Below are 72,089 nucleotides of genomic sequence, written 5' to 3'. Positions count from 1 at the left end.
GACCATCTCGTTATATCGAGTTTCCACTGTATATATATATATATATATGTATATACCTGCATCACAAAACAAACAAAAAGTCGCCAGACATGGATTTTTATCTCACCTGAGCCGAAGGCTCAAGTGAGCTATTGCGATCGCTCTTCGTCCGGCGTCCGTCGTGCGTTGTCCGTCGTGCGTTGTCCGTCGTCCGTCGTGCGTAAACTTTTTACATTTTCATCTTCTTCTTGAGAACCCCATGACCGATTTTCACCAAACTTGGCAGGTAGCATCCCTAGGGGGATAGGATCTCAATTTCTTCAAATGGGCACCATGGCCCACCTGGGGGGCCCCAGGGGGGCCCAAACACCCTAAAATTAAGGAATCTTTAAAAATCTTCTTCTCCAGAACCAGAAGTGATAGGGCTTAATTGATACTATGAGTAAGTACATTGATGACTGTAGTTTCAAGTTTGTTCATGGGGGAATCAGGGGTGCCCCCCTTGGGACCCAGGGGAGGGGGGTGGGGAGGGGTCCTAATGGGGCCTAAATTGTACATTTTCATCTTCACTTTGAGATCGCCATGTCTGATTTTCACCAAACTTGGTACTTAGCATCCCTAGGGGGATAGGATCTCAATTTGTTCAAATGGGCACCATTGCCCACCTGGGAGGTCCCTAGGGGGCCAAACCCCCTAAAATTAAGGAACCTGTAAAAATCTTCTCTAGAACCAGAAGTGATAGGGCTTAGATGATACTATGAGTTAGTACATTGATGACTGTAGTTTCAAGTTTGTTCATGGGGTTGGCGGATTCATTCCCCCCCCCCCCCCCCCCCCACGCCCTTGGGACCCAGGAGAGGGCTGGGGAGAAGTCCTACACTTGTAATGGAGCCTGAATTGTGCATGTCCATCTTCTTCTTGAAAACCTCAAGATGAATTTTGACCAAACTTAGCAGGTAGCATCCCTAGGGGGATAGAATCTCAATTCCTTCAAATGGGCACCATGTCCCTCTTGGGGGCCCCCTAGGGGGCCCACCCCCCCCCCCCCCCCCCACATTAAGGAATATTTAAAATCTTCTGCTCTAGAACCAGAAATGATAAAGCAAAGTTAATACCATGAGTTTGTACATTGATGACTTTAGTTCCAAGTTTGTTAATTGCAGATTCAGATCCAGGACTGCCTGCCCCCCCCCCCCCCCCCCCCGAGTTGAGGGGGGGGGGGGGGATCCATATGCAGACCTAAAGTTTCCAATGTTCTCAGGTAAGAGTGTGCAAGAATGCATGGAAGGTGAAATTGCGATACTCAGGTGAGCGCGTGACCCGCGGGTCTCTTGTTAGTTAAAGATGATATAAAGTTTTGGTACCTCAAAAGTTTCCCCGAGTTTCCTTGTCTTAGTTTGTGTTTCAGGTTAAAGTACCTTTCATATAACTAACTCTGTGAGACTTACTCACCCCAAAGTGCTCTCATGTCTTAGTAATCATGCAATAATGGTTTCCTACGATACGTCGTATATTGATTCTCGCGGTACCGCGTCGAGTCAAACTAACGGCTCGTTCGAATTTTGCAGAGCCCATTCTGCTCTGGTACAAAACCATTATTGCATGATTACTAAGACATGAGAGCACTTTGCGGCGAGTAAGTCTCACAGTGTTAGTTATATGAAAGGTACTTTAACCTGAAACACAAACTAAGGCAAGGAAACTCAGGGAAACTTTTGAGGTACCAAAACTTTATATTATTTTAAGGGCAGATTCTGAAAGAGCAGAGTCTAAGCTTTAAAATGATGTAAGCTCAATTGAAATGGACTCTCCTAACCTATCTAAATATTGGAAAGAAAGACACACTCTGAAAAGTGTGAACCAAGAAAAGAGGCTCTGAAGTACAGGGTCCATCCGTCTATTCAAGCGCTTAATCTTTACCAAACCGTGCTAGCTGTGCGATGAATGGGACAAAAAAAAAAAGGATGTAAACCACTGAGACAACAACAATGAAGGGATTATCAGATTAAGTTGACATTAGGCATGCTCTATTAACACATTCTGACCATCGTTAATGCCAACTTTCAAAGCAGTAGCCTTATCCCTTCAAAAGTTATCAGACTTGAAAGTGAAGAGTGTTCAAGGGTTTATCAAGAAATGAAAACTATTAAGGGGCCTCTTAGACCTACCTGATCTCGCTGCTGTAAAAAAGAGTTGTAGAAAAACTGCTTAAAATGCACTTTTCCTTTCATTTGGTGATCCCAAACTTAAGAATAATGTAGAAGAAGGGTAGTTCTTTCAGAAAATATGAAAAACTCAATATTAACTTAGTTGACCCATTTCACCTTTAAAGGGAACATATAGTTTTGGTCGAGACCTGATTTCAAGTTTCTAACATTTCTTGATTAGAAAATGAGAAACCTCTTATGAAATATGAAAGAACATGTAATTCTATGAGGAATTCAACGTTTATTTGATGAAAATTGGTTTTGAAATGGCTGAGATATCCAAAAAAGAGCGATTCTGATAAAGTGTGGGACCCACACTTTATTACGATCGCTTTGTTTTACTTTGTTTTTGGATGTTTCAGTCATTCCAAACCCGATTTTCATGAAATAAACTTTGAATTCCTTTTAAAATGGTATGTTCTGTACATATGTATACATGTTTAGATTTCACGTATTGGCTCCATGAAATGTATATGTATATATATATATATATATATATATATATATATATATATATGTATACATGTTTAGATTTCACGTATTGGCTCCATGAAATGTATATATATATATATATATATATATATATATATATAATCAAAATATGAAAGTTCTGCGTCGGTGTGTAGTAAATAGATATCAAGTGTAAAAACAGTCGTATAAACACCACAGGAGCCAAAAAATTGGACTGACGTTTCGGTCAAAGACCTTTTGATGAAGGTCTTTGACCGAAACGTCAGTCCAATTTTTTGGCTCCTGCGTTGTTTATACGACTGTTTTTACACTTGATATATATATATATATATATATATATATATGTATATATATATATATATGAGAAAGGGAGGAGAAATATATAAATAATGTATATATGCATAAGTATATTTAAATATATATATAATGTATATATGCATAAGTATATATGAATGAATGAATGAAGAAGCAAACTGGCAATGCATTTTTGGTTAATAAAACATGGGTTTCAGGTGTGAGTTTCCTCAATAAATATTTGTCTCCCTCTACAAATTAAACTACTGATTTGTAAATTAAGTAAGCATGTCTTCACCCCTCTGAACTAGAATTATCGATAAAGGTGATTAATACCCCCGCCCCTAGTGTTGCTTTGTAGTATGTGATGTCATGAGGGCAATGACGTTAATACCAAGTTTGTGCATTTGTCAAATTGGAAACAGAATAATTTTAGTTTACTGTACAATTACAGAGTTGACACTGAGTATAAAACTTACAGTAAATGGAAACATGCTTTCCCCCAGCATCACTACACTTAAAGACCATCATACAAACCAAATTTGACCTTCATAGCTTGAATGGTTTATTTTGATACAAAAATGAGTGGTTACCATGGCAACACATTTTCCTTAAAGGGTGTGTACAGTTCTGGTCGAGGTGAGGATTTAGCTTTTAACGTTTTGAGAGATATTCAGAAACCACTCTATGAGATGTCAAGGAGCATGCAATTCTAAAGGGTATCAAAAGTTTATTTGATGAAAATCGGTTTTGAAATGGCTGAGATATCCAAAAACAAGGTGAAACAAAGAGATCCTAATAAAGTTGTGGCCTGTCGCCTTTTATCATTATCACTTTTTTGGATATCTCAGCCATTTCAAAACCAATTTTCATCAAATAAACGTTGAATCCTTCTTAAAATTACATTCTCTTTCATATTTCATAAGAGGTTTCTCATTATCTCACTCAGGAATGTTCAAAACATGAATCCCCACCTCAACCAGTACTGTACAGCCCCTTTAAACTAAGACATTGGTGTCTTGCAGAACTACACTTCTAGATCATGATACATACTAAATTTGACTTTAATTGCTTGAATGATGGAAAAGTTATTCGATCTGCAAGGTTTTGGTAAAATTGTGGTTACCATGGCAACGGTTTGTGTGACAAACACAAAAATTATGTGTTCCACATCTATACCTCAGGGCCATAATGCCTACCAAATTTGGTTTCAATTGCTTGAAAACTGGAAGAAGTTCACTCCACAGGATTAAAAAAAAACAAAACATGCGGTTACCATGGCAATGCATTGTCCGATACAAATACAAAGAACATTTTGCAAAACTACACTTAAAGAGCATCATACACACCAAATTTCACCTTCATAGATTAAATGGTTCAATTTGATACAAAAATGAGTGGTTACCATGGCAACACTTTTTCTTATATTAACACATTGGTGTCTTGCATAACTACACCTCCCGATCATCATACATTTTTAATTTGACCTTAATTGCTTGAATGATGTGGAAGTTATTCAATCCACAAGGTTTTGGTAAAATCATGGTTGCCATGGCAATGCTTTGTCAAGACAAACACAAAGAGTGTCTTGCATAACTACACCTATAGATCATCGTAGATACCAATTTTGAAATTGATTGCTTAAATACTATGGAAGTTATTCAATCCACAAGGTTTTGGTAAAATTATGGTTACCATGGCAACGCATTGTCCGACAAACACAAAAAACATGTCTTGCACATCTATACCTCAATATCATCATTTACCCTAAGTTTCATTTAAATTGCTTCAAAACTGTAGAAGGAGTTTGCAACGCAAGATTTTGCAACAGACCGACCGACCGACCGACCGCCCGACCAACATCACGGTGATTCCTATATACCCCCTTCACACTACGTGTGGCGGGGGTATAATAATATATTTCCTTCGAAGCACAAGTTTTTCAACTCAAATTTTCAGCGTCCTATGCCTTCTTCAGGAGTCTTGACAATTAATGCTTCATTGGCCAAAAATGCAATCCCAATTTGTTTCTTCATTCATTTATCGGATATATACATGTATATATGATATATGTAATATATGCAAATACATTATACATGTACAATGTACATATTCAGACATGCATGCATTTATATGCACTATGGGTATGCCATAATTTCATATTGTCCATCCATTGATTCAAAAGCTGGAAACCTCGGAACAGCACTTGCCTGAGACTTCAACGTGCATAATACTGCATTGAGGGTACTAGAAATGTACAGATGCTTGTTTACATATGAACATTTGCATGTCTCTTCACTGATGAGTAAATTACAATGTATTCAGAAAGCATGAAAACTTTTTGATTCAGTTATAATTAGTTATAAACAATAATTAATATATCGTCTGTGGAATCAAGTCGGGTACACAGAAAGAAAAAAACGTATGAATAGGCGTGAACAATTATAGCACTTCTCTGTATTCAAGCTACTTCAACACGTACAATTGTACACAAAAATGTCATTTGCTCGTAAACACAAAATTAAGTCCATTAAGTGAACACAAACATAATTGTCCTTCAGAGTTGACAAAACTGTCACCTTGCCAATACTGACTCATGTAGCAAAGTATAGTGTATTTTTAATCGTTTTGGCAAATGATGGGGTCTGTGATTTGTTTTTTTAATGTACATACAATGAACATTGTGCCAAAACCACACAAAATTAATTTTGCTTTTACTCGCATGGATGGGGAAAAGTGCCAGCCTCTGCCGTTTCCTTTTCCTCTTCCTTGTGCCATGCGTGCCGTGAATAATTTATTCTTTCCTTGATTCGTTCACGCGCCTTTTGGAACAGCAGGACAATTATTTGATAAAAAGGTCGCTTGCAATGCAGTGAGCGTTTTCACCAAGCGGTTTTCTGTACTCGGGGATCGGAACTCCTACGCGTTGGACAGGGGGAAAGCCCCACAGTACCCTGACACGAATAATAATAATAATAATAATAATAATAATAATAATAATAATAATAATAATAATAATAATAATAATAATAATAATAATAATAATAATAATCGGGCAAGTGAATAAGGGATACGTCGGGACTCACTTGACAACCTCTGCAGATAAAACATTCCCAGGCACAGATTAAAAGATGAAGACGCTACAACAGCAGCAACAATAACATTTCGAAGACAAAAATCATATCTTGGTTTAAACGTTAAAAGCGAGAAATACATACAAAAAGCACACCTGGTACTTATTTAAATGTTTGATAAAAACCATTTTCTTACTTTTGATGAAAAATTTAATACAAAATATTGTATAAACATATATTTACTTGTTGTTAATCTATTGTGTGGTTCGATTTTACTGAAAGTCACTGCGATCCTTTTTCTAAACTTTAGTGTTGATACAACGTAATAAAATTATATACAATTCTTTTTTTTGGGGGGGGGGTGGGGATGATCTCTTCCCGAGGTAAGCTGCACTTTCTTTATAAACAAGCACACATACACACACACAAAGACAAAGAAACGATACAGAATAATCTTGAATTGGTATTTTTCTCAATCCTTGCTTTTTAACATAGAACATTATTATCCACCAAGAAAAGATATATACACATTTATACAATACAAATAAAAAAACGGAACGTCTACAAAAAAAGTGTACTTTATTATCGCCAAAATTGCCCCTGTCAGCCTGTCCAGGAAATGTCATTTATTCAAGTTGCAGCGTGTGGAGAACTAAATTTCATATACTGTACTAGTATAGCAACGTGCTGCCAGTGCTATACACGATCTAGTACCCCTTTAACTATTTCCATCATACTATCTTCCCGATGCGACTGCTCGGCGTAGGAGTTGGCGAATAACGCTCCCATGAACAGCTCGGCGATGTCGAGGGATTCCTTCGGAACCTTCGGGTCAACTTTGGTCTCCGCGCCGGCGATCTATCACGGGAGAGACAATAATTATGATTATGGAAGTTGAAAAACGAGCAAAAAAAAAAAAATCCGGCTGCTTGCATGAATGTCAACCGCAGCACCTGTACTCGGACTTATATAATGAGACTGAGAGAATAATGTGAAGCAACAATTTGCATTATGAAAAAATGAGTTGCACTCGTATTATGTCATGGTTATAAACGACTGTAAATCAGGACAAGCAAGATTTACATCGCGGGGGTTTCTATCTTATGTTTCGCTTTATTTAGTCAGCACTGTTAGGGTAAAATTGACACTGTGGGATTACATTTTTTTTTTTTTTTTTTGTTTAATGGGAGAAAACAACGCGGTACTCTCACAACAGGGAGGTCTCTTCCCACCTCCCTGCTCACAATGTACATATTGCTGGTTCGTGTGCACACACAGACCCCGTATACAGTGCGAGGCTCGGCCGCGGCTCGGCCGCGGCCCAGCCCACCTTCATTTCAGTGTAAACGCGCAAAAGGCCAAATGCGAGGCCCAAATTGGCCTCGCATTTAGCCTCGCTCTGGAGGTGGTCTCGGCCGCGGCCGAGCCCGGCCTTTTCTCAGTGTAAACGCAAACTGGGCCAAATGCGCGGTCAATTTTAGTCTGGCTTCCAAACCCTCTGCCCTTACTATTTCGCTGTTCCGGATATTAACCCCCTCAACGTCGAAAACTAGTATAGTTTAAGGTGGTTTTGTCCTGCAAAGGATTTTTTCCTTCGGCAAAGGCCTTTGCACGAACGGCGACTTCGTCGCCACGGAATTCATTTGGCAAAGGGTCTGAAATCCAGACAATACCAAATTGCATTTGTTTACAAGCAGAGCGCCACTACGACAACATATTGAAAGGTTTGAATCAAAAGCGCGGCCGAGACCGGCGTGTTTTTTTTTTTAGACGGCGCAGATTGGGGACCCTAAAAATTTATTGGGGACCCTATCCCTAAACCTAACCCTAACCCTAATCCTAACCCTAACCATGAAACCCTAACCCTAACCATCTAACCCTAACCCTACTAACCCCAACCCCAACCCTAACCCTAACCCTAACCCTAACCCTAACCCTAACCAAAAACCCTAACCCAACGTTTTTCCCATAGGTTTAACACGCGCCATGCCCCAATCTGTGCCGTCTTTAAAAAAAAACGCGGCCCGGCCGCGGCTCGGCCGCCGCTTGGCCCAGCCTCGCACTGTAAACGGGGTCACAGACGCGCGCGCACGCACAAACAGACTTCACATGATAAATTGGGTTCTCAAAGATTCTGCCAATTTGAGATTCTGACGACACATAACATGAGAAAATGACAAAGGTCAATCGAGAGAGAGAGAGAGAGGGGGGGGGGGACCAAGAAAATGTTAAAGATACAATACTGATTGCTGGCACAAATCAAAGCATCAAATACCGAATTTTCGACAATATAAAATACTGAAACGCGGAATCCAATTCATAATTTTGTGCAGAAGTCACCGCGATGATTACATTTATGGTTATTATGCCGTTATGGTGAACAGCAACACGGCTCCGAGATTCCCTTTAATTACCAGCGAAAAACTGATTACAGTTAGCAACCTTCATTTCGGTGCTGGATACTTTCATCACAAAAGCAAACGAGAAAACCTCTATTACTTCCATCGAGTCATTTAAGATATTAAAAAGAAGATAGTCCTGAGGGGTTTAAAAGTTTATATGATGATAGTTGGTTTTGAAATCACTGAGATATCAAACAAAGTAAAACAAAGTCTTCCTAATAAAAGGGGGGACCCATCCTTTATTAGGAACTCTTTGTTTTTGGATACATTATTTTCACAAAATAAACTTTAATTCCTTTCCGAATTGTATGCTCTTTAATATTTTACATTTAGCAGTTTCTAATCTTCTCAATCAAAACTATATACCATCCCTTCAAGGGGGCAAGAGAGTATTCTCGAAGTTAGCTAACCTTGAAGTTAAGGATCACCGTCTGAACGTAACTAAAGTAAGAGCATTAGCAAAGATTTGCCTGTATATTATGTCGTAATGCGTGCAATCGGATTACAAAATAGGGCCTAATTATTTACGATGAAAACAGGTGACCCAGTGCTTATTACCAGAGGCCGAGGGGGAAAACATCCATAAATATGAATAAATTCGTCATTGGGTCAATTTATCCAGTTCCGCTCTAGTGTATATCAATATCCGGAATCAACAGTGCATAGGCCTTGTATATGCATGGTTATTGTTGCCTCATTGTATTATAGTATACGCCATTGTCAAGCTTTCTGGCTCCATTTGGTTAGCAACGACATTGTTTAAAGTAAACTATGGTATAGGAAATTTCTGCAAATACTAATTTTTTATACCGGCTTACAAAATAATAATCATTCTCCCAGTATATACAACTTATCGGGCTATGGATATGGTTGGCCCTTTGGTCATGTTGGTAGAAATGAATCCCTCCAAACAGAAATTTACCTTTTACTCGATCAGAATGTTTAAATTATATCGAATAAAATCTGTCACTGATGAAACTGCATGCTATTAAAAGTTTCCCAAAGCGATGATAATTATAGTGATACAAAGATAACACGAGTCAGATAATTACCGCATCGACGACCCGCTGTTTGATCTCGAATTCGGCCTCGCGGATGATTTCGAGACACTCGGAGCGAAACCTTTGCAGTCGTTCGATCTCATCGGGCGGTAAGTCGACTTCGCTCGTCCACTCCGTCCACTTCAGTTGGACCAGTTTGCTTGACTTTGACCGGAAGTTTCTCAGAAGTGACCGTCCCTTGGTTTTTATCTGCGTGCATAGACCACAAACATACCGACACGCACACACAAAACAAAAATCATCGAAGTTAATCTCAGTGCTTCCACAAAAACTCTTTGGGAGGATAATTACTATTCCTTTAAGAAAGTGTCAATGGATATGTAGTAAACGACTTCAGAAGAAAAAAAGTAATTATGCAACCCTACCGCATATCAGCTCAAAATCAACCTATCCGCAGATACTGTGCTAGCATAAAGAAAAATGCACTTGACTTATTTATACTACTTTCACAGAGGAGGGTTAACGATATTTCAATACCCCTAACAATTACGTCAGTAACAAGTCTATAGAATGTGTACTTTTCTTGAAAAACCAAATGTTATGGAACTCTCCTTATATTTTCTTTATATTATTGTCCGTACATGACGTAATGAATGTTAGTAGTCTTAATTTTTATGCAGCGATGACGGCACTAAAACTTTTAAAATTCGTAACTTTTGAATCGGTTGTCCGATTTTTCTCCAACTTTCGTGGATGGTTCTGCTAATATTGCTACTTTCACTCAATCCACATTTATATCTGGGCCTTGGTTTCCTTTACCACTTCCTTTACTTCTCTCCCTCTTCCTATGTCGGTCTGTCTATCTGTCTCACCCCCCCCCCCCTCTCTCTCTCTCTCCCTCTCTCTCTCTCTCTCTCTCTCTCTCTCTCTCTCTCGCTCGTAAAAAGGGTATCGTGGATGCAGGAGAAACATAAAATTTTTATAAATATGCGATAGTTGTGAAACATGTACATTTTACACCATCACTACACACCATTTTAGCTGTGCTCAAACAAGTGATGTTGCAATGTATACCAAAATGTATATAGGCCATATGAGGAATTATTTAGATACGGAGGTGTTAGTTAATTGCATCATGGTATAGCGCACACTTCGTATGGTATGGTAAGCGCACACTTCCATGCATGTGTAAAGCAACTTCGCATCATGTACGATTATTATAGTCCGTGGGCCAGGCCAGATATTGGTACCATCTGAGGTGGCAAAACCTTTTTGGTGTCATTTTGTTGGTCGGGCATAGATATGCTTATCAAGATATGAAATAGCATTTCCAAATGAGTAGCTTAGTCATAATAAATGAATTTTAAACCAATTTGGTCTCGTTGTTATATCCCTATACTTCTAAATCGAGACTAACCGCTATACAAAGAAGAGCACTGTCTTCTGTATGTTCCAAAGAGATTTTTCTCCTCACTGGGAAAATCTCTTTGGTATGTTCACAGGTGTTCTGTTGCAAACGTGGTGCGCTTAGTCTTTATTCAAGGCAGTGAAGGGAAAATCCAACGGTTATGATGTCCACAGCGCTTAGTCTTTATTCGAGACGGCGAAGGGAATATCCAAAGCTTATGATATAGTGTATACCCCTTTATCTAAAAAAAAAAACCAACAACAACAAAAAGCAATTCCTTGTGAATTTTATTGTATTTTTCAATTATTTATCATTTTCCGGTGAAAACTCTACGGTAAAAACGCTAATACCACGCCAATGTCGCTTTATTTCCATCCAACAATGAAAGATAATGCAAAAACAATGTACCGGTACACTAGAATACATTATGATAAATAATATTGTAAATGAACAGAGTGATTTTTGTTTAAAACTGATGTATTTGTTGAGAGGGTAGTAAAAAAAAAACCAGTATAGATAATCCCTTTTATTAGGAACTTTAGATATGATAACGATACATTGTTCTAGATAAAGACTAAGCGCACCGCGTGACAGCTGTGGACATCATAACCCTTTCGATATTCCTTTCGCTGCCTTGAATAAAGACTTAGCGCACCGCGTTTACAACAGAACACCTGTGGACATACAGAAGACAGTGCTCTTCTTTGTTGGTTATAGCGGTTAGTTTCGATTCAGAAGTATATGGATATAAAAACGAGACTAAATTGGTTAAAAATTCTTTAATTATGACTAAGCTACTCATTTGGAAATGCTATCACAGCTTGATAAGTATATCTATGCCCGACAAACAAAATGACACCAAAAAGGTTTTGCCACCTCAGGTGGTACCAATAACCCATTTTTCGGGTCTTGGCCCATGGACTAATACAACCAAGGAGGTTTAGGAGACGGAGTTCCAACTGGCTGCACGTATAATACATTCAAACAGTTGTCACTTTTCTAGCGATGTACAAAAGAATTCCACAGATGCATTTGTGCCTTTGATTATGGGTTTCATGCCGCCGTCTTGCTGAGCAATCTGAAGATTCATTTTAAACGTTAACATAATGTTCGCTACCTTATGTTTGTTTATTTAGTAAATGAAATTATATTTACTAATATCACATATCTTTTATAAGTAGGGATAGCGGAAAGTAATTACCATCTCAAAAAAGACACACCTTCCTTATAAAGTGGCTGGTGATAATGCACTGTAACATGAGTCAATTGTCTTCCTATCTGCGCGGCAGATCCAGATTGCCAGTCGTATGCTTCAAATAAGTTCGAGTGGCGGCACAGAGCGTGGCTTCAAAGGAAATAAAACATTAGTTGCGACTCCATTCTCTTGAATCTCCTTGATAAAAGGGGCAAATGTTTAAGGTAATTGTCTTAAATAATTTTGCAGATAGCATGCGCAACATTCATGATGATAATGGATGATATACCTACCACATTATGAGAACTTTATTAACTGGACCACTTAAACATGTTAAAAGTTAGTCTGATTAAAAAAAAATAAATCATTCATTTCCAGCACAACAAGGAAAATTTAATTTAAAAAAAATCAGGATTGAAAGGAAGTAATGAAATTTTCAAAAAGATTGGCTGTTTTCTTGCAAACGTTCTCAAACAGTTGATATGAGTATACATTGTACATGTATGATGCTATTGAGTGAGTGTATGAGTTAATCGCATTGTCATCACCTCACAATTTTCCATCGATCGCATACAAACAAAACAGTAATCTGAACAACAACAAAAAAGAAAGAAAGAAAGCCAAATCATGCATCTGCTCCCTCCCATTAACTTCCATATAGGCAGGAATTCGCTTAGTTCTTGCTCTGTAGGGCAAGCCGGTCCGGTATGCTTTGTGGTTGTTAGGCAGTTGTTAGGGATAACATTTGTAAACAACACGTTTATAAAATCTGAATACATTATACGATACGAAGCGTATCTATCGTGGTTTGATGCCGCTATTTTCCTAGCAATCTGAAAATTCATGAAGAACTCTAGTATGATGCTGCTGTATTTCACCTAGATGTATAATGAAATGAAAATGATACTCCACCTTATGAAATATCATAATAAAATGAAATTCAATCCCATCCAGAAATATCATGTGCAAAAGTGTGGATCGGATCTGTATGTTATAAAGGTGTTTGAAACTCTGCCCTTCTGGATAGCCGATTTTATAACTTTTACAATAAATTCCAACAAAAGGGTACTGTTTTATTAACGGTTTTATTTTGTTTAGGGTACCGTCAAATTTAATACAACTCTGAGAATTAGTTCATTGATGGATATAACTTCTCAAAAAACAAATGTCAAAATGAAATGTTCAAAACTTGTTGTTGTTGTTGTTGTTGTTTTATTGACGTATTATTTATAGATGAATATTTTGCCAAGGATGAATATAGTGATTATGCGAGCAAGGAAAAAACCAGACGTATGAACCCCTATAATCAACTTTCCATCGTTCTGTCAAACATTGTTCTTAATTTCGAGCAAAAGCGAGAATGGAGTTGGGTTTCCCTTTGAGCGGCCTTACCAAGGGAGCAGCAAGCAACATAATTATTTGATTGCGCAAAACAAGAGGTTCAAGGGAAATTCCGAACCAGTTAAAAGTAGTCAAATTAGAAAAAAGTAAGATTCTATGAGCAGAAAAGTATGAACATATTATATATATATATATATATATATATATATATATATATATATATACCTGTATATTCAAACCGGATAAAGATTAGGAAAGTTATAAAACGTAAAAGTTTAGCCAATTTTCATAAAGCATTTCTTGAACAGTCAATCCACTGTATGTAAAATATATAAACGAGTGGTTTGATGATGCCATTGCCTCACAACTTGCCAAATAGTTTGAAAACAAAATGTTGAAATTTCCGGGCTTTTTTTCTGTTCCATCAAACAAATACGACGCAGCCGTACAGTAATAAGGTAATGTCATACACTTCAGTGGCGGATCAAGGGGGAAGCGCACCGGGCGTCCCCATCCCCATTTTTTTCTTGTCAAAATAAAAGAAATAAAAGGAAAAATAGGGGACGCGTGCACCCCTTTTTTTATTTTGTAAAGGCACCCCCTCTTTATGGAATTCCTGGATCCACCCCTGCACTTCTATAGCAGAAAACTTAATTTTCCTCACCTCACTCAACTTTGAACTGATCCGGAATTCTCCTCCAAAACTGTCATTACCAGCGACAACATTGATACATAACAAATTTCAGATTTCATGATATGCAATGTAGCGGTGGTATGAAAGCTTAGGCTAACAGGAGGGTTAAACGGAAGTGAAAGTGGCTTCCTCCTACAGCAGAAATCAAAAGGCAATCGTAGAGCTTCGTAATCCCAGCATGAAAACAGGGCTTTTCAATCAGGCTTCTCCGTATGCAGAGAATTCACTCCTTGCGTCACACTTGGCCACACTTTGATTTCGGCGTGTTTCTGTATGAATTACTGATGCTCTCTGGTGTTATTCAGGATCACACGCTATCATTTTAAAGGGACTGTACAGTTCTGGTTGAGGTGAAGATTTCGCTTTGAACGTTTTGCGAGATATCCAGAAACCACTCTATGAGATGTCAAAGAGCATGCAATTCCAAGGGGTATCAAAAGTTTATTTGATGAAAATCGGTTTTGAAATGGCTGAGATATCCAAAAACAAGGTGAAACAGAGGTCCTAATAAAAGTCGTTGCCTGTCGTCTGTTATTATTATCACTTTTTTTATCTCTCAGCCATTTGAAAACCAATTTCCATCAAATAAACGTTGGATCCTTTGTAAAATTACATGCTCTTTCATATTTCATAAGAGATTTCTCATTATCTCACTGAGGAATGTTATAAACATGAATTCCCACCTCAACCAGTACTGTACAGTCCCTTTAGAAGGCTGCAGAGGAGAGTAACTAACATATTTGAAAATGATCAAAATTGGGAAATGACCGGATCAAGCATATTTCATGTACCCAAAAAAAAAAAGTGTATATACGAACGTGGGTCAACTTATTGTTGAAATGCCGAGTCAGTTTGGTGAGGAATTGCGTTGGCCTTTTTGACGAGAATTTTTCCGTTGGCAAATGGAAAGTGTTTTGAAGAATACTCTTCGAAAACCGTCGAGGGTCATGTCAGAAACTAAGTGAAATGTCTCATTGCCATTACTAGACGATGTTACAATGCGTTTTGCGTTTACCCTCTTACTTTAATCCCCCATGCAACCTTTTTCATACTGCGTCAAGGGACTATCATATGCAACCCATCCGACGCCACATTACGCCTCAGCGTTCTATTTGTGATTGATTTCAAACTTTGCCCGAGACCTTCTACGGATGGGTGGTGGTGAAGAGTGTTAGCACGAGAGCATAGCATTATAGTCAACTATTCCATTCTCAACAATAGTCACACTTGGCTGTATAAAACAATGATAAAGCAAATTTTGCTCTATGGCTGTGTGGAAAAACATGGGTGCCGCTGTGATTATAGGCTAAGCATGATCCCAGCGCAATGTGATCGGCAAAATGAAGTAAGGATACTCCATAGCGCCTACCCCCTTCCGAGTCGCCTCGTCCACCCGGTAGCCTAGTTTCGGCGGACGTAGTCCGAAGCCTACCTGCTCCTCGTCCATTTCGGCCTGCGATATCGAAATCGCAGAGCAGACGACAGCCACGACGAGCCACAGCATCATTTTCAGAATTTTTGTTCGCGTCATCTTCTAGGCCGCTGAATTTCGCCCGAATCTTGTTGCAATACCGGGAGGAATGTTTGTGTCGAGTTGGTAAATCCGTCTTCAACTCGTCCAGTTCTTGTTCGAATTCACACCGCCTTCTTCGCCGCTGGTGTTGATACTTACGTTGGACCAGTCTTACAGGGTAGGCCTACTAGCTGGGTACACGTGTCTCTGACGTGTATAGTCCCAATTGTTATTCCGCCCCAAGATTGACAACAATAGAAACTATTCATGCAAATCTGGTCTATCGAGATTGAGATGCGCTCAAGCAGGGAGTTCTTATGGTGTTTTCGCGTTGATTGTCACGAAAGTTGCTGGGCCAACAATGAGACGCCAGCAGTCGAGAACGGCAAATCGATATTGAGGGGTGGGGTGGGGTGCGAATATATCACACCTCGTTCAGCTTTAAATAGCCATCATCACAATCCCGCTCGCGTGTGAATTACCTATGAAAATTGATCTTTAGTGATTACCTGATGAGCCAGCCGATCAGGCTCAATGCGGAAACCACTCGCTCAGGGCTGCTTGTTCAGGGCTGCCCTTGATAATGCGGCAAACAATTTAGCAGCCGAATGATAGCTGAAATAACGAAGAATACAGGTACTACAGATCAACTGAGCTGAGACGGACACATAAGAAAAGATTTAGGGTGGGGATGATCTTATTTGTATGTGCATAATGGCGCTCTCTTTGTAAAATCGAAAGACACATCCCATAAAGGACCTCGCAGGGATTACTCTTTAATACCTCAAGTCTCCTAAAGTGAACAATGATGGCGCCATATCAAAGTCGACGCAAAGAGCGATAAATCGATAAGTGCTCGGCCAAAAGAGGACCGCTAGGTTGAGGAAGATTTTTTGTTTATCTGATTTGGCTTTTAAGCAAACATGCCTATTCAATCTCTCTAAACATGGCTACGGTATCTGTGTAGAGAAAATTTAAAAAGATAGTAGTAATAAGAATTGACTACGTCGAGTAAATTAATCGAGTGGCCCTATTTAAATTCCGGACGTGAACAGCGAACATGAACACATCACGAGCGCGAAGCTATTAAAGTTTGAAGGTCCGTTTGAAGGCCTTTAAGCGGGCCTTGGAAGATCTGGGCGATAGATACTCTGGTCCTATTTCACCTTTATTTCTTTTTCCAATGTATTACGTATGACAAAAAAAAAAATGAATGAGGTATACTCCGATTATAAAGATCATGAATGTCTTTTCTTCGGTTTTTTTTTTGTTTGATTTTTCTTATAGATTTAAAGAGGTCGTTGGACAGAAGAAAGCTGAATTTTAAGAGGGAGACAAACAAATCAAGCTGGAAAATTCAAACTCTGGATAATCGTTTCTTGATATCTATTCATCAATCAAATCATGGAAATGAAGTTCTTTATTTTAAATTGTTCTTTCACACAAAGTTCAACAACCTTTGCACATTTCACATTATGGGACTTTGCCAGCAATCTGATATCAGAACATCATCCGATCACTCTTAATCAAGGAAAATGACACAACGGCATTTTTTCTTCCGTTTAATCTCATTAACAATATTAGGATTGGGTGGACACATGGACAGCTCAAAAAGCAATACAAATCAGTTTAGTCCACATCTTGAAATTAGTGCATGTTGCAAGATCTGAATGTGTGAATACTGTATTGAGGAAATTAGATGTGTGTAGAGTGCACATCACGAGTGCGTGCAAAACGTCACAGCTTATTTCCCGTTGGCTACTTACATTCAATGTTCTATCTAATTTTTGGGCACAAATTTTCTAACTAGTGTGCTGTTATTTAAGTTTTGCAAAAATTTTTACACGTTTTATACATTATTTCGAACATGTCGCCAATTCTTGAGGATGTTGCATGACATGTTGCTGGCTTTTGAGGATGTTGCACAAAAATTTGAGCATGTTGCAGCGACAAACTGAAACCCACCATGGACCATCCTCAGGCTAATAATCTAATGTCTCTAGCACTCTTCTAGATGGAAGCATCAAAATGACCTGATTATTTGTCCCAAAATTAAAATAATTGAATACTAATAATTGAACAAAAGAAGAGACAGCCTCTAGTAATGACAGATCCCATGAACTGCGTCATATTTTCATCATGACTAGGAAGCAAATACTGATCAGTAAAATGGACCTAGAAATGCATATAATACCCTGGAGAGTGAAATGAAGGCTGTGATGATGCATGTCAAAGTGGTCAAAGAATTTAATGTGCAATGTTATAATATTAAGTTAAACTTCCTAGCACCTGAATCTGTAACTGCCTTTGACATTGTACACACACCAATGGCATTGAAACATTAATGGCAGTTGGTGTAACCTCATATCACAGAAACCATAGCATTCTCTCTCTCCCTCTCTCTCTCTCTCACTCTCTCCCATCTCTCCCCCCCCCTCTCTCTCTCTCTCTGTCTCTATCCCTCTCTCCTATCTGCCTGTCTATCTCCTTCTCTATCTCTCCTTTCTCTCTGCTGTAAAATGCATACCACAAATTAAACAAAATCAGGTCAATTATTCATTGGTATTGCTGCTGCTAAAAGTTCTGTTTGATGGAAAGATAAACAGGGATGCCAAGTCAAAAAAAAAAAATACGAGTGAGATTTTCATGACTTAACTGGCATCTCGGCATGCGAATGTGCGCGCGAGCGAGAGTGTGGGAAGGGTTTTCCCCCCTGTGGCCTCCCACGGTAGGGAGCTTTTTGAATTTTTAGCTCTTTATGGTGCGATCTTATTTTGAAAGACAAAAGGGAAATATACCTTCATATATCACTTTAATTTTCTGAGCTATGCTCATTATTATAGGCCCAAGTTGCAGACTTCGCCCGATGTGTAAGAAAAATGGGTGCCATGCGTGAGATCGTGAGATGGCCCCTAAATGTTCGAGTCTCTGGTAGCTCTGGATAAATCACTTTGATGAACGTGAAGTATGTTTCTTTTTGATGCATTGGTCCATGTGTCAGTGTGAATTCAATGATACTGTAAAAGCGGACATTTTCGTGGCGTGTACATTTTGCTCAGCATAAAACTAGCATGAAAATAAAAACACACTTTTTTTTTAACTTGCTGAATGTAATGCTGCTTTTATATTTTGATTCTGTGTAATAAACTAGAAATGTCACTATGGCGACTGGTATGCCTCCGCCATAATGCATGATTCTCCTAATAGGTACAGATAGTACATGTGGACAATGTGTGATTACATTTTCACAAAAGTGGCAAAATATTAAAACGACAAGTTTGTCACAAATGTGTTAAATGTTCACCTTCCTTGACCTAGGTTTAATTGGCTGAATACAACTGTAGGAGAGCATGTATTTGGGAGTTAAGGACTTTGACTTGACTTTGACCCATTCATATGTTTATGCATCTGAGTTATTTTCAAGGTACGGAGAAAAAGTGCAATTTCTGTATTGAATAGTAAATTGTTACCATTTTCATCTGGCCTTTGACCCTAAAATTCATAAAATAATCACTGTCAGGCAGAACATGCATAAATATGTAGTATGTTTCAAGATAACTTAAGCCACTTCCGAGATATGGAGGAAAAGCTTAGTTCAGCACTTTCACTTGATCTTTGACCTTTTGACCTTTGAGGCAAAAACAAAAGAAAAAAAAAACTTTCCAAAGAATCTCTATTAGGTTATGCATGCATACACCAAGTGTAAAAAATATAATAATCCTGCCAGCATTGCATAAACATGACGGAAATAGTAAAATTTTGAAGTGTTTCCCTTGACCTTTGACCCTTGACCTTTGACCCCATGAACCCTAAATGTTCTAGATAATCACTGCCAGTCAGTACATGTATATATACTATGTTCCATGAAGATACCTTGAACAATTTCCAAGGTACAGAGAAAAAAGGTGAAATTTTAATATTTTTACTTGACCTTTTGACCTTTGACCTCATGACCCAAACTTTCACCAGAGAATCTTAATTGGGTAATACATGTATACACTAAGTTTCAAGAAAATATCTTCAGGCATTGCATAGATATGGTGGAAATAGTGAAATTTTATGTATTTGACCTTGACCTTTTGACCTTTGACCTTGAGCATGTGCACCAAAAAGTTGATAGGCACAACTTCACCCCCTAATACACATACATGCCAAGTTTCATTAGGATACCTCAAAAGGTTTTTATAGTTACCCTGTCCACAAAATTCATTACGGACGGACGGAAGGACGGACGGACGGACGGACAGACGGAAGGACGGACGGAAAAGGACATAATGCCTCCGGCACCACTTCGTGGCGGAGGCATAAAAACGGGCAAACTTTATCTTACCAGGCCGAGCACAAAAACTTCCTTGCGCAAACATTTCCACTTTTACAGTGCCACATAAAACTCTCCTACTGAATACGAAACAACACAACAATTTCATCACATCATAAAGGCAATCCTCTTTTCTTGCATATATTTATTCTATCATCCACTCCAATACCAGTAAGGCAGCCACACTGCTCATGAAAAGTGATAGCAAGATTCTTCCATGTTATAAATATAGAATATGTTCACATATAAATGTTATTGTTGGATTCTTTCCAATCATTTGGAAATACACTTTCATTGATAATCCAAAATATAAGAAATGACTGTTTTGCATATATTATTGCAATATATTGCTCTCTTGCAGTGTTTTTCATTTTTTTTTAATTCGATTTTCACTTTTCCTTGGGTCAGCCCCAGAACTCAGGATTTCTAGCCACTCCTTGAGCTGAAGATTCAACCCGCAAGAACTGATTTGTGACTACTGACAGTTTCTCTGAAATAAAGGTAAAATAATACAGAAAGTACCAGGTACAGAGAGAAAAATCGGGAGATATAAAGAGAATGTACGCAACGACACTATGCTTTATCCTCTCACAAAAACGAACTATTGCTTGTGGGAAAATTCTACATGATCTCTCCTAATACACTCACTTTCAATGGGGGTGTGTCAATAGAAGAAACTGCATTGGGGTGAACAATTAATCAATACCCTTTCAAATGCAATTCATCTAAACAAAGACAACTAAGTAGAGGGTGCTGTTTAGCACTAAGCTCATTTCTTTTTATCTTGTGATGCACGATTTCCTTTGTGCCTTAGAGTTCGATATTTCATTTGCTTCTCTCTTGAGGAAAGAGGGATTATAATATTACCTCTCTTATTTCCATCTTCCTTTTTCTACCCCTTTCATTCCAATTGCTGCATATGCCCAATAAAAGTCTCCTGCACATACGTAAATCATACAGATTTTTTTTCTCTCTTCTGCTTATGAATGAACAAGTATCTTGATGTTTTATCTTGCCTTGAATAATTCAAACTTTAAGGCAATTAAGGTGTTTGTTGTTTTGATTAAAAACATGCGATGAATCAACCAGTGAGATAAATAATGACCAGCAAGATAAGACTACAATCGAAAGCTGGCTTACATACCTCTTTAACACTACGTGTGCGGTGCATTTCACCCCAACACAAAACAATATCTCCAGTACAATTCAATGAAAGCCAGCTACACAGACAACATGGTTATTCCACACCATGAACACAAATTCAAACCATTTGTGGATTTGGCAAAGCCATGGAAATCTTGAGATACAATATGAAAACACAAATAAGTTTTTGCAGAAACGGCCAGTAAGCGTTACCTTCAGAAGAGATCAAAAGAACAGGAGGACTTGACTTTGAGGCCTTCTTTCAACAGGTAAAGGAATATCTTCTTTGAAACATAATACTGCATCCCAATCTCTGCAGTTCTTTGGGTTTTTGTTTGTTTGTTTGTTTGTTTGTTTGTTTGTTTGTTTGTTTGTTTGTTTGTTTGTTTTTCCAGAGTGGGTAAGAAACATTCACTTGATGGACATAGATATACTGCTAGGTTTCAGTTCCCATGTTTCTTTCTTTCTTTCTTTTGTGTTCTTCCTTTCTTATTAAATGGTGGAGTTATGCTTGAGGTATCATTTCATGTGTTTTAATCAATCAAGACCACCACAGTATAACATCAATTCCCTCTGAGCATACATGGAAAAAAAAGAAGAAATATACATATATATTCTGATGCCCACTTCAATAAACCACATGTTAAATATAAGATGCCCATCATGATTAAACTGCACACAACATACAATTATGCCATATTCACTTTTCTCCCAAAAACGCTCAAAAACAAGGCAATAGTAATTCACAAAAATTCCTAACTTTAAGCCAACAATAAGCACTGACTCCTTACATTTCAAACAAAAAGAAAAAAATACAAAACCTCACTGTCCTTTATCATCAACAGAGCAATACCTCAACTCACATGAAATAAGCGAAGTTACATAGACATTTTCACTGATACTAATGGTGTGTACATAATATACGTTCATGTCACACTATGACGCATAGGCCTACTGTTGAATGCTGGAGTAGAATCTGCCATGGAGATACATATATTATATTTGCTAAATGTACCACCCGCTCCCATCTGTACCCATATAACCCCACCAAGACTGGACATTGGTATCCATGAGGTCAAAGTGGCCAAAGAGGTCGCCACCAAAGGATGAGTTCCCCACGCCGGGGTCGAGGTAGGTCTTGGTGGGGTCCAGTCTGGGCCTATTCTTCTGGTCCACTGCTTCCTCAAGCCAGAATCGGTGGATGGCAAGATGCTGCCGAGGACCGGATGTTGAGGACGTGGACTGGTCACCACGTTCTTCCGTGGACAGCATGTTCACCAGGACTATTAGTTCCAATGATCCATCATTATCCAGATCACCTATGACACCTACACAACACAGCATAATAAAAAAAGAATGCAGTACAACAAAATGATGTTACTCAACTGTATTTAACAAGTATGAATCCTTGCTATATGAACTGCAAGCAACAATGCCTCAAGATAAGCAACAGATTGTAACTTCTATGCATCCTAAATGATGGGCAAGGACCATTTTACTCTGATTTTATGTAGCTGTGAAGTTCTGATTCATCCTCATCCTACTACGTAAAATTGTAAGCTGGTGAAAAACGGAGCAAATTGTCATAACAAAGTATCAACAATCGATATAAACAAAGATTAGCGACACAAAGATGAGCTGGGTTTTTTTCCTGTTGTGTTACTTTTAAACAGATTAATGAACATCACCACCAAAAAATGTTAATATCTAAAATCAAATTTCGGGAACATGTTAAGTAAAACAAAGCAAACACTGAAGCCAAGAATGAAGTCTCTGGGTGAACATCAAGCTACTGAATCCCAAGGATCAAAACAGACAAGTACCTGTGCTGGTCGCAGTTGGTATCATCTGGTAGCAGCCTCCTCCAGGAATTGGGCTCACATCTCGCCGTCTTCTCACAATGCGTGTGGACTGCGTTGATGATGCAGAAGACGGCGGCAGTGACGTAGATGTCCAATTGGAGGGCGGGGAGGAAATGGCATCTGAACGTGTGTTCAACATGGATGTGATGTCCAGGACAGTGGTTTGAGATGGATCAGTGGGTATGGGCGGTACTGATGATGAAGCCAAGTGACTGCCCGTCGCCGTGGTTACTGATGGTTCACTTGTAGACATGGGGTCTGGGGAGGAACCCCCTGATGAATCTGGAAGAGATTAGTAAAGGCAAATTCCATTGTAGATGAGAAGTCTAGCTCTTAAACACAAAAGGAACCAAGTTGTTTGAAACTAATTTAAGAAATGCAAAGCACAGAACCCTTAATTCTTTTTATTTTCTGACCTGTGTTGTAAGAATGCAAAGGGAATAAATAAATCAAGATCAGCACCAATAAACCTCTGCTACACCTACACTGGCCGATAAATCACAACAGGATATCCTACAAATCAATATAACACTGATATCATGGTAGCACCCACGGCACTACTTCTGACAACAGACATAGCAAGAACCAATTCAGCCAAAGATACAGGATTAACTTTCGCCTTCAAAAACCACCAAAATGAGGCTCATGCTGGCATTACTGATGAAGGGTTATTTGTGGTAGAATAGTGTAAGTGTGTGCCCATGAACTTCACTACTTAGGATAGGTTCTAGGAGTGATTCATATGTCCATTTCTGAGCAGGGTTGGCCCACACTAGATGCCAGTGTATACGTACTGCTGTAGTAGACGTAGGAGGAGGCTGACAGCAGCACAGCAGGACTGAAAGCCATATCTCTGTCCATGATCACTAGTCGTAGGGTGCTGAGAGAGGCGGCAAAATCAGAGCACCAGTCTCCACCGCTGGCCTGTGGGCAGTGAGACGGGAGGGAACACAAGGTACATTGGAGAATTACAGGTAATTACTGGTGGAAATAATCAGGTATTTTATCACAATATTTGGAAGTATATCATATAGTATCTCACAAAATTTGCAAGTTTTCTCAAATTCTACACACCTTCAGATAAATGCAAAAAAAAAAAGAGAGAGAACTTCTCAATCCATCTAACATGAGTGTATTGACTCTGTAAAGAGTAAAATCAATCCATGGACATTTTCTGCAACAGCCATATAGTAGGGCTCGACACTAACGGTGGCCCGGTGGCCCAAGGCCACCAAAAACGCACGTCGGGCCACCAAAAAAGGTCGGATGTTTGCCTTTGGGCCACCAAAAACAAAAGTTAGTGTGGAGCCCTGCATATAGTGCATTGATAACACATGAATTACATGTGCTATGGCTGTAGGATTATATTGTAAATACATCCAGGGGAACCTTGTTTAACAAGGACCTAAAAAAAAATGACACCCACCTTTATTATATCAGGTTTCTCATCATATCAGGTTACAAAAACAAAGAAACAAAAAGATTTTATACCTGCGAAATTACTTTCTGTTAGAGGACAGTTTTATCACGTCTAGCCTCTTTATTATGAGATTCCGTTGTATAATTATATCTCAACTGGGGTTCAAATGAAAAGAAAGAAAAGGGGGTAGGGAACCACCCCTGAAGTCTGGTAAGATACCTCTGTGGTGGTGGTCATCTCTCCCTCGTCTTGGGACTGGAGCCAGAAGGTGAAGGCATCCCGGTAGTCATCCATCTTGAGACTCAGCGGGGAAGGGATGAGGGGTGAAAGGTCACCGGGCATGCTCACCGTGAGCCACAGCTCCTTGCCATTCCTCCCATCCAGGATTACAACCTGGAAGAGACAGCGCGAGTTGACCGGTGGAGAAAGAGAATGGATAATGGTCAGTGGAAGACATTTTATAGCAAATCTAAAAGTGTAACCTCGCTTCGCAAACAGAAGAGACGGTTGCCAAATTATTGTAAATGCAGGTCAAATTTGAGGAGAGGAGATTCATAGCTTTGCAATGATATATAACTCATCAAAACTTGGAGTTTCTGGCTAATTGAAATAAGTGATAGAAACTAACACTTTTTTTTAACCTTTGAATATTACAAAACTCTTTAATACTGTCATGACAGGATTTTTTAAAAGATTAAATGGAAAGTTTCCATTCAACCATTAGCATACCATTATCTCAAACTGATCTAAGATTAACAAACTTTGGGGAACGACTTCAATTCTTTGTGAAACACCCACTGGACCACAAGACAGGAACAGGACCTACCAAATCTTGGGCATCGGCCGAACTGTTCACCGCGCTCAGGTGAAGCAGAATGTCTGGAATGCTGTCATCATTGAAGTGACCGGGAGCTGGCAAACTGTGGGTGGACAAAGGGAAAGGACATGGTCTTAGTCCATTAACCAGTCAATTCTTGGGGAATATTGCTGCAAAAATTGTTAAGTTATCATCTTCAGAGTGGCACCCCTGAAATTCAATGCATAAATTACATGAGGAACACTTCAGTAACTACTATAATTCCTTGATCTGAAAAATGTGAGAGAGAAACAGGAACTTTTATCTTCTAAAATGCCTTGCCAATTTGAAAATCAGTTAAAAATCTATCAATATATTCATCTATCAATTATTTTGTACGGAGAAAAAAAAAGAACATGCGGAATATGTTAAAAACCTACTACTGGGCAGCTCTGTAAAGACTATGGGGGCAGCTCTGTAAAGACCATGGGGCCAGAATCAGTTTTTTTTTTTTTGGAGTACTTATGCATGCTTGCCTTCCAAACAGAATGAGTCATGGAGTTAAAGTTTAATTATATCTTCAAATTGTTCTCTTAGAAGAAAACGGTAGTCTACCTCAACACTTCGTGGGATGTCGCGTAGTCTGCTACACTCCACAGCTCTTGCATACTGGTGCCGTTGACGACAGTGACGCGGGCATCAGCGGAGGTCAAGATGAGGTCGTTTGTCCCATCCTGGGTCATGTCTGCCACAATGGCTGGCTGGTGGAAACCAACTCCTTCTCCTCTGCAAAAAAATAAAATCAAATTAAAAGTGAGATGAAGTCATCAGTGTCTGAATGTTCAAACAAACTATAAAGACTAGGAATCTAATGCAATACCAATCTTATGCATAATCTAATAATTGTATACCTGTGTGTGATTGTATGTTAGTGTTTCCTATGAAATGTAATGGCTTTCCAGAATAACACAGATTTCAAATGACCAATGTTAATCTGTGGGGTTTGTGGTGCTATTGATGAATGACATTGCATGAAGCTCCCAAGAGGATTTTTCCTGAGAAGGCATAACATAGAACTACAACCTTTGACCTATAGAGGTCAATCCTTTTACGATGAATTGCCTAGCAGAGTTGGAGAAGGGTATGTCACTACATTAACTCAAAGAAAAATTTAAAAAATTCTTAATAGACAATAGCTAAACTTGCTATTTAAATCAAATTTGGGGGGAGGGGTGCCATACATGGTTGAAATCACAATAGTGGTTACTGTAAAACGAGATATGTTCGCGTGCATTTTAATTTCGCGAATTTCGCGAGCGCCAAGATTCGCGAAATTAAAATGCACGCGAAATTTCTTATCTACACTATATGCATTGAACGCAAGTGGCAATTCGCGAAAATTTCTTGCCACGAAAAGGGCCGTCGGCTCCAATTCGCGAAAATTTCGTGCCGCGAATATATCATGTTTTACAGTATTCAAAGCTGTATCTCCTATGACAACTGTTCATATTACTCTTGGGATCATCAACCAACAAAACTTTGACAAAACTAATCTAAATCTGTCCACAGTAACAAAACTTTGATATCTCACCTTATACACTAACTTTCTAAATTGATTTGCTTTACTATCAATTTCATTCTTTTTGTAGACTATGTATTCCATGTTGATTTCTTCTTTTTTTTTAGGAAAATCATTAAAATACAAGAATTGATTAGTAACCAGATGAAGTACAGAGTGCATGAGTGTTTTTAATACATCATCCATATGGTCATCTCTAAAGGAATTCATCCACATGAAAATTTCTACATAAACTGACTTTCTAAGACATGAGGAATGGTGTTTCATCTGCAAGTACTGCCTACCAGGCTGCCTCTTGCACTACATTTATCACAGTCATCTACCTTTTTGTATGGATTATTGTGGGTTTTTTTTTTCAAATTTGTCAATGGGACATCATCTGTTGCAAAGATAAACAACCCTCAGCCAAATTTTGATGGTAATCGCAGAAACCAGCAGAATAATTTGAGCTATCCTTTGTTTGACCTATGCTTAACCCGTTGAGGACAGACCCCTGTCCAAGTATACTCAGGACTCATTCTCAACAGGTGAAAAGATGAAACGCTGTTCTCAATGACTGCTGAATCAAATATGGAATATGAACTCTTTTTGTCAACACCGGCTGAGTAGATGCCATGCAATAGTTGCTGAAAAATATTTGCCACATGTCAAGCCATGTGATATACTGTGAAGTGAGAACATTAAATATTGTGCATAGTCATAATTTTTTTTCCTTTTAATAGTTATCACTCAGTAATGGGAGAGCAGCCTTAGTTTATTTGGAAAGGCAAACATCATGTACTTCAGACTTTGGATCTACTGGGCTTCAAAAAGACAGTAAAACATTGCAATTTGGTACTCGCTGACTTGTTGATTGTGAACAGTAACCACAACCAAAACAGTACCATGAAAGAGAATCACCTTTTACGGTAGAAAATAGCATAGGCAGCAGGAAAATATTGGCTGAGTCACACCAGTATCAACAGGATTACTTCCAGCATGGAGCTACAATGTACATGTAGCTCCATGATGCATGTATGTCCTCTTCTTGAGGGCTTTTATTCTATACATCACATGATAACTGCAATATGACAGATCATCTTGCATCAGTATTAAAATGGGTAGAGTTCCTCCTCACAAGTGTGGCTCAATCTAGTAACCATATGTTGCAGTTTTCAACCAACTTCATTGACAAAAGAATTAAGTATCAAATCAAGATGCATGTAATAAAACCTACGCTACACACATTCATGCGTTTAAAAAGAAGAAGAAAATAAACAACAGGCAAGCTTAGAAACACCTCAGTCTCCTAATTTGTTTCTACTTCATTCTTTCATGGAATGCTTGACACATCATCTGGTTGCCCCTCAGAGAACGAAATCATATTTTGTGTTGTAAATATGATACCGTACAACATATTGTGGACATCAACAGGGATGGTCATTCAAATTCAGATCTGAGTAGATTCCTTTACAAGATCACAACTTTCAATGCATTTGGAATTAATGTAGGTTGATACCTTCAAGAACACCACAGATATACAATTATTTTGTGAGTTTCGACTTCACAAAATTGTTATGTCAGAGCAAAGTACATTTTGTACACACCAGATGTAGATCTGCGACACATGCTATGCAGTGTGTTGTATGCATGATGGCTCAAGCATTGTTTTCCATGCTACATAACTGTAGCATGAAGGAAAGGGTATTCATGTCAGAACATTGTGGAATGAGTAAGTGAATGAATGAATGAATGGATGGATGGATGGAAGAATGGATAGATGGCCAGAGACATGAATGAATGAATGAAAAAACGAACGAACGAACGAATTAACTAATTAATTAATCTCAGGGGCTGGTTAAAAGACATGGCAAACACCAGTTGCACAGCTCACTGCTTGACTTAAATCAATCTCTTTAAACAAAAAAAAAAAAAAAAAAAATCAAACACACACCAGACAAACAGTGTCAGGTGGAGATCTGAATTTAATACTTGGGCTGGCAAGTTTCACAGTGTTCTCAATGCTTGGTTGAGCTCCCGTCACGGAAGCTGATCTTTTTCACTCATGTGCAATGAGAAGGAAAGAGCACTATTGTTTAAATCATAATCACCTCTGACCTGGGAATGGGACCATTGTTTTTCAGTGATCATAACATTCCTAGAGAACCCTCGTGTGCAATACACTGTACCATGCAGATATACAACACAGAAGTCCAAATCTGCAATCCGCAGCATCTTTTATTCCTTTCAAGGTGCTATATTCAATGTATTGAAAAAGACTTAAGAGTACACAAATTTGATTTTCATCCAAATCAAGTTATTGTTCTATTTGCTTGAATGGAAGTAATTACAAGAGCTAAAGTAAAGGTCCACATTCATTCTTATTCATTTAATTATCATGTGCAATTAAAACAATGTAGAGCTAAGAATTAAGGTTTAATACTTCATATGATGGTACAGATACTGTAAGTGCTGAAATGAAATTCAATACACATCGTAGGTGACAAGATTATTGATTAACAAGTTCTACATTTGTGACCTTTGAATAAATACATTGTAGATGATGCAATGATATGACAAAACCAAAGTGAGTCAGAGAAAATTATGTCAGATATAAGTAGCCATGTTTGAACAAATAATCTAGAGTAAATTAACAAATATGTTAATCTTTGAGTGTGGCATGAACATGTACCTTGACCCTTTAAGACTGCATTTTTTATGTTGTCACTGCATTGTATATACCTTTGTTTCTATGTCAGATACAATATGTTTTTGGTCTTTTAATCATTTTCAGGGATCTGGGTGGTCCCCAACTTGAAATTTGAGCATGTTGTGAACTGAGAATCTGAGAACATAGCAGATTTTTTTTTTTTTTTTTGTGCGCAGAGCACACACAACGAGCATGTATATGCAATATTTCGCAGCTTATCTCTCTTTGTGCTGCTTACATTTAATGTTCTCTCTCAATGCTTTGCACACAAATATATCAAAGTACAAGGTAGTTTGATGTTTCTTATGCTTTGCACATGTTTTTCACATGTTTGCATACATTTAATTTTGAACTTGTTGCAAATTCTTGAGGATGTTGCACAAGAGTTGAGGATGCTGCACAAGAATTTGAGCATGTTGCAGTGACATGCTGAAAACCCTTGTGGACCACCCTGACGGATGTGAGTTGGATAAACTTATTTGAATTGCCAGCACAGGAAAGACACACATAGAGTATTCCTGTTTCCATTGAGACTTCATACACTTGTCACTTCACATCATTTCATTCTCTTTTGTTGTTGTTGTTGTTTTTTTTCCCTCTTGAACATCAAATTTAGTATGTTTAAACTGTGAGAGAGAGTGAAAAGAAACACCAGAGACAGACTGAAGAAAATTTGGTAACAGATTAAACTAGTTGCATGGATAAATGGGTCTCTCGTACTGTATGAACTGTACGCCTACAGATATTTTCGCAAATTAGGAGGCCACAGACATTTTTGCGAGATGTTGTTTTCTTTCGTGAATCAGCACCGAAGCTATCATAAATGCATGGCTAGCATAGCGTAAGGCAACATTTTTTGCATGTTGTGAATTCCGCGATCCAATAGTGATTTGCAAAATTTGCAAAAATTAAATCCTCGCGATAATAACAGCTAATACAATATTCAATCGTGCTGACAAATGACTCTTTAGTTTAATTTGCTTCCTACCTCAATACTTCAGTGACGGGAAGCTGTGAGTTGCTGGTGAGGTAGGTGACACTCCGGCGGATTGAGCGTCGTTTGTTTGATGACTGAATCTCAGAGGTGCAGTCCGTGCCAGTGACGTGGCAGAGGAGTTGATCCAACTCCACCATCCACATGGATCCTGGGGAGAAAGTAAGGAAGGTTTATCGACAAATTAAGTCGACTTCCAGTAACTTGCAGCTGAATCCATGCCTTCACTAACTTACCACAAGTAGGATCTTCACAAACATGGGCACATAAAAATATCAAAGCACCTTTTTCCACAGTGCCTCAAGTTAAAAATATAAACTGTTATATCACTGGTAGAACTGTCAAACTTTGGCCTGGCACAGAAGGAGCAGAGAAAATTGTGGGTGTGGTCCAGATGACATCCACAGGTCAAGTAATAGGGTTTCACGAGACACCCCTGCCGGACCAACAGCCCCACATACCAAGTGTTACTGGAAGTTTCTATTAGATCTTGGAAACATGAATAGAGTGTTTGTACTGGAAAGATAGCATAATAAAGTTTATCTTTATTTTTATCTATCACAACAAATGAATCCTGTACCATGAGCAAAACAGGATAGCATAAAGACAAGTGATCCTTTCTTGCATTATAACTTATGATACATTATCAATAAATACTAAGCAGTAAGATCTCAAGTTCTGGTCATAATTATGGCAAAAAATGTCTGAGAAAATCTGGATGAGTTCGCGGCTGTGATCGATTTGCATTTAAACTTCATGTAGCATCTTTGTACCTGGGCCTAATATACATGTATCTGTACCTATAAAAGACACTATGTTTAACAAGAACTCGAGGTACAATTGTATGCAGATGGATGGACAACTCAACATTAAGCATATCATGTATGCCAGAAGCGGACGCGAATGTGAGTAACACCACAATACAGTAGGATACTGCTGATATAACAAGACGATCCTGATCTGCTCATAACACCACTGAAGGAGACTACTGTAACAGGCATTCATATGAGTGAAACATGATTCCTTACAAGTTGGCCCCATATAATTAGCATTTTCATCACTTTTCATCTTTTGGCTCACTTTTTTCTTTTCACTGACATTAACTTTCCACATGAAATAAAATCATGCACGGAAATCAATACTGACATTCAAACTGATGGGAGGGGATCATTAAGAACTGTTCCCTTTTCGTAATTTCATTCCAGACAAAGACCCCATCAATGTGAAGAAATAAAATACCAGGTGAATGGGGTTGTTCATGTTAAGCTGGATAAGGGCTCCTACTGTCGTGCGATCTGCTTTGCACAACACATTTGGCCATTTTGTAGCTGATTGTGGAATTTTTGTCTACACATTTGTATAAATGCCTATCACAATTGACACCAAGACTGAAATTGTGATATGAAATGTGGAGCAATGTCAGATCATGAGGTACATGTAAGTCGTGGCGATCACATTGATCGTAAACAATTTTTGATCCATCCAACACTTTTATACGATCAAGATTGCCTCGACTGACCTCAAAATCTGATATGATATGATTACATCTAATACTAGCATCACCACAATTACTCCAGGATTCAGATCACTATTTCAATCATGACGCAAATCACAGTAGAGGACATTCAAAGAGAGAATTCCACCATCGGCTACTTATGGCCTATCATGGCATGCATAGCAGATCGCAGAATAGCGAAAACCCAGCATTGACCTTTACACTGAAAATAAACTCACTTCCTGAGGAACATCAAAAGGGAGAATAAAACAAAATCCTATCATTCAGCAAACCTTTGAATCCCATTAGTTTCTCCATTCTATGCCAATCAAAAGTGTTTATCTATTTAACATGTGTTGTGAACTAACAGATGAGGAGGAAACCTGAGCTAGCTGACTGAGATAAAGCCAGTTCAGACAGTTATATGAACACTAAATTGATCACAAGCTTACAATAGGCCCACTGAGCCCACATTCTGTGCAAACAAAGGCAGGATCTACAAAGCTCTATGTGTCAACAAGATAAGAAACATACAGTCACATGTCACTAAAATATCCCATTATGAACAAAAGTTCAATGTGAGAGGAAAGCAATGATTGCCATCCCCTTGATGATGAGCTAAACAGAGCCGGTAGTAGACATTTTGGCAAACTCTTTTCAATAGCTGTTTCAACTTCCTTTTAAATGCTCATGCCTTTGTGATACAATGATTTCCAATAGAGCCCGAACATAGCACATACAGTTTTTGCATACAAACTTCAGAATTGCCCCAATTCACTTTGCTACATCTACATGACATCTGTGGATATTACATCCGTACTTGTGTGTAAACATTTCTTACTTGACTACTGTACGAGCTGAAATTTTTGCATACAGATATTTTCACGAATTGCTACTTGGAGGACATTTTCGTGTGTTGTTAATTTCGCGGTTGCGAGAGTCTAACTGAACTTAGTTATTCGCGCGTTGTTATTTTCGCGTGTTGTTATTTTTGCGGTTCAAAGGCGATCCGCGAAAATAAAACCACTGCTAAAATTTCAGCTTGTACAGTATTTGAAATCAGAGAGTTGTGGTTCAAATACTTTGTCAGCCATGGAGACAGATGTTGTAATTCCAAGGGAAACACAGAATATGGGTTCTATTGCCTCCACTGTTGCCTTTAATCTGGCCTATCTTACCAGTATCTCCATGTTTTCAACTGATAAAGTGTATTAATTAAATGCATGCATTGCTACTTGTTTTTCAGACATCTGTGCACGGGATCTAATCTTTGGACCACATCTTATCTTCATATCCATGGAAGTCTGCCCACGACTGTTTGACTTGATATGGACAAACTTTGGACAATACACAGGGGTACAGTAGAATCACCCTGGTACAGGGATATTGTAGGTTTGTGTAACATGTAAAAATAATCTGGGGACAGAGTCCATGGCCTGCCTGAATGAATGTCTATTGAACACTTGGGAGATATAGATACTACCTGATGCAATCCGAGCCCTCTTTTGAATCAGTTTTGACCTTGGCTTCCTGGCATACAATTGACGAGTGTCTCCCATTTACTACAAAATACATGTAACATGTATTTTGCACGTATAATGTATGAATTACTGTAAAATGGGGACTAATGGTCAATACATACAACAAGAGGACTATTTTGCAAGTGGTGGAATTTGCAATGCAGAACCACACTGAAGGAATGAAAAAAAAAATCCCTTTTCAAGAGATAAGTGAAAAATCTCCCACCAATGACATTATGCAACAGCTTTGCATTATGGTCCATTAGCAGGCAATATTTTCAAGGGTGGTCAATTCCATGAATATCGACCATCATGAAAAAAAAAAAATCAATTCACTGAAAGATCCTGCAAAATATATACAGCATGTACAATATGTGAAGTTTTGAATACCACATTCTACTTCTTACTGTTCCATTAAGCATTTGTGTACTTCAAACCAACACCTGCAAGGCACAGCTTCATTCAAGCATTGTCTTTCCGTTCCTTTCTACAATATATCTACCACTTCAAGAACTAATGTAAAATCATCACAGCTTTTGTGTAGCCATTTTCTGACAGACACATGCCACCAAGGAACATGCACAACACGAAAAGAAAATGTAAGAAAAAAAAAAAGAATTCTTATCATTTTATAACTGTTGTCTACTGAATAACATCTCTATGACAACAAACACATTATGCCAAAACATAATTATATAATTCTCTGTATGCGTTGGCTCCCTATCCAATCAGTCAAGACTGTGTATATGGGCTAAAATACAATGTATACCAGATATGATAGCAAATTCACACTACACTGTATGCAAAAGCACTCAAAACTGCGAGTTCATGAATAGCATCCCCAGACAGAGACAAACACAAACACTTCATGATAAGTGCAAAGTAATGCATTCACAGGGAGAGTGTCATAAACAATGAAAAATAATGATGAAAATAAAATCAATACATTTGAATTGTTTATGAACAAGAGATTGCACAAGACTGCTTTTTCACACACCTTGAGATTTTGCCGTGCCCGAACCGAACACGACTTGCGGTGGGGAGTCCTCTGTGGCCTGGTATACAACAGGGGGACAAGTTGTCGTAGCGGCATCAGGCATGTCTAGGTAGCCCCCGAGGGACCGGCCTGTCTTGCCCGACAGAAGCAGCAGCCTGCCTGGCTGTGTGGCATTGACCTAGGGGGCATAGACAAGAGGACAATACTTTAGAGTTATGTTTCCAACCAAGAAATGTGCATAATGTAGCTATCAACACTGTGTTCATGAGGTAATTGGTACTTGAGCAATCATCAAGTGTATGAACAATCGTTCATGGGTGGCAGAAATAGATCAGCCAGGCAAGAGTGACATGCCATTTTACCCTAACCTTGAATATTAGCATGTTTGTTTCATAGCTCTCCTCATATAAAGGCATCAATGACATAGTGAAGGTATTGACACTCACAAACTTGGCAATCAATGCAAACCGCCCACATAAAAACACTGATGCACACGTGAGAATGTTGTGAAACTAGAATTCCTTCATGATTTTTTCCAATACACAAGAAGGTTTAAGTTAAAAAGATGGTATAGTTTTGGTTGAGATGAGGCTTCAGGTTTTCAACCTTTTTCTGAGATCACGAGAAACCTCTTATGGAATATCAAAGAGCATATAATTCGAAGCAGAATTCAAAGTTCATTTGATTAATTTTCACAAAGTTAAAATCTGCATCCCCTATCTCAACCAAAACTATATCATCCCTTTAAATCTCTATAAACTTGTCTCTTTTTTGCTGTTTATTTTTTCCATAGTGGGGGGAGGTGATAGATCTCAAATTTACAGACTTATGACCACGGGGGGCGGGGATCAAATGACAAGGGCCATGAATGCATCTTTAAACTGCAGGTAGGCAAGGCACAGTGATCATAGTCGTGATGACAAAGATTAAATGATAATTACAGACGTTATAAATGTTTCAAGTGACTATACCTACATGTACTGTAGTTTCAAGTTTGATCTGTGACACCATGTTTTGGCAAAGATCTGGGGTACGATAACTGTCATACTTTTAGTTTCACATAATCGTACACTGCCTAAAAATCTCTGTATGAATGCATGAAGAGTGCACACAGCTTGTGCACAAAGTTTTGTATGGTATTGACAAGTGTGAGAACTGAATCTGATTTCTCGGAAAAGAAGTACCAGGTATATTTCAGTACCTGATGTTGTGACAGAGATCAATGAAGGAATTTGTCATTTGACCTTTGAACTCACTGGAACTCATATCATGAACTGATCCACAATGCTAACCCTCCAGTCTGAGCTTGTTTTTAAATAGTTATGTGATGAATGTACTTTCAGTTTTATGCAACTGTCTAAATACATACCTTTGAAAAAGACAACACTGCTACAAATGTAGTAGCAAGCCAGTATACTTTATTGTATTCAAATTTCATGGATTTTTCCTTGGGAAGCTTGTAAATGACAAATGCTTGCTTTGCCTTCTACTAGCATTATGTACAGTTTTTGCTTGAGCAGACAAAATATCTTGTATCCCATTTATACACAAGATCAGACCCTGGAGCACTGACCTCGCTTTTATAATTGCAAGTCATGCACAAGGCCCTTGAGTAGTCTACAGCTGTAGCAAGATTGATTACACTATTGACAAAGTGGTCTGAGGATGTGTAAATAACCACTGTGACCACATGGGGGCAGAACAGACATAGTGGACAATGATTTTACAGCTCTTTACGGTCCATCTGGTATCAGCTCTGAGAAAAATCTCTTCTTGGGTTTGTTTCTTACTATAATGTTGAGCGAATACCAATTCAGTCCTTTTAAGTTTCTCTTTAAAAGCAAAAAGAAACAAGAAGATACGACAGCACAATTGACAGTATTCATCAGATGAAACATAAACGCCATATTCTCATTCTTGTTTGACAATTGAAAAACAAACAAACAAAAGAAAACAGCTCATTGATGAAATCAGTACATAATGCCTCACAAATTACATTTCTATCAAACTGAGTTGAACTGAACTGAACAGAGGATGTACAATGTTACAGAAACACAGCAGTGAAGTCAAAATCATATAGCCTTTTTATGACACCACATGTTCACAGCATTAATAAGATATTGATTATTAAAACAGTTATCTGAATGTGACTGAGTGACTCACTTGGTCATCTTCAATCTCTTGACCATGAGTGACCACTAGATCCAGAACCCCGTCCTCATCCAGATCTTGGGACAGGACCTGGGGCTGGTAGTAGGACCAGTCGGGAACAGTCACCGCAGGGTCTGCCGTCCAGAGGACATCACCTAAAATGGGCAGGATAAAGAGTGGATAAGGATACTATATTTCTTGATCACTTCCTAGTCAGGATATAATTTCAGCTGTTTGTTTAAAGGAAACCAAAACCCAAAGAGAAATGTGGATTGAGTGAAAGCAACAACGTTAGTAGAACATATCAGTGAAATTTTGAGGAAAATCAGACAATTGATGCAAAAGGAATGAATTTTCAAAGTTTTAGTGTTGAAACCACTTGATGAGGAGACTACTAGAGGTTATGACGTATATGTGGACAACAACATAAATAAAATATAAAGGGAATTCTGATTTTCCTCAAACTTTCACTGATGTTTTTTACAAATGTTGCTGCTTTCACTCAATCCACATTTCTCTTTGGGTTTTACAAATTACTATTGGGAACTACATTAACCCACCTTGACAAATAAATTTAGGCAAGATCACTTTTCCTTTCCAAATTTGATTCAAATATATCTATATGTGCAGAGTGCACTGTTCATATTTACATGTACAACATACTGTAAAAGTGCAAAATTTGCATGGCAAGAAACTGGATGCAAAAATAAAAGCATGCATATCTTTTTCTTTGTTATAATACTACAGATGTTTTGATTCCACTGAATAAAAAACATCAAATTAATTTCCTTTTTATCGTATCTGGCTTTAGCACACAAAAAAAAAATCATGTGAATACTGTAGAACGAGGTATGTTCGCATGCATTTTAATTTCGTGAATTTCCCAAGAGCGGAGTTTCACGAAATTAACATGCATGCTTTATTATCATATGTACAATGTATGAATTAAATGTTAAGAAGCAACTCGCAAAAATGTCATGTTTTACGGTATTTTGGCTTTTACAGTATTGTAGCTCACGGCAGAGTCCAACATGCTTGCTTTACCCCAAATCATCTTACAGTAACTGTCTTTGGTGTTATTCAGGGATTGTATCAAATGCATGACCGACTCCATTATCAAGTTTCTAATCCCCCTGCCTCCCAGTTCTGCTTGTTTGCCTACTAAAGTCTTTTGCTGGAGTGATCTGCTGTTCCATTTCTTAAGTTTTCAGATACAGCTAGCACTGGAGAACTAGCAACACATAACCCAGCTGAAAACTACAGTGGGCTTGTCACGGGTGCGCAAGCATGAAATTCTTTAAAGCTCACACTGAAAGAGGCTTTCTCGTTCTGGTTACAAAGTCTTGGAATGAAATGACTAGCTGTAAAAATCATGGTGGTCTGAATTTTTTTTTCTTTTATGAATGGTCAACAGTGCGATTCCTGGGGTTTTGGACCTTGTGGACTATTGAAACAAGGCAAAAATATATTTGTCAGGTTAACTGCAACACACTGCCCAGGTAATAAGTAACAAACAAGCATACTTCCGCTTTGGACCAAATTCTAGATATCAAAGGTTTTCTCATAAACATGTCGTCCCAGATACCCACATATAAATTGCATGTACATGTTAGAAATATTTCTCCAACAAAATCTTCAGCTCATTGCAGAAAAAATGTTTCAACACATGACTTCACTCTGCCTTTCTTCCATTAAAAACAAAACGAAATAAAAACCATACAAATCAGAAATACACAATGTACTACGAAGCTATCTTATGTCTGCAAAATGAAGAGATGTATGAAATAATGTTGACTCTACTGTCCATCTGCAGATAGAATAACAATCAGGTCTTACCTGATCTGCTGTCAATGGCCAAGATCTGACCATCGTAGCCAGCGGCCAGACAGTCGCTCTGTCCGTCCTGGTTGCAATCCAACTGGCCGCAAACCAGGCTGGTGATGGTCTGATTGGTCCGCACCTCCCACAGCTTGTCGCCACGCCAACCGTTCATGGCCATGACCCCCCCTCCACAAGGCACAGTCACGTCTGGATAACAGTCAATGACGGCAGAGCAAAAGGATAAAAGGAAGTGATGCCAAGTGATATACTCTGGTAGCTCATTTCTTTATGTTAGCCCGGCTGCATAAAACTATGGTGACCTTGTAACTATTGGTAATTACCAGAATAACACTTTTTGAAAGCCAAGATAACCAAAGCCAAGAATTCACTGATGGTTACCATTGCCCACAGAGTTATTGTACCAAACATTGTTAAGTTACAATGAATGCATACAACAGTGCCACGATGTCAATAACTTAGTTCATTTTGCTGCAGTAACTTGGCCTCAAAAAAGCATACGATGTTAAGATTGTACCCAGTAACCAAACAACTCTTACAGGGTGCAAAAATTTGGGATAAGTAGCAGCAAGCAACATCACCTTCATGATGTTTTGTTAACATGGACATGCTGGAGAAGGATGGGGCCATTTGCAACAAATTATACTTACTCTTGTCAGAGCAATACTGTTCCATATCCTCAATTGAGTTGTAGTCCAAACTATTGCCATATCCAAAGACAATATCATCCATGCCATCTCTGTTTACATCAACAAGCCTCACAGGGGACTTGGAAGCTGCAAAAGAGCGAGCAAATCATGCAAAAATGATTAAAGTAAACTATCACAGGGCTTAATATTAAGTTCAAAACTTATATCCTTCCCCTTGCCCAAATAGACACGATGCTTTAATACACAAACATCTTGCATGAAAGATAGGGAAAAAAGAATGTCATGACATTTATCTTTAATATCTGTGTCTTTATATCGTTATCATTTTGTGATTTCATTCATGGACATGCAAGTTCATTGAAATATATGAGGCTTTCTGTAATTTACATGTAAATCTCATATTGGAAAGTTGATTACCATGGAAATTATTTTTCTCTAAATCTAATCAGCACTCGCGAGGAGTTGATGATGTTTTCCTCTATACCTTAGAAGCATTGTTACAACATCACTTCCATCTTTCATACAGCTTTACCAATTGAATCATCTGTCATTGTTTATTTTGGTTACAGAATTATCGAAAGCCTCTGAATTGCAAACTGTGGCCAGATCAGGGCTTCATGTCATAAAAGATGTTAGGATAGCAAGTCTTGCTGGAATGACAATTTCCCATAGCAACACACAATCAGAAAGCTGGATTCTTGTTATTACCATAACTACTGTCATTCAAGCAAAAAAGTAACAGTTGCTGTGATATCTTTTTTTTTTTTTAATATGGCCCTGCTCCTTAAATTGGTGACACTTTTTTTGAAGATTGACATAACATAATTGAATTGTAAATTTCTGTCTGACTATGTGCCAGTTCCATGAAATCCTTCTCTAAACTAACATACTTGGCATGTGGAGATATTGAAAAGTGCAAATGATGACGGCATACTAATAATTTCTGCAGCAACAATTATTCAATTTCATGATGGAGTTGAGGTTGTATGTCTATACCTAGTGATGCTAACTGTACATTCCAGTCCTCTGGCTCACAGGGGCACGGAACCAAAAAGTACAGCAACAGGATGATAGCGACGGATACCAGAGCTAGAATCACTGCCAGAACGTGATGCACTCCGATGCCCTGCTCCTCTTCCTCTTCTTCATCCCCCGCCTCCTCATCCCCATCCTCCCCGTCGCAATCCTTCAGTGACATCGCGTCATGGTTGGAGACGGCATAGAGGCTCTCGATCCCAGTGATCGATATCACCTCGGCCATGCTGACATCGTCGTGGTGGTGCAGGTGTTTCTTACGCTTCCGGGCGGTGTTCGGTGTGAGGGCATCCTTGGTGCTGCTGACTGACTGGGCGTGGCCCCGAAGAATGAATTTCATCTCGATGTCACCACCACCGTTCATCTGTACTGCAGTCTCTTTTGCCTCCTCCTTTCCAACTTTCTCTGTATCTTCCTCATCTTTCTCCTGTTTCGATTCCGTTTCAGGGTCCTCAATCTTCCTGTAAGACTCGGATTGCTCATTCAGGTCAGCTTCCATTTTGCTGTCATTATTTGGCCTTTCCACATCGTCATTGCAATGCTCATCTTGTGCAGCCATGTCCCTGGTAGGGCTGAGATCCATTGTACCTGTCAACAATGAACATGACAATATCACTTAACTCTGAGAGCTCACTTTCCCCTCATAGCGATGTAGCAGCACACATGTTTTTGCAAGACTGAGTACTGTAGTGAAGTAAAACAGTAAACCTACATGAACACAAAAACAAAGATGTTGATATACAGTGTACATTATAATTGTGTACAAGATCAAGTACTATGAAAACAAAAAAATAAATAAGTGCTGTATTTTATATTATGCTACATGTATGCTTCTGTGTGAATATGGCTACCAGCAATAAAATGTCAATACATACAATGTACATAAAAAGAAGACATTAGATATCAAAATAAACGTGTGCATTCTGTTAAAGCATATTAAAAGTGAAAGGCTTTTAACAAAATTTAGGGATGAAAATGCTCAAAGGAGGATTACAAATGGATATGATGTGTGAAAAGTCATGCCTTCAGACGGCAGACATCAGAAATTTAGACAGCCCATTCCCATAAGTAAACACGCTATAATGAAATTTTGGTTTAAAACCAAAAATTCAGGCCGCAACATATCAGCTTTATGTTTTATATGGTTTATTTGTTCAGTTATAACAAAAGAAAACTGCCAGTTCCAATCCCGAGGACTTTGTCTGAGTCCAGTGCACACCAAACACCAACATTCCGTCCCTGCCCTGGTTGAGAATGGAGCAATCCATTTTAAAAAGCAGTGGATGATTATAACTGTGCTGTGTCTCTATTTTTTCCGAAGTGGTATTCTGAAAATCTTCTAAAAGTTTTTTCCTAAGGTTTTGAAACTTAGGAAGGGGGCAGGAATATGCAAATTTCTGACTTAGGAAGAAGTTGGTATTCTAGAATGCACTTCAGAAAGAATTTTAGGAAGATATTTAAGAAAGCTCCACCCCTGTTGTCAACAATCACTGCACATTGCCATGTTTGGTTCTGCCAATACCCGGTAGTCCCTTTCTGTTCGAATTGATGACTTAATGTGACTTGGTCGAGAGGAACCTGGGAGAACGACATCTTATCCGGTCAATGGATTTGAAATTTGTGCGCATGCGCTGGCCGTCAATTCAGTGTAGCTCTCCCAGGTTCCTCTCGATCGAGTCACATTAAGTCATCAATTCGAACAGAAAGGGACTATTGGCAGAACCAAACGTTGCACATTAACTGTTGTCAACACTTCAAATACACCTGTAAGTCTTCAAATTGAAGAATTTTTTCGATTTTAAGTTCCAACGATTTGAACTTCGAACGAAACAAATCCTGTGAGCTCCAACTCCTGGGTTTCATCAGTGACCTCCACAACAACTTGGATCAGGGCCGGCAGACTGATGTTATGATTTTGGACTTCAGCCAGGCATTTGACAAAGTAGGCCATCAGGGACTTCTTCGAAAATTGGGCTTCTATGGAGTGAGAGGCAAAATCCTTCAATGGATCTCCAACTTCCTCCTTCATCGAAGCCAGCAAGTCGTCTTAGATGGACATAAATCATCTCCTGTCGATGTCGTCACTGGACTCAGGTGTCCCACAGGGATCTGTTCTGGGCCCATGCCTCTTCCTCCATTATATCAATGACTTACCTGACAAGCTCTCTTCAACAGTACGGCTCTTTGCGGATGATGCCATCGTCTACCTCACCATTGATTGAGAACCAACATCAAGCGCAACAGCTCCAGGATGACCTCACTAGGTTGGGAGAATGGGCTTCCACATGGATGATGGAGCTGAACTCACAAAAATGCGAGGTGATAACCATCTCCAGAAAAAGGAAGAAGATACAGCACCAATACACCCTGAACAACACTCCCCTTAGATCTGTCAACTCAACAAAATATCTGGGCATCACAATTACGCCTGACCTGAAATGGAACCAACACATCAACAACATCTGTCAAAAAGCCAACAACACTCTTGCCTTCCTCCGACACAACCTGCATATTAACTCCCCTGAACTGAAAACAACAGCCCACAAGACTCTCGTCCACCCTCTTGTGGAATTTGGAGCTACAGTGTGGGACCCTTCCATAAGCAAGAGCAACCACCATAGAAATGGTTCAACGACGTGTAGCCAGATTCACACTGAATAGATACCACAACACGTCTAATGTGCAATCCATGCTGGAAGAGCTCCAATGGCCTTCCCTTTAACAACGTAGAGAAGAGTCCAGACCCACAACGATGTACAAACTCCACCACCACTGCATAAACTTCCCAACCCAGTCCTTACTCCAGTTGCCGCACCTACCGTACTTTGTAGTACAACTTCAAGAGCTCTCCATGCACAAGATTATGTAATTCCACGCTACAGAACAGAACATCACAAAATGTCCTTCTTCCCCAGAACACTATGAACATGGAACATCCTCCCACTGAGTACTGTAACCGCACCATCACTGGAAGCCTTCCGCCATCAACTGACGGACGGCAGTGGATATTCAAGACCCTGGACTGTTTTATTGCACGTTATAGCAGAACTAAACTTTATATCACTCTGCACCATGCACCTCAACCACTATGTTTCACCCACACACTCACACACATCCAAAGTTTGCAAGAATCTTCAAGTTTGAAGGAGGCAGACTGAACCGAAGAAGAAGAAGAAGAAGAAGAAGGAGAAGAAGAAGAAGAAGAAGAAGACGACTACGATACTACCCCCGTCATGATCCTGAATGCTACAGTGCGCAGCCCCCATCACGCTACGCCTTGGGGCTGGCAGTTTTAATATTAATACTCCTAGGCGGATAGGATCGCACCTCAGTATTGTAAAGCTATCCCCCTGGCCTGCTGGTTGCGGTGTACAACAACCACTAACTACAACTAGTTAGCACTGACCTGACAGAGCGACTGCCCTACTTAAAATTGTGTGACTATTAATCCACTGTTTATGTATACGAGGGTACCCGTCTTTTACGGAGTAGGTAACGTACTGAACAATGATCCGAGACACTGCATAAACGTAACAATTTAACAAGGTAAATGCTGATCGATCGAAGCCTACCAATGATTTACATGCCACCCACACGTCACACGTACATGTAACAGCACAGCAGTGCCAGTGCCTGAGGATGAGGAGCTGAGCTGCAGCGCCACGCTACGGCATTGGCGAGTAGGGCCTACCGTAACCGCAGCAGCGACCCCATACGGACAAATACGTACCGTAAAGGGGTCGCACAGCAAACCTATACCTGTCACGGAAGCACCTGATATGGCTAAGCATTTATGTGACCAGAGACCAAAATAGAGGGTTTTATACTGAAATCAGTAGCCTTACTCTTAGATAAGATACTTACAATCACGGCAGGCGAAGTCGATTTACAATATGATCTGTTTTGAGAGCCCTGTGAAAGAGTTTATCCGAGGTTTTTATAGTCCTACCGCATTTCGTATTGTAGTACGACTTACACAGCGCATGCGCTAATATGGATAAACCGTAGCACATACTGTAATACGCAATGTATGCGTGTGGAAAAAAAAAACCGGACAGCTCGCTGAGAACTGAAATGAATATTCATGAGACGTAACAAATAGAATGCATGCTGGGCGATGATTTACTATCGGGCCTACCGGCACTTATTTATTTCGTTTTTAAAGCACATTTCGAATGTGTGGTTCATTATTTATTTGCAATAAAGGAAGTGCACACATAATGAACATCTGGAGATGTGAAGGATTAAGAAAATAACAGGTGATTTTCATGATAGAGGGTATGTTTTTTTTTTTTCCCAGTCTGCAGAGGCAATGCCCCAGATGTCTCATCTATAGATCAAGTTTCCTTTCACACTGTACATTATAGTTTTAATTTTGTACATTCACAATGGGCTCCACTCACAAGCTCTGCTTCTTGGGGACTCATATTCATTTTTGCTTCATGTTTATTTTCTACTGTGATTTGAATTGAATACACTTCTGTTACATACATGTTTTGTTTATTTCCAATAGCTGAGAATTGTTAGATTATTTATTGAGAGACCTTTTTTTTTTTTTCAAAGACTTACTACCGTATGAGAGGAGATCCTTCCTGTCTTTCTTTTTCTGTCAGGCTTGTCACTTTCTGTTTGATTGTGTGTATGTGTGTGTGTGTGTCCGCGTGCGTGTGTGTTTCATAATTATTGTGTGTAACAAGTTGGAAGAATTGGAAGCTAAATTTCTATGTACTGTGACATACAGATCAATAAAATTGACTCTTGAGTATTCATTCATTTTCATTCATTCATTCATTCATTCATAGCAATGGGACAAGAAGTGTCTTCTGAAAATTTTTGAAATTTCAAATGTCATAACTTCCTTATTTTTTATCCGATTTTATCATTTTTGCACTGTTCTACTGGATTTTTTTTTTTATCATTGTCGTGAAATTGATAAAATTTTAGATTGGCTTTCATCTTAAAGGCATAATGGATTGGTTAATGAGAAACTAGAAATTAACCCTTTCAGATCCATCCACATGGTCATTGGGATTGTATTCCATTGCTCCCCATGGTTTGTTTGTTTTTAGGTGATCCGAGTATCCTTCGGATCACCTTCTGTATCTGTACGGATTCTTTCTTCTTCTTTATTTCTTTATTTCTCCGCAAAAGTTGTGCAGAGGTTAGCTCAGAAAGTCCGCTGCCTATCAATTTCAAAATTATACCATGTATGCATCATGTCCCAAAGACGACAAATCTAATGTATCATTGTGATCAGTGGACCGTGACGTCACTATGACGTCATTATATGAAAACACATTCTCAATCATATCTCATTAATGGAATGAAATTTTTCAATGAAATTTACGTCACATATATTTCAAATTATGCGCATTCTACTCATGTTCTCAAAATTCATATTTTCTCTTAAAACGTGCGCGTACGCGCGCGTTGAAATATTTGTATGCTCCAATCGAGCTCAAAATTTTTTTGCACACGTTTCAGACCATTTGGAGCATTTTTTGAAAAATTGAAAAAATCGGACGGACGCGTACGCGCGCGCGCATATACGCACGCACAGCTCATGTGCAATTGAAATTTCCAGTTTTTTCACTTTGATCGGATGTCTGAAATGTTAAGGAATATTTATACCAAGTTTCAAATCAATCCGACTCAATATGACGTCATACGGGCCCGTCAAAGTTGAAATTCCGCGCGCGCGTCAATGGCGATATACAGTGCAACTATGCCAAAAAACTGCCAATTTTAAATCCGATTTTACTCGTCAGGATGGACGGTGACCCCCCATTTTCTGTACATATTTTGAAAGCTGATGAGTTGTACATGTCATTTCATGGGGTGGCAATGCTGACAAAATGATTAAAAGATATCAAATTTCTTATTAAAGTAAAAAAAGTAAATTTTCAAAATGACGTCATCAAATTTCAAGTTCATTCGAGCATATCTCACTAGTCCTTTGTCAATTTTCACCCAGATTTCAGTATGATGTAGCTTATTTAATGTTCTTTCAAACATAAAATTACAATATTTTGATTGGATAACGGTATCACCTCGTAAAAATGGATTAAAAGTAATCTTGTCAAATTTGACCAGTTTACGTGTTATCTCTATGGGAGTGCAGTTTTTCTGGAAATGAAAATTGACATGACTATCTTTATCGAGCACTAGCTCACTTAAGCTTCGGTAAATTTCTCCCAGATTTTAATATGTTGTAGCTGAGACTTTACGCTACCGTAAGTGTGCCCTTTGTTTTTTCATACGATGTCAGAATCACGTCAAAAAATTGGGTTGAAATTCAGGCTTATCTTCGATGTATTGAGATATTTCTTTCTTTCTGCAACTTTCTTTGCAATAACTCAAGAAAAACGGCCTCTATCACTTCCATATTTTGCACATGTTTAGTTCATGTCACGTGAATTATTTCATAAAATAACAACTACTTGATCAGACACCATCTTGGGTATGTAAATTAGGGTCAAAGGTCATAAGTGTTTCACCCTGTATCTTAGTGAATACATGTCCTATCTTTCCCATATTTTGCATACGCAAAGACCATGTTACAAGGATCATTTCACAAAATAACCACTTTTTACTCAGATGCCATCTTGTCTGTACAAATTGAGGTCAAAGGTCATATGTACTTCTTTTTGTATCTTCGTTATGACGTGTTATCTCTATGGGAGGGAATTTTCTTTAATGTGAAAATTGACATGATTGTCTTTATCGAGCACTAGCTCACTTACCCTTCGGTGAATTTCTCCCAGATTTTAATATGTTGTAGCTGAGACTTTGCGCTATCGTTTTGTTTCCTTTGTTTTTTCATACGATGTCGGGATGACGATAAAAAATTGGTTGAAATTAAAGCTTATCTTCTATGTATTGAGATATTTCTTTCTTTCTGCAACTTTCTTTGCAATAACTCAAGAAAAACACGCCCTATCACCCCCATATTTTGCACATGTTTAGTTCATGTCTCGTACATTATTTCATAAAATAACAACTACTAGATCGGATAACATCTTGGGTATGTAAATTAGGGTCAAAGGTCATAAATGTTTCATCTTGTATCTTAGTGAATACCTGTCCTATCTTTCCCATATTTTTCACACGTATAGACGATGTCGCGAGAATCATTTCACAAAATAACCACTATTTCATCAGATGCAATCTTGGGAGTGCAAAGGTGGGTCAAAGGTCATATGTATTCATTGCTGTATCTTCGTTATTCAGTGTATACAGAATTTGGTACCAAAGATGGCAGATATGACTCCCTTTTCTAAATGAGAATGCAAACATCACACGGCCAATGTCTCTAAACAGAGATGAAACTTGTATGGTCATGCCTATTGCGATCAGGACTCGAATCATTGATAAAAAAAATCGGATCACCTTAATTTGTCAGTGATGACAAATTACAATCTCTAGTATGTATTTGTTGTTGTATCTTCGTTAGCTAGTGTATACGGAATTCGGTACCAAAGATGGCAGATATGACTCCCTTTTCTAAACGAGAATTCAAACATCACACGGCCAACGTTTTTAACAACAGACGAAACCTGTATGGTCGTGCCTATTGCGATCAGGACTCGAATCATTGATGAAAAAAAAAATCGGATCACCTTAATTTGTCAGTAATGACAAATTACAATCTCTAGTTTTTCTTCTTCTTTATTTCTCCTCAAAAGTTGTGCAGAGGTTAGCTCAGAAAGTCCGCTGCCTGTCAATTTCAAAATTATATCATGTATGCATCATGTCCCAAAGACGGCAAATCTAATGTATCATTGTGATCAGTCGACCGTGACGTCACTATGACGTCATTATATGAAAACACATTCTCAATCATATCTCATTAATGAAATAGAATTTTTCAATGAAATTTACGTCACATATATTTAAAGTTATGCGCATTCTACTCATGTTCTCAAAATTCATATTTTCTCTTAAAACGTGCGCGTACGCGCGCGTTGAAATATTTGTATGCTCCAATCGAGCTCAAAATTTTTTTGCACACGTTTCAGACCATTTGGAGCATTTTTTGAAAAATTGAAAAAATCGGACGGACGCGTACGCGCGCGCGCATATACGCACGCACAGCTCATATGCAATTGAAATTTCCAGTTTTTTCACTTTGATTGCATGTCTGAAATGTCAAGGAATATTTATACCACGTTTCAAGTCAATCCGACTCAATATGACGTCATACGGGGCCGTCAAAGTTGAAATTCCGCGCGCGCGTCAATGGCGATATACAGTGCAACTATGCCAAAAAACTGCCAATTTTAAATCCGATTTTACTCGTCAGGATGGACGGTGACCCCCCATTTTCTTTACATATATTGAAAGCTGATGAGTTGTACATGTCATTTCATGGGTAGGCAATGCTGACAAAATGATTAAAAGATATCAAATTTCTTAATAAAGTAAAAAAAGTAAATTTTCAAAATGACGTCATCAAATTACAAGTTTACTCGAGCGTATCTCACTTATCCTCTGCCAATTTTCTCCCATATTTCAGTATGTTGTAGCTTATGAAATGTTCTTTCATTAATGTAAAAACAACATTTTGATTGGATGACGTCATCGCCTCGTAAAAATGGATTGAATGTATCCTTGTAGAATTTGACCAGTTTACGTGTTATCTCTATGGGAGAGCAGTTTTTCTGGCAGTGAAAATTGACATGACTCTCTTTTTCGAGCACTAGCTCACTTTTGCTTCGGTGAATTTTTCCCAGATTTTAGTATGTTGTAGCTGAGACTTTGGGCTATCGTAAGTGTGCCCTTCATTTTTTCATACGACGTCGGCATCACGTCGAAAAACTTGGTTGAAAATGGCACGTGGCTTCGATGCAGCGTCATTTTGCTTAATACACAGGGCCTATGGAGCATGAAATAGGTCATTGCATAGCGCATCCGACTCGTAATCCTAAGGTCCCTGGTTCGAGGCTCACCCCTGCCAATATTTTTTTTTCATTTTTTTAAACACTTTTTTTCTTCTTTTTCTTTAGTTAGTCTTAATCTCCCTTCCTAACTTTATCTTTTTCTGATTTTTTTATGCTTCTCCTTCAAATTTCTATAAAATAACATATTTTTTTCTTTATTTTTCTTTCTTTCTACTACTTTCTGTGCAATAGATGAACAACAACAATGGCTATCAATCCCATATTTTGCACATGTTTAGTTCATGTCACGTACATTATTTCATAAAATAACAACTACTTGATCAGACACCATCTTGGGTATGTAAATTAGGGTCAAAGGTCATAAATGTTTCATCCTGTATCTTGGTGAATACATGTCCTATCTTTCCCATATTTTGCACACACAAAGACCATGTAACAAGGATCATTTCACAAAATAACCACTTTTTGCTCAGACGCCATCTTGGGTGTGCAAAGTGAGGTCAAAGGTCATATGTACTTCTTTCTGTATTTTCGTTATGATGTGTTATCTCTATGGGAGGGAATTTTTTTAATGTGAAAATCGACATGCTTTTCTTTATCGAGCACTAGCTCTCACTTACCCTTCGGTGAATTTCTCCCAGATTTTATGTTGTACCTAAGACTTTGCATTTTGCATCTTGGTGAATACCTGTCCTATCTTTGCCATATTTTGCACACGAATATAGACGATGTCGCAAGAATCATTTCACAAAATAACCACTTTTTCCTCAGATGCCATCTTGGGAGTGTAAAGGTGGGTCAAAGGTCATATGTATTCGTTGCTGTATCTTCGTTATTCAGTGTATACAGAATTGGTACCAAAGATGGCAGATATGACTCCCTTTTCTAAATGAGAATCCAAACCTCACACGGCCAATGTCTCTAAACACAGATGAAACTTGTATTGTCATGCCTATTACGATCAGGACTCGAATCATTGATTAAAAAAAAATCGGATCACCTTAATTTGTCAGTGATGACAAATTACAATCTCTAGTTTTTTTTTGATGTTGTCTTGCTTGATCAATACCCTTTTAAGCCTTATACGTGTATGTTCAATACTGCTGAAATGCACGCCGGTATTCCCCAACGCGTTTACATCGTTCGTTTGCTTGCGATCGGCGGTCATGCCATCAGACAAGGAGTATGTATTCGTAGGGGCGCACGCATTTCTGTGGTCATTTCACTCATGCCTTTTTTTAACCCATGATCTGATCCCGGCTTTGCAGCAGCGTGGCAGATGACATGTTAGAACGAGTTTACTTGTGCAGATTTTTAGAAAAATTGAAAAAATTACAGCAGTATAAAGATCTGATTGCGTTTGTTTTCATTTCATTCCTTCAGAATGGTCTCATAATGAAGATAGGCACAAAAGGGATAACGAAATTTGTCCTGTTGTGTACCTTTTAAGAACGCATGCACAAAATGTGACGAGAAAAAAATTTAAAAAAAAAAATCATAAAATCATCGCAGTCCCGTTGAAATTTGCGGAAACAGTAGGCGCGAAAAGGATCTTGAATTCGGTCCTGCATGCCATGTTGGTTATCAAAAACGCATGCACAAATGTGAAGAAATTATTGGGAAAAAAAAAAACTACTTTCAATCCTTCTTGTGCGTGCATCACAACAGATTACAGCCGAAAGAATTCACGAAATCATCGCAATCTTGCTGAAATCTGAGGTATAGAAATAGGCGCAAAAAAAATCGTGATATTCGAATAGTGCGAAGAGATTATTGGGGGAAAAATAAAAGACACATTTTCAACCCCTTCTGGTGGTGCATCATAAAGATTACAGCCGAATATCAAATCATGGCAATCCCGTTGAAATTTGAGGAAACGATAGGCGCAAGAAGGATATCGAATTCGGCCCTGAATACTGTCTTTCAAAAAACGCATGAATAATTCCGAAGAGATTTTCGGGAGAAAAATAAAGAATGTTTTTTCAACCCTTCTGGTGTGTGCATTACAAAAGATTAGAGCCGAAATAATTCATAAAATTACCGCGGTGCCGTTAAAGTTTGAGGAGACAATATAGGCGCAAAACGAATCATAAATTCGGCCGTGAATACCTTCTAATCCGAGAGGACGCGCATTTACGAAATGGGAGAGATTATCGGTAAAAAGTATAAAAGGACACATTTTCAACCCCTTTTGGTGTGTGCAAAGTAAAAGATTACAGCTGTAGGAATTCATGAAATCGTCACAATCCCGCTGATATTAAATTGATAGGCGCAAACATCAGGATCATGAATTCGGCCGTGTTATGATCTTTCAAGAACGCATTTACGAAATTCGAAGATTTTATCGGGGAAAAATAAAGAACACATTTTCAACCCCTCTTGGCACGTGAATCATTAAGATTATAGCCGAATAATAATCCATGAAATCATGGCAATCCCGTTGAAATTTGAGAAACAATAGGCGCAAAAAGGATCGTGAATTTGGCCCTGCATGGATCTATCTTTCAAAAACGCATACTGCATGCAGAAATTCGGGAGAAAAATAAGACACATTTTAAACCTCTTTTGGCGCGTGCATTATAAAAATTACAGCCAAAATGATTCATGAAATCATCACAATCCCGTTGAAGTTTGAGGAGAACAAGAGGTGCAAAAAGAATCATGAATTCGGCCGTATCATTTCTTCTAATCCGAGAGGACGCATTTACGAAATGCGAAAAGATTATCGGAGCAAAATAAAGGGCGCATTGTCAACCATTCTGGTGTGTTCATCACAACAGATTACATCCGAACAGTGATCCGAAGTAAAGTTCATGAAATCGTCACAATCCCGCTGATATTTGAAGTAGAAATAAGCGCAAAAAGGATCGTGAATTCGACCCTGATGCCGTATGCTGCCGTATATACCTTTCAAGAGCGCATGCACAAATGCGAACAGATTATCGGGAGAAAAATAAAGAACCCCTTCTGGCACATGCATCAGAAAATACTATACAGCAAAAATAATTCATATAATCATTACAATCCAGCTGAGCACCAAAAATGTGAAAAGCGCAGCAACTTACGTAACGCGTGTTACTCTACGTGCGCCGATGTTGACAGAAAGTCACAAACGCATTTGATACAATCTGATTTTGTTCATAATCATTTAACACTTTAATTCACAAACATTCAATTCTTTTAAAATGGTTCTATACACGAAGAAGAGATAGGAGTACAAAGCATCACAAATTCGACCCTGCAGTGTACTTTCAAGAACGCATACTTGTAAGATACGGGAAGAAATTTTCGGAGGAAAGTTAAGAACCGCATTTCAGTCCCTTCTTTTTTCTTTTTTTTTACTTCCTTTTCGTATCAACAAATCAATTCACAAATGATTCCTTTTTGTTCCTTCTCAAGGAAATGATCCATAAACAAGGCACTTGAGTTTACCAAATATTTATTTGCAAAATGTTTTTTTTTTTTTTTTTTTTTTTGGGGGGGGGGGGGTAATATTATTGTCGACAAAAATATGAAAATAAATTTGCAAGCCAGTTAATGCTTTTTCAGGTTGTTGTTGACCAGTAAATTTTCTGTTCCGACCAGTACAAAAATGGGGAGGAAAAATGGATATTTACTGATCCGACAGAGACAGGTTGGACCGGCAAAAAAAAAAAGAAACTAGACTTAGAATTTGTCAACACTGACAAATTAGGTGATCCGATCTGTTTGGAAATCAATGATGTGAGTCCTGATCCAAATAGGCATGACCATACATGTTTTATCGGTGTTGAGGGGACATTGGCTGTGTGATGTTTGGATTCTCATTTAGAAAAGGGAGTCAGACCTGCCATCTTTGGTACCGAATTTCGTATACAGTAACGAAGATACAGAATGAAGTACAGTATACAATATGACCTTTGACCCCACTTTGCACACCCAAGATGACATCTGAGCAAAAAGTGGTTATTTTGTGAAATGATTCTTGTAACATGGTCTTTGCGTGTGCAAAATGTGGAAAAAGATAGGACATGTATTCACCAAGATACAGGATGAAACATTTTTTATCTTTGACCCTAATTTACATAACCAAGATGGTGTCCGATAAAGTAGCTGTTATTTTTTTGAAATAATGTATGTGACATGAACTAAACATGTGCAAAATATGGGGGTAATAGGGAATGTCTTTCTTGAGTTATTGCAAAGAAAGTTGCAAAAAGAAAGAAATATGAAAAAAATACATCGAAGCTAAGCTTTAATTTTAGCAAAGTGTTATGACGTGATTTCGATGTCGTATGAGTAAACGAAGGGCACATAACGATAGCGCAAAGTCTCAGCTACAACATATTAAAATCTAGGAGAAACTCACCGAAGGGTCAGTGAGCTAGTGCTCAATAAAGACAATCATGTCAATTTTCACATCTAGAAAAATTCCCTCCCATAGAGATAACACGTCATTACGAAGATACAGAAAGAAGTACATATGACCTTTGACCCCACTTTGCACAGACAAGATGGCATCTGAGCAATAAGTGGTTATTTTGTAAAATTCAATACATCAAAGATAAGCTTATTTCAACCACGTTTTTTGACATGATTTCGTCTTCGTATGAAGAACAAAAGGCACACTAGCAATAGCGCAAAGTCTCAGCTACAACATATTAAAATCTGGGAGGAATTCACAGAAGGGTAAGTGAGCTAGTGCTCGATAAAGACAATCATGTCAATTTTCGCATCTAGAAAAATTCCCTTCCATAGAGATAACACGTCATATAGAGAAAAAGGTACATATGACCTTTGACCCCAATTTACACAGACAAGATGACATCTGAACAAAAAGTGGTTATTTTGTGAACTGATCCTTGTAACATGGTCTTTGCGCGTGCAAAATATTGGAAAGATAGGATATGTATTCGCCAAGATACTGGATGAAACATTTATGACCTTTGACCCTAATTTACATACCCAAGATGGTGTCCGATCAAGTAGTTGTTATTTTATGAAATAATGTACGTGACATGAACTAAACATGTGCTAAGTATGGGGCTGATAGTCATTGTTGTTGTTCATCTATTGCACAGAAAGTAGTAGAAAGAAAGAAAAATAAAGAAAAAATTATATTATTTTATAGAAATTTAAAGGAGAAGCATAAAAAAATCAGAGAAAGATGAAGCTAGGAAAGGAGATTCAGACGAACTAAAGAAAAAGAAGAAAAAAGTGTTTAAAAAATATAAAAAAAAAATATTGGCAGGAGTGAGCTTCGAACCAGGGACCTTAGGATTACGAGTCGGATGCGCTATGCAATGACCTATTTCATGCTCCATAGGCCCTGTGTATTAAGCAAAATGACGCTGCATCGAAACTACGTGCCATTTTCAACCAAGTTTTTCGACGTGATGCCGACGTCATATGAAAAAATGAAGGGCACATTAACGATAGCCCAAAGTCTCAGCTATAACATACTAAAATCTGGGGAAAATTCACCGAAGCATAAGTGAGCTAGTGCTCGAAAAAGATAGTAATGTCAATTTTCACTGCCAGAAAAACTGCTCTCCCATAGAGATAACACGTAAACTGGTCAAATTTTACAAGGATACTTTCAATCCATTTTTACGAGGTGATGACGTTATCCAATCAAAATGTTTTTATTACATTAATGAAAGAACATTTCGTAAGCTACAACATACTGAAATCTGGGTGAAAATTGGCGGAATTTAAGTGAGATACGCTCGAGTGAATTTGAAATTTGATGACGTCATTTTGAAAATTTACTTTTTTTACTTTATTAAGAAATTTGATATCTTTTCATCATTTTTTCAGTATCGCCAACCCATGAAATGACATGTACAACTCACCAGCTTTTAAAATATGTAAAGAAAATGGGGGGTCACCGTTCATCCTGACGAGTAAAATCAGATTTAAATTTGGCGGTTTTTTGGCATAGTTGCACTGTATATCGCCATTGACGCGCGCGCGGAATTTCAACTTTGACGGGCCCGTATGACGTCATATTGAGTCGGATTGACTTGAAATTTGATAGAAATATACCTTGGCATTTCAGACATGCGATGCGTGTGAAAAAACGGGAAATTTCTGTTGCATTTGAGCTGTGCGTGCGTATATATGCGCGCGCGTACGCGTCCGTCCGATTTTTTCAATTTTTCAAAAAATGCTCCAAATGGTCTGAAACGTGTGCAAAAAAAATTTGAGCTCGATTTGAGCATACAAATATTTCAACGCGCGCGTACGCGCACGTTTTAAGGCATAGATGAATTTTGAGAATATGAGTAGAATGCGCTTGACTTGAAATATATGTGACGTAAATTTCATTGAAAAACTCCATTCCATTAATGAGATATGATTGAAAATGTGTTTTCATATAATGACGTCATAGTGACGTCACGGTTGACTGATCACTATGATTTTACTTGCGCTGCCGTCTTTGCGATATGATACATATATGGTATAAGTTTGACATTGATAGGCAATGCACTTTCTGAGCTAACCTCTGCACAACTTTTGTCCAGAAATAAAGAAAGAAAGAAAGACTAGAGATTGTAATTTGTCATTACTGACAAATTAAGGTGATCCGATTTTTTTTTTTCATCAATGATTCGAGTCCTGATCGCAATAGATATGACCATACAGGTTTCGTCTGTTGTTAAAAACGTTGGCCGTGTGATGTTTGAATTCTCGTTTAGAAAAGGGAGTCATATCTGCCATCTTTGGTACCAAATTCCGTATACACTAGATAACGAAGATACAACAACAAATACATACGACCTTTGACCCACCTTTACACTCCCAAGATGGCATCTGAGGAAAAAGTGGTTATTTTGTGAAATGATTCTTGCGACATCGTCTATACGTGTGCAAAATATGGGAAAGATAGGACAGGTATTCGCCAAGATACGAGATGAAACATTTGTGAACTTTGACCCTAATTTACATACCCAAGATGTTGTCCGATCAAGTAGTTGTTATTTCATGAAATAATGTACGTGACATGAACTAAACATGTGCAGAATATGGGGGTGATGGGGCGTGTTTTTCTTGAGTTATTGCAAAGAAAGTTGCAGAAAGAAAGAAATATCTCAATACATAGAAGATAAGCTTTAATTTCAACCAAGTTTTTTATCGTGATCCCGACATCGTATGAAAAAACAAAATGAAATTTAACGATAGCGCAAAGTCTCAGCTACAACATATTAAATTCTGGGAGAAATTCACCAAAGGGTAAGTGAGCTAGTGCTCGATAAAGACAATCATGTCAATTTTCACATTTAAAAAAATTCCCTCCCATAGAGATAACACGTCATAACGAAGATACAAAAAGAAGTACATATGACCTTTGACCTCAATTTGCACAGACAAGATGGCATCTGAGTAAAAAGTGGTTATTTTGTGAAATGATCCTTGTAACATGGTCTTTGCGTTTGCAAAATATGGGAAAGATAAGACATGTATTCACTAAGATACAGGATGAAACACTTATGACCTTTGACCCTAATTTACATACCCAAGATGGTGTCCGATCAAGTAGTTGTTATTTTATGAAATAATGTACGTGACATGAACTAAACATGTGCAAAATATAGAAGTGATAGGGCATGTTTTTCTTGAGTTATTGCAAAGAAAGTTGCAGAAAGAAAGAAATATCTCAATACATCGAAGATAAGCCTGAATTTCAACCAAAATTTTTGACGTGATCCCGACATCGTATGAAAAAACGAAGGGCACACTTACGGTAGCGTAAAGTCTCAGCTACAACATATTAAACTCTGGGAGAAATTTACCGAAGGGTAAGTGAGCTAGTGCTCGATAAAGATAGCCATGTCAATTTTCATTTCCAGAAAAACTGCACTCCCATAGAGATAACACGTAAACTGGTCAAATTTGACAAGGTTACTTTCAATCCATTTTTACGAGGTGATACCGTTATTCAATCAAAATTTTGTAATTTTATGTTTGAAAGAACATTAAATAAGCTACAACATACTGAAATCTGGGTGAAAATTGACAAAGGACTAGTGAGATACGCTCAAATGAACTTGAAATTTGATGACGTCATTTTGAAAATTTACTTTTTTTACTTTATTAAGAAATTTGCTATCTTTTAATCATTTTGTCAGCATTGCCACCCCATGAAATGACATGTACAACTCATCAGGTTTTAAAATATGTAAAGAAAATGGGGGGTCACCGTCCATCCTGACGAGTAAAATCGAATTTAAAATTAGCAGTTTTTTGGCATAGTTGCACTGTATATCGCCATTGACGCGCGCGCAGAATTTCAACTTTGACGGGCCCGTATGACGTCATATTGAGTCGCATTGATTTGAAACTTGGTATAAATATTCCTTAACATTTCAGACATCCGATCAAAGTGAAAAAACTGGAAATTTCAATTGCACATGAGCTGTGCGTGCGTATATGCGCGCGCGCGTACGCGTCCGTCCGATTTTTTCAATTTTTCAAAAAATGCTCCAAATGGTCTGAAACGTGTGCAAAAAAATTTTGAGCTCGATTGGAGCATACAAATATTTCAACGCGCGCGTACGCGCACGTTTTAAGAGAAAATATGAATTTTGAGAACATGAGTAGAATGCGCATAATTTGAAATATATGTGACGTAAATTTCATTGAAAAATTTCATTCCATTAATGAGATATGATTGAGAATGTGTTTTCATATAATGACGTCATAGTGACGTCACGGTCGACTGATCACAATGATACATTAGATTTTTCGTCTTTGGGACATGATGCATACATGGTATAATTTTGAAATTGATAGGCAGCGGACTTTCTGAGCTAACCTCTGCACAACTTTTGCGGAGAAATAAAGAAACTAGAGATTGTAATTTGTCATCACTGACAAATTAAGGTGATCCGATTTTTTTTATCAATGATTCGAGTCCTGATCGCAATAGGCATGACCATACAAGTTTCATCTCTGTTTAGAGACATTGGCCGTGTGATGTTTGCATTCTCATTTAGAAAAGGGAGTCATATCTGCCATCTTTGGTACCAAATTCTGTATACACTGAATAACGAAGATACAGCAATGAATACATATGACCTTTGACCCACCTTTGCACTCCCAAGATTGCATCTGATGAAATAGTGGTTATTTTGTGAAATGATTCTCGCGACATCGTCTATACGTGTGAAAAATATGGGAAAGATAGGACAGGTATTCACTAAGATACAAGATGAAACATTTATGACCTTTGACCCTAATTTACATACCCAAGATGTTGTCCGATCTAGTAGTTGTTATTTTATGAAATAATGTACGAGACATGAACTAAACATGTGCAAAATATGGGGGTGATAGGGCGTGTTTTTCTTGAGTTATTGCAAAGAAAGTTGCAGAAAGAAAGAAATATCTCAATACATAGAAGATAAGCCTGAATTTCAACCAATTTTTATCGTAATCCCGACATCGTATGAAAAAAACAAAGGAAACAAAACGATAGCGCAAAGTCTCAGCTACAACATATTAAAATCTGGGAGAAATTCACCGAAGGGTAAGTGAGCTAGTGCTCGATAAAGACAATCATGTCAATTTTCACATTAAAGAAAATTCCCTCCCATAGAGATAACACGTCATAACGAAGATACAAAAAGAAGTACATATGACCTTTGACCTCAATTTGTACAGACAAGATGGCATCTGAGTAAAAAGTGGTTATTTTGTGAAATGATCCTTGTAACATGGTCTTTGCGTATGCAAAATATGGGAAAGATAGGACATGTATTCACTAAGATACAGGGTGAAACACTTATGACCTTTGACCCTAATTTACATACCCAAGATGGTGTCCGATCAAGTAGTTGTTATTTTATGAAATAATTCACGTGACATGAACTAAACATGTGCAAAATATAGAAGTGATAGAGGCCGTTTTTCTTGAGTTATTGCAAAGAAAGTTGCAGAAAGAAAGAAATATCTCAATACATCGAAGATAAGCCTGAATTTCAACCCAATTTTTTGACGTGATTCTGACATCGTATGAAAAAACAAAGGGCACACTTACGGTAGCGTAAAGTCTCAGCTACAACATATTAAAATCTGGGAGAAATTTACCGAAGCTTAAGTGAGCTAGTGCTCGATAAAGATAGTCATGTCAATTTTCATTTCCAGAAAAACTGCACTCCCACAGAGATAACACGTAAACTGGTCAAATTTGACAAGATTACTTTTAATCCATTTTTACGAGGTGATACCGTTATCCAATCAAAATATTGTAATTTTATGTTTGAAAGAACATTAAATAAGCTACAATATACTGAAATCTGGGTGAAAATTGACAAAGGACTAGTGAGATATGCTCGAATGAACTTGAAATTTGATGACGTCATTTTGAAAATTTACTTTTTTTACGTTATTAAGAAATTTGATATCTTTTAATCATTTTGTCAGCATTGCCATCCCATGAAATGACATGTACAACTCATCAGCTTTCAAAATATGTACAGAAAATGGGGGGTCACCGTCCATCCTGACGAGTAAAATCGGATTTAAAATTGGCAGTTTTTTGGCATAGTTGCACTGTATATCGCCATTGACGCGCGCGCGGAATTTCAACTTTGACGGGCCCGTATGACGTCATATTGAGTCGGATTGATTTGAAACTTGGTATAAATATTCCTTAACATTTCAGACATCCGATCAAAGTGAAAAAACTGGAAATTTCAATTGCACATGAGCTGTGCGTGCGTATATGCGCGCGCGCGTACGCGTCCGTCCGATTTTTTCAATTTTTCAAAAAATGCTCCAAATGGTCTGAAACGTGTGCAAAAAAATTTTGAGCTCGATTGGAGCATACAAATATTTCAACGCGCGCGTACGCGCACGTTTTAAGAGAAAATATGAATTTTGAGAACATGAGTAGAATGCGCATAATTTGAAATATATGTGACGTAAATTTCATTGAAAAATTTCATTCCATTAATGAGATATGATTGAGAATGTGTTTTCACATAATGACGTCATAGTGACGTCACGGTCCACTGATCACAATGATACATTAGATTTGTCGTCTTTGGGACATGATGCATACATGGTATAATTTTGAAATTGATAGGCAGCGGACTTTCTGAGCTAACCTCTGCACAACTTTTGCGGAGAAATAAAGAAACAAAGAAGAAGAAAGAATCCGTACAGATACAGAAGGTGATCCGAAGGATACTCGGATCACCTAATAAAGAAGAAGAAAGAATCCGTACAGATACAGAAGGTGATCCGAAGGATACTCGGATCACCTAAAAAAGAAAGAAAGAAAGAAAGAATCCGTACAGATACAATAGGTGATCCGAGAGGATACTCGGATCACCTAAAAAAAATGGGTTAGTGTGCAGCCCTGCTTTATCCAACTTCCAAGATTTGGTGATGAAACCAAAGCAAGCACTCTTGCCAAACTCAGTTGGCAACATTAGGAAGGTGTCATTCTGTTTCACTGCGTTCTCGATAATTTCTATTTGCTCCACTTTGAACTTAATTCTTTTTGCATCCTCCTCTACTTCACTTAGAGCATCTTTGAACTCCATGATACCTATGGTATTGGTACGAACAGGTGTCCTTTATTAAATGAGACCGAGAACCAAATACGAGCAACGTTGTACATATGGCAGATGACGTAAAATATGAATATTCATTTGCGCATGCGCAGATCAGTATATTTACGTGATACGTTCAAGACGGCGAACGGACAGTATCTCGAGTAGACGGTCTCAAAGATGACTATTTATCTTGTTTTCGGAGGTAATGGTGAGAAATACATAGTCGTTTCTATTGTTCAACAATAATGGTTTTATATCATGTGGCTTTTCGTTGCGAATCCAAGTGTCCTTTTGAGCGGTGAGTTGTTTACGTGTTGCAGTGCATTTGAGTGCTTCCTAAAATTGCATGGGTTGCTTCGGGGCGCTGTTACTGTGTTACAGCGCCCCGCGACGGGGTTAGGCCTACCGGTAGAAACCTTATACAGCCGTTGTTTGCGTGCGTGCTGTGCAGAATAAACACAGCAAGTGATTAACTACTAAAGTAATAATATCAAAATACTTTACCTGTTTTCTTTCCCATGCTCGATTAATAGCGACTTCAGTCGGCACGAAATGAGAGAGAGTTTTCACTCGTGTGAGGTGCGGTTTGTCGTTTGTTTGCTCGTTCGGGACTCAGAGTTGCGCCGGTTCATCGAGGTACGTACGTCTCCGGAAACCGTAACGGTAACAATCAGCTGTGTCTCGTGCGCGACCGTGTGAATCGTGGTGAATACAGCGTACAGCTCCAGCGGTATTGTATTCATAGTCTTTTGACCAGACCTTCTTGCGCTAGTTGTTAGAATCATTGGGAGGCCAGCCGATATCTGTATAGCTCAGAGGCTGCAAAAAGGTGATGATTTCCGCGCTTAGTCATTGGCTGTACGCCTAGTGCCTGCATTTAGGCCTGCAATTATTTCATAGTTAATGTAAAAACCACTCAATATTATATAAGTACTCCGTTTCGTCTATCATGACGACGATGACGAAGATACAGATCAACTGAAGAGAGTCTTGTCTAAAGGCTAAAATAACTGGTCACAGCTGGTTCCTCTATCAATACAAGTTCGCGCTCAAGAGTTCCGCTGCAACGTATTATGTCGATAATACAAAAGAATTTTACAGGTGTATCGTGCCTTTTATGATTGCGGGGTGTGAAGTGTTCGTAGCAACAAAGGTTTATTTTCAACTTTTGTTTATTCATAAAGTGAAAATGAAAACACAAGTCAATCCCATCCAGAAAATTAATAAGCGTTTTCAAAGTGGCAGGGGAAGTGTATATCAGAGCTGCAGGCCTATAATGGTGTGAATTAAATCTGGAAAGCAGATTTAGTATAGTTTATCAATATATCAGATAGAAGATAGATAAATACATGTAGATATATAGATAGATAGATAATACTATTATACATATGGAGAGAGAGAGAGGGAGAGAGAGAGAGGGGGGGGGGAGAAAGAAATTTATGACAAGCTGGAATGTATTCATGAGCTCTTTATTGTCTCGGTGGGGATGTCAAAACAATGCATCCAGTATAGTGCAGGCGCTCTCACTATTGTGCCAAGGAGCTATGTGTAATAGCTCCTTGATTGTGCAAAGCCTCGTGTCGTGAATTTACTCAGGAGCGGGTCCAGGAATTCCGGAAAGGGGTAGCAAAATAAAAACATACAATAAAAATGAAGGAGGGCGAACGTTCCCTCTTTCATTTTTCTCTTTTTATTTCTTTAATAACAAAAAAGGGGGGTGCGTGCCCGGTGCTCCCGCCCCCACCGATCCGCCACCCATGTGTTACTGTCGTAATTGATGTATACTTTCTGTCATAACAACATTAGTAGTGGATCGAGGCACGCGGCCAGTGACACCGATTCAAGTGTTCTTCAAAGACATTTAGGGTGCTATAATGCAAGCGTGTGTTTGGTTTGGGGTGAGATGACAGCAGGTTTTTACTTTTTGCAAGATAATGGGCAGTTTTCGTAACATACAATTTTTTTAGCTTTTAATAAATACCTTTTAAACAGAGGTGCATATTCTTGACAACCTGATAAAGCTTGTCTGATGCTTGTTCGGCATAGCCGCAAGTTGTGGCAATATCGGACAAGCCCACAAGTAATATATGCAAACTGGGTTCTAACACTTGAATTTCATTTAAGAAGAGCAGGTTGGTGGAACAGCTCGTCTCTATTTGTTCCCGGGAATAAAACATCTATAAATTTGATGCATTTCGAAAAATGCCTATCTATAAACCACTTGTAGGGGCTGTATTGAATATCAAACAACATACAATTCTAGAGGAATTAAAGTAAAGGTTTATTTAAAAAAAAAACATTAAAATATCGGTTTTTAAATGTCTGAGATATAAAAAAAACAAGTAAAACACAGCGTATATAGGCTACCTCAAAGACGGGACCCTCCTTTTATCACTGCCACTCCATTTTACTGTTTTTGGGCATATTTCAGCCATTTCAAAACTGATTTTCATCATGAGAACTTCTAATTCCTCTTTGAATTCAATTGTATGGTCTTTTGTATTCATCATTGGAAAATTGAGCAAATCTTTAATATTCAATATAAGTGCGGTTTCTAATTATCTTTAAAAAGTTAACACCTGAATCCCCACGTCAACTAAAACTATACAATCCTTTCAATGACTCGTTTATAGATGGTTCGAGCGACGTGCAGTATATAGTAAAGCAGGGATGCCAAGTACCAAAAAAACAAAAACATTTATGAGTGAGATTTTCATGACTCGGCATGCGAAAGTGCGCGCGAGCGAGGGACGTGGAAGGGGTCCCCCCCCCCCCCTTGTGGCCTCCCACGGAGGGAGCTTTTTCAATCTTTAGCTCGTAATGGTGCGATCAGGTGCATACTTAAGTGACTATTTTTTACTTATTTTGAAAGACAAAAGCGAAATATACCTTCAATGTAATGGTGCGATCAGGTGCATACTTAAGTGACTATTTTTTACTTATTTTGAAAGACAAAAGCGAAATATACCTTCAATTGCAACTATCACTTTAATCTTTTGAGCTATATGCTCATTATTATAGGCCCAAGTTGCAGACTTCGCCCGATGTGTAAGAAAAATGGGTGTCATGCGTGAGATCATGAGATGGCCCCTAAATGCTTGAGTCTCACGCAGAATGCGTGGGACTTGGTAGCTCTGGTAAAGTGCGGCGCATACTGAATATTGCCAGCTGATGAGGGCACTTGTAGCGAGAGGCTTATTTTCCTGAGGAAGTGGTAGAGTAGAGAAAATGGTTTGTCAGTGGAATGTCTCATACAGGATTGAAAACTGTTTTCTCTTTGCTTCATTATAATAAACATCTTAGACTAACATCATCTTCAAAGATTCATGCAAATGAACATCTCCCTAAGGTTACGTTCTTGTTTTTATTCCGGAGACAGACACGTAGGGCCTACTTCCGGCTACTTGTATACTTATTGTTACAGGACCGACGATCATGAAGATCTCAAAGAATTCTACACGCGGGGTGCATCAATGCCGAGGATGCATACAAAGAACGCCCTCTATGCTTAGAGGCTGTGCAGCTGCTGTGTTGACCCAAAAATCAACATTCCTGCAAAACAAAGGTTAATTCGTACATTTCTGATGTATATCAAACATCGTTGTGAATGGGAATTCATGAATTATGTGTGTACAATTAGTATAGACCATTAATTTTTCTTCTTTTTGATATCTCTGCTGCTATTAACAAACACCCAAAGTTTTTTTTTAATTATAGTGTTTCTACAGAACCATTTGTTCTTGTTCTTGGAGATGGTATAGTAATTTTGTAGATGACGATTGGGCTTTCAACCTTTTGTGAGATAAAAATAAACCACTTATGAAATAATACAGCGCATACAATTTTAAGAGGAATTCAACATTTATTAGATGAAAATCGGCTTTGGAATGACTGAGACATTCAAAACAAAGTTAAAGAAAGCGACCACAATAAAAAGTGGGTCCCACCTTTTATTAGAGTCACTTTGCTTGGGATATCTTAGCCATTTCAAAACCAGTTTTCATCAATAAAGACTGACTCACTCTTGGAATTACATGCCTTCTCATATTTCATCAAGGTCTTTCATTATCTCACCAAAATATATCACCAAATTTGAAGTTTGGTCTGAACCAAAACTATATGTACGATCCCTTTTGATAAAACATTTCTCCAAGAAGATACCACGTATGTTGAAGCAATTGCACTGATGTGAACACCTCGACACTCTCCTTCGTCTACTACTAGTATACTCCCATCTCTTCTCCTCGGCATAATTCTCCCCTCTCTCTTACACACGCACACACACACACACACACACACACACTCTCTCTCTCTCTCTCTCTCTCTCTCTCCCCCTCCCCCCGTCATGATCTGATGCATACACGATCATTTGATTTCACTTTTTTTTTTTAATATAGTTTCACACATTCTTTTAAATTTTAGAATAGGCATGGTTTTTAATTTTACTCATCTTTTAACCCTATTTTAACTGGGGGGGGGGGATCAAATTGACCCCCCTCGACATTTCGCGCCACGATTCCACAACGCTCAAAGATTTTGCCGCGTCGGTTCATGACTTTTTTCATTGAAGTCTCCCGCATATTTTGAGACCAAATTTGCGACGTCTGGGACTCTGGGTACACCTTTCTGAAGTTACACAATGTTTTGCATATGCATGTCAACCCGAAAAAAGCTCAAATTCATGATTTCGTGTGCAAATCCAATGCAAATTGTTGTTGTTGTTGTTTTTTTTAATGATATAAACTAGCATTTCAACTTTTGAAAATTGAAATTAACTAATTCTAATGTAGATAAGCTTGAAAAAGTGCCTGCAACAAATTTTGGCCAAAAAATAATAGAAAACAAAAGGTCGAAAAAACAATTAAATACTTAAGAAATTAACGAAACAATAAACAAAAGAAACTGATTTTGATTGCGATATTTTTTTACAAGAAAATTGTTTGATGTGTCTTGAGGAACTCTAACACAAAAATTTAGCAATCCTTCATTCTTTTTGATGGATTTATAGGTGAAAATACGATTTCATGCGTAAATTTGCATAATCAATTTATTAAGAAATATAAAATCAACATTTTTCTATTGTATGACCACATAATCTTGTAGTTGACATCCAGCTCTATGTTCAGGCAAAATTTTGTGGCAATTGCGCGATCGGAAGCCGAGATCTGAAGGGGGGGGGGTCAAATTGACACCCCCCCCCCAGTTAAAATAGGATTAAAAGATGAGTAAAATTAAAAACCATGCCTATTCTAAAATTTAAAAGAATGTGTGAAACTAAAAAAAATGAAAAAAAGTGAAATCAAAAGATCATGTATGCATGTATGCATCAGATCAAAATAGAGTTAATACATACAATGTACTTTAAGGTGTATGTTTCGCTGACACCATCAAACACCACATGAAAATATGACACACGACGAGAAAGGCATATCTACAAAACAATAATGAAACTTTAATGGCAAAAACTATGGCTCTCTTGTCTTTGAAATACAAATGTTAAAATATAATACAGAAAAATGACGAAAAAGTAATCAACAAGGACATGGATCAATCTAAATAAATTGTGCTCATCTTTAAATGTCATGTAATCAGATGAGAAATAAACAAGGAAAAGTAGAAATTATGCGGTGCGTAATATATGTCCCTGCCGGAAGTAGCATTTTGTAGCAAAATGTACAATATAGGTCTAAAATCAAAGAAGTCAAAGGTCAAAATTCTGTGTAGAAGTTTTGAAGCCCTCACCTAGTGCCATCACATAAAGCAAACAGAATTGAAATCGGGTTAGAAATGGTGAAGGAGTAGCATTTTGTAGCCAATGTACAATGTAGGTCAAAAATCAAGGTCAAAGGTCAAAGAAGTCAAAGGTCAAAATTTTGTGTAGAAGTCTTGAAGCCCTCACCTAGTGCCATCACATAAAGCAACGGAATCGAAATCGGGTTGGAAATGGCGAAGGAGTAGCATTTTGTAGCAAAATGTACAATATAGGTAAAAAATCAAGGTCAAAGAAGTCAAAGGTCAAAATTCTGTGTAGGAGTTTTGAAGCCCTCACCTAGTGCCATCACATAAAGCAAACGGAATCGAAATCGGGTTAGAAATGGCGAAGGAGTACCATTTTGTAGCAAAATGTACAATATAGGTCAAAGGTCAAGGTCAAAGGTCACAACTGAAATTCTGTGTACTTGTTTCAAAGCTCCCATGTAGTGCTATCATATAAAGCAAACAGAATCAAAATTGGCTCAAAAATGACAAAGTAGCAAATTGAACATTTTGATCACACACGGACGCACACACGGACACACACACACACGGACACACACACGTACGGAGCCCGTTTCATAGTCCCCCTCCTCGAACTCGTTCGGCGGGGACAATAAATGTTATCTGCGAGGACAATAAATGTTATCTGCGACATCAATTACAGCAAAAGTACTTTGTATCATACCTAGCAAAAAAAAAAATGTTGAACAGACAAAGAATGAGTGAGAATAGGTATAGGGAATAATGATAAATAATAAACATATTCTATTAGCTAATCTTTGTGGCTAATGATCAAACAAAGAAATCACACAACAGGAATAATTCTCATCTTCTCAAAATACCCCCCCCAAAAAAAAAAAAACTACATCCGAGGTCATTTACTTGCAGGTTTATCTGTATCCTCACATTCATCATGATGTAAAAGGTGACGAGATACCTGTGAGCACTAGTCTGCATTCACACTGGAGTCATAGGTTTTTGCATCCCTATGCAGAAATTGCTTTTATTTGTCAGAGTTCACATAAGCTGCTCATGACAAGTTATTGAGATGTTTACAAAAACAAGAACAACAGTGACTGGAATGTGATCCCGAGCATTCATGTGCACGGACCTCCTGTGGCAAGTTGCATTATGGGATTTAAAAAGTTGATAAAGTCTCTGCATGCTGTTCACACATACTCTGCAAACGGCAAATCATTGAGATGTTTCAGAAAAATAAATCGGGACCACACTTCACATTCTAATGGGATCAGAATAATTGACTTTATGTAAATATGTGTCTCTCCCCCCCCCCCCCCCCCCCCCACACACACACACACATACACACACAAATTACCAGTTTTTTGCATTGCATTATAGAACTTGGTTTTTTTAATTTTGGGTGTGTGTGAAAGCAGCTAGTAGTTAGGTCAACTGCCACAATATTTAATAGATGTTCATTTTGATTACGCTTAGTAATTCAGCGAATGGTTGCTTTATTTTCCTTGTTTGGTCAAGAACCAACTGTGGCAAGGTAAGCAATGCCCTGTTTCCGTAATGCCCAACAGTACTGTGAAACTACACATATTTGCAGCAATGAAACTTTCAGGAATGGGAGCCAACAGCCTTTCTCACTGCATGAAACTTTGGTGAACTGCCAACCATGAACAAAAAAAAGAAGAAAAAAAATAGTGACAGAGAGATATGCTGAACCCATGATACACTGCTGGTGGTCATAAACACACAACAAAACTGAATGCACACTACAGCTATATTAGCACACATACTACAATGTAGTACAGTACTTGTACATTGTATAGCATTGTACATGTACTGGCATTCAATGCATTGTGTAGAAAAACAAAACAAAACCAAAAAAACTTGCTCGCATTTTACTTTAGCAAATCTTGGCTCCTCGCGAAAATGTCTGGTACATGTATTATGGTATGCAATATTGACTACCACGCCATCATGATCAGTGCCACCTTGTGGCAAACAAATAAAAGTCCCCATAAGTGGCAGCTCTGGTTGCAAATTGAAGCACAACAAGTTGTGTGGCATCCACCTGAATGTGGTTGCAGCATTATGACAAACTAGGTCCCTTGGGAGTGGTAAAAATAAGTGGCTGCCTCTTGTGTCTCCAGCTGCAACTAGCGGAGCCTTCTTCTTTGGTGTTGTCGTGACCTCAGCTTCAACCAATGGTGTCTCTTCTTTGGTGGAAGAAAAATAAAACAGTTGCCCTGCTGCCTGCAAAACTCTTCCTCTCTACGACAACTTTCAACAATTTGAAACATGCTCGAGTTCGTGTGACTAGTTCTGATTATCGTATGTGCAGTTGGTCAGACACTGACTATGCACATACCCATGATTCAAATTAAGCAAGCTGTCAGGACTGGTTTAAGGCAATTACCCCCTGGGCAATTACCCCAGACCCTTTTCCTGACCCTAACCATAACCCTAAATCCTGGACCTAAACCTAACTCTAACCCAAACTAACCCAAAAACTAACCCTAAACCTAGTCTTCACTCTAACCTTTTCACTAATCAGTATTCAGCCGGGGGATAATTGCCCTTGCTGGTAATTGCCTCGATACGCATCGGGAAATGTAGCATCCCCTGTTTAGTTAGACCATGGCGTGTGTGACATTCCACCTATGGTCCTCTCAGGTGCTCTTATTTCAGCAACAGTTAAAAGAAGAAGTGCAAATCACTGAACAGAAATGAACTTATCTGGTGCATACACATCTGTAACAAATCTCACACAATTTCTGAAGCCCTTGCACAAAGCCTACAGATCTTATCACAATGTTTTGGACTTTGCATGATATCGAATCCCTGTAGCTGGTGCATTGACAACTGATATGAGGTGAAAGACTGATTTTTTTTTTTTTTGCCTTTCAAAGAATGCCATATCTTCGACATATCACAATGCATAGCAACATGAAATTTGTTTGACAACACTAATTCAATATGTGAGGGAACTGTCTTCCTTTTCTTTTCCAAATTCTAACCTCCAATTAATGCACAATTGAAAGCTTCTAGACAGCCCTTCTCAGAACAACAATGAATCATGAATCTCCAATGCCAGTGAATACATGATGACAGTGCTCACTAAACATTCATGCATTTCAAGGTGTAGTATTGCATGCTTGTCAATGAAAGCAACCACATTTTTGGTTTATTCAAGTTGGAAGCATACTTGAGTAGCATTTGGTTTAGATATCATGCTAATGATGCTCAGGGATTGCACTCAAAATGTCACCTTCCCTCATTTCCATGGCAACTCAAGAGTTGCCAATTTCACAATGCCCTGAAGGAAACTTTTTTGTGACTGTTCTGTGACTGGACAAAAAATCTTCTTCCATCAGTCTGCATCATCAAATTGGCCATCTTCGGTGTTGAATTCCATGTCGTAGACAGGCAGGGAGGCTGGATGGCTGTCAGCAGGCACAAAGAGAAAATCAAGGACATCTCGACCCGCCGGGCTCCTTCTCATCCCAGTGTGAGTATACACAGTTGGCTCATCATTACCTTAATGCAAGAAATATAAAAGAATGTATGCACGTGGTGATGATGACACAAAGACTAGAGAGTTTGAACTTCTTCAAATGTGACCCTGCATCACAAAGGAGTAGATTCTGAACTAGAGCAGACTTTAAGCTTCAAAATGATATATGTAACTGAACACAAGTGGACTCTCCAAACATATATTGGAAAGAAAGTACTTCTTCTGGAAAAGTGTGTACTGAGAAAAGGGGCACTGAAGTATAGGATCTATTCAAGCGCTTAATCTTTTACCGAGAAGTGGTCTGTGCAATGAATGGGACAAACAGCAGGATGTAAAACCTCATAGCAACAACAATGAATGGATTACCACGTTGCGCAGAAATTGACCATGCTCTATTAGTATTAACATTTTCTATCCATGACTTATACAAACTTTCAAAGCAGCAGTACTATCACTTCTAAAGTTAATATAAGAGTTGAAAGTGAATACAGCTGTAGTGTGTAAAGGGTTTTTAAGGAAGGAAAAGATTACTGTATGATACATTTAATCACACTATTCTACTAAAAGTGTTTTAGGAAAAACAGCTAAAAACACAATTTCCCATTTGTTTTATAATGTTGCTCTTTCAGAGAATATGAAAAACTCAAAAGATTGACTAGGTTGAGCTGCTTCACCTATTTTGAGCACACGCTTCTCTGCACACACACACACACACACACACACAAACACACACACAAAGACTTACTGAAAGGATGGCAGTCTTCCTCCAGCTCCATGTCCCAGTTCTCCAGCTCTGCTTGCGGTTCCCCAACCTTTGAACTCTGCACCCCGTCCCACTCCACGCTGGGGCTTGCTCTACCATCACTATACAACTCACTGCCTTCCCTGTCGCTTCCTGAGCATGTGTGCAAAGTGAGAATAGTAACAATAACAATAGCAACTTTCATATAGCGCATTTCAGACTTGAAAATGAATTCATTGCACTCACTGTAATCATACAAAGCTGGATCACTGGCAAGAATGTAATCATCTGTTTCTAGTGTCATTATCAACTTTTCCTGCAACTTTCATTAAAATCGATCTGTTCAAAACTTTTTGAGTTACTTTGCAAACAGTCAAGCAAACAAACAAACCAATGCCAATGAAAACATAACCTCCTTCCTTGGTGGAGGTAATTGAAACAAAAAAGACGATATACCAACAAAAATGACACAAAATACACAGAGACTCCAACTCTCCCGCTTTCGACGGGAGATCTCCCGCCGAAAGCCCATTTTTGCCAAATCTCCCGTTCTCCCGCTTGAGATTTAATTTCTCCCGCCCTGGCTCTGTGTCCCTTGTTGGAAAGGATTTCTTACGTATTGCCATCGTATGTTGAAAAATAAGCCTTAGACAGCACGAGAGAGCATCTAGAACCCTAGAGCTGGACCCCGGCCGCAAGGAACTTCGCGCTTTGCGCACATCAACTTGGGGTCTCCCGTTTGCTAGGGGTTTCAGGCGGGAGAATCTCCAGATCAGAAGGTGCTTGGGGTTGGACTCTCTGAATACATTACCCTGCAATAATTATTTTACATGTATGTACATAAGAGCTAAAACTTGCCAATACATCTGACATACACAGTAATAACACAAATGAAGTCAAATTGAACAAAGTTAAAGAAAAAGAGAAGAAAAGACTTCTGTGAATCACAGAATGTGACTCTGCTTCTCCCACTCTTTGAATAAAATAGCTTGCACACAATAACAATATTTAAAAAATGGAAAAAACAACCCAAAATATGCTCACACTGCAACATGTTGAAAAGGTCAGAGTGTGAAACAGGTAACAAAGAACAATTTTTTTTTCTCTCTCTCTCTCTTTTCAGAAGAGGGGAATTTCGGCAAACAGAAGAGGAGAAGAAAGAAGAACTTTGGCGACAGACGTAAAGAGATGAAAAACTTACCTCCATCCCTCTGTCCCTCGCTAGATTTCATTTCGTCCTCCTCCGGTGCCACATGGGACTTCCAGATGGAGTCTCCTTTCTTCAGTGCCAGGACCAAAGAATTTGTCTGCAGGGAAAGCGGAAGTCACTGATTGAAAGGCTACAATCTGAGGTCATCTGAGGTCAACACTGTCATGAAGGCAGGCCAGCCATGTTATCCAGGAAGAGGGGACAGTAGTCAGTAAAATCTGATAGGAATTTGATTCAATGCCAATGTGATTGTATGTTGAGCCTGTAAATAATATCTTTTACAGCATTAAAGGGATGGTATAGTTCTGGTTGAGATGAGGATTCAGGTTTTAACTTTTTGTGCGATAATAAGAAACCACTTATATGAAATATCAAAGAGC

General features: G+C 38.4%; 2 protein-coding genes across 2 annotated transcripts in view; both read right to left on the bottom strand.

Moving 5' to 3' along the window:
• Nucleotides 1–20,883: 20,883 nt before the first annotated feature.
• On the bottom strand, nt 20,884–40,743 carry LOC139730504 (uncharacterized). Its single transcript, XM_071641343.1, has 12 exons — nt 40,029–40,743; nt 39,033–39,158; nt 38,380–38,571; nt 36,556–36,698; nt 34,398–34,570; nt 30,375–30,545; nt 25,734–25,904; nt 25,149–25,242; nt 24,542–24,715; nt 23,697–23,826; nt 22,864–23,184; nt 20,884–22,368 (listed from the first exon to the last, which is right to left on the bottom strand). Exons 1-12 carry the CDS (start codon nt 40,648–40,650, stop codon nt 22,046–22,048), a joined length of 2,640 nt encoding a protein of 879 aa, XP_071497444.1. The 5' UTR covers nt 40,651–40,743; the 3' UTR covers nt 20,884–22,045.
• A 30,796-nt stretch (nt 40,744–71,539) lies between these two features.
• Nucleotides 71,540–72,089, bottom strand: part of LOC139730503 (uncharacterized) — a 13,585-nt gene continuing 13,035 nt past the window's right edge. Inside the window, exons 6-7 of the mRNA XM_071641342.1 lie at nt 71,701–71,806; nt 71,540–71,544 (exon numbers count right to left, since the gene is read on the bottom strand). Coding sequence (XP_071497443.1) covers nt 71,540–71,544; nt 71,701–71,806 — 111 coding nt within the window. The remainder of the gene's footprint in view (nt 71,545–71,700; nt 71,807–72,089) is intronic.

This window comes from Diadema antillarum, unplaced genomic scaffold (assembly GCF_040938485.1).
Source record: "Diadema antillarum isolate AM-2024a unplaced genomic scaffold, OU_Dant_1.0 seq00000318_RagTag, whole genome shotgun sequence".
Classification (NCBI taxonomy): domain Eukaryota; kingdom Metazoa; phylum Echinodermata; class Echinoidea; order Diadematoida; family Diadematidae; genus Diadema; species Diadema antillarum.
Note: the sequence above shows the minus strand (reverse complement) of the source record. Positions and strands in the feature narration are given on the sequence as shown.

Bases quoted from the DNA above. Each gene is read 5' to 3' on its own strand.
- LOC139730504 (XM_071641343.1), bottom strand. From the start codon at position 40,650: ATGGATCTCAGCCCTACCAGGGACATGGCTGCACAAGATGAGCATTGC. The intron at 39,159-40,028 runs GTATAGACATAC...GCTCTTTTGCAG, and splicing joins TGTACAGTTAGCATCACTAG to CTTCCAAGTCCCCTGTGAGG. The intron at 25,905-30,374 runs GTAGGAAGCAAA...ATTTTTTTGCAG, and splicing joins CCCGTCACTGAAGTATTGAG to AGGAGAAGGAGTTGGTTTCC.